Source organism: Oncorhynchus gorbuscha, linkage group LG25 (genome assembly GCF_021184085.1).
Source record: "Oncorhynchus gorbuscha isolate QuinsamMale2020 ecotype Even-year linkage group LG25, OgorEven_v1.0, whole genome shotgun sequence".
Lineage (NCBI taxonomy): Eukaryota > Metazoa > Chordata > Actinopteri > Salmoniformes > Salmonidae > Oncorhynchus > Oncorhynchus gorbuscha.
The window spans coordinates 12,542,107-12,604,810 of NC_060197.1; the positions used below are offsets into that span (position 1 = coordinate 12,542,107).

Consider the following 62,704-nt stretch of genomic DNA (forward strand, 5'->3'; position numbering starts at 1 on the left):
TATCTTATTGTGCTTTCAAGGGAAATATCTGGAAAATACAAGGTCAAATCATGACGTCGGTGAGCTTCAGATCGAAAAGTATGCGATCTAGAAATAGGCCTGAGTTCCCGACATGGAATTCCGAGTGGGATCACTGTTCAAAACGATTTTTCCTAGTTGGAGCTCGTTTTTTCCTCAGTTGTCTTGAATGCACTGAAGTCTGAAGGCGGATTTTCTGAGTTCCCAGTTGTTTTGAATGGAACAATACATCGGGTCCAAATAGTCTCACGTCAGATCAGATGGCGTCACGGAGTGATATGCTACTCGTGCGATCTTGGCGCTGTTCGAAAGGAAACCGTATCATGGGTAAACTGTGACTGACACTGATCTACAAATAATAATGAGTAGTTATTTATGGTGAAAGGTGATTTGTAGATCAGTCAGTCGGCAGTCAACTGCAGTTGTTTTGGTGCTCTCAAACACGGTCAATGACATAGGTTATCCACCCACTCTGCCCATTTTACAAAGACAAGTATTTATCGTTCAGAGCCCCTTTAACATTTTATTGACATTATATCCCAAAACTCGGATTTCGTAGCCAAATACAACTGGTAATAAGCACTGATCTTTGTTGACATAGCAGTGCAGGTTTCTAGTAACATCTTTTGAGGATTTTACATTTTACGATCGTGGTCCTCAAAATTGTTTCCGCGGGTCGCTAAAAGCAAAATTAGGATGACAAGAGCTAAATTAAATGTAAAAGGATTTGAAAATAACTTGGTATACGCTCAGTGCTCTGTTGACATTTCACAGAGATATGATTGTTTTTGTGAGAAATCTTTGAAAAAGAGCAGGTGTAAAAACGGCTATCTGGACCCGTCTGAGCGGTTGGCTGAAGATGCCCTCACCCGCTAGTACCTAAGGCTGACTCTACTTTGGTCAGAACCGGGCAGATGTGTCCATATCCTTAGTCTTATTTTCTCGTTCAACACCACACATTCGCGCACATAGAAACACAAGATCACTTCTTATTGCAGATGCACGCACAAACACATTGACAAAGGTCCTCATCAGCTAAAGATGACAACTACTCTGAGCTAGAGTAGGAGGGGCCGGAGTCCAAATGTCCATTCGCGCACACCGATTGGCTGAAACCAGGAGTCCGTGATAGGCAGCTGATAAGGGAAGAAATCACATAATAGAGTAAGTACCACAGTATGAATCAAAATACCCATAAAAGCAAGCAGTCAAACAGGGAAATGGTTCCAGTCGTTTTTCCACCATTCAGTTTTCCCATAGGGGATTTTAGAAACACTTCAAATAAGGGCCAGGATTCATGTAGACGTACCCTGGTGTGACATTTTGATAACTGTAAGTCTCTATGTCAAAATGTACCGATGATACAATACCGTTTTATGCTCTTGAACAGGGCCACTAACTGACTCTACGAATAATAACGTTCGAGCCGATCACTTTTGTCAAGTCGCCGACCAAAGTGTGTTGCAGTATGGGGGGAAGGGGGAAATGTGTCCGACTTGCACCTACATGAACATTACAAAAAATGATGTGATCATGACGTTTTGACTGCAGTATACTGCAAGTTTCTGCAGTTGCTCTTCATCAACTTCATCCTGCAGCCACCGCCTGCATTATGGGAGGCTACTGTATATTGTTAACCACTCATTAGTTATTTTTCTGTACTCATGCAAACTAACCAAATACATAATTGAATAATGAATCAACTTTACCGTGATTAATGTATACAGTGGACAAACGAATGTGATGTTTGAGGCCCTCACACTAATTGATTGTACAATGTACACACATACGATTTCAGTTTAAGTGTATGATATGGGGTTTGAAGACATGTTCATTTCGACACTATAAAGAAAAACAAACAATGGCAACACTGCCATATTAATATCAGAGTTGTTTGAAAACCAGATTGGTGTCTGACCTCAGCTGTCACAGATGCACCTCCCCCGACATCACTCCTCGACTTTCCTTTACAGTCGGTTGCTTTAACCTTACCACTCAAACGCGCCCAATGAGTAGTTTATTTATTATTATTTTTTCAATGAGTAGAACTACTGATGCTAGGTTCTTTGTAGATCAGTCATGCTTCGTTAATGAGCTAGTTGGAAGTAGGAAACTCTCAAATGTCCGACTTGCTAACTAGTTGCAGTAATACTACACGTGCCACATTCAACGAATCATCAAGTCGGAAATGTCCGAGTTTCCTTGTTTCGACAAGTATGTGAACGGGTATCAGACGGCAGTTGCCTGCACTATCGAAAAAGCCCAACGTGAAATATTCGGAACATGTCACTCCTATGCGACGCTAGTCCCTCAACCAGCTGTAAGCGGGCTATGGCTAGAAGGGATCCAATTTTTGTCAAATTAATTTTAAAAAATCATTTTTTTTTATGTAATTTTAGTTAATCCTAACCCGTTTTCTAACCGTATCCTGATCTACTGCGTAAATGATCCTAAACTGCTAATAAAAGTCTAATCTGATGTTAATTTGACAAAAGCTGGATCTCTCCTAGCCTTGAGACTGGAATCGACGCACTGTTTGACGTAATGCTCCCATGTAGACAGTTTTCAGCAAGCTTTAGACAGCGTTCAGCACTTCCAGGATTTATCGGTAAGGGAGCCTAGATACAATGTAATGAAAGCTAAATTATATCGTGTGAATAAATCACAAAGCTAATTAATGTTTTTATAACCGAGGGTTTTCGCCAATTACGTTACTATTAGGTAGCTAATCATTCGCTTTACCAGAGCTTTGCTACCTAGCCGCAGACTTTGTACTGTTACCTAAAGTACCTGCTATGTGAACCAAGGTAAAATAAGCTAAAAATCCACTATGCACGACACATAGCTAACTAAAGATTGTAAGCTCGCGGTATATGTGATGTGACAATCAGACAAGCATATTTCTTTCTGAGCTGTTTTACACAATTAGCTGTTGTATCTTCTGTTATTTTCTTCCATCCAGTAGTGAAGCCTGATAGTCTCAGGCAGTGACATGGCCAACCCTTTGAGGAGAGAGGTTAGACAGCTGTACAAGAATGTAAGTTCAACACCGACTGACTGCTGTCAATGCACCCACGCTTTGTTGTTACCCACACTTACTTTCAATATGAGATTTGCCACTCATGCAATCTTTTGCTGTCTGTCCCAAACAATCCCCAAAGCACTGGGATTATCACTGGTAACCTGCCTCCTTCCACTGACAGCTACTGTATCTGGGACGGGAATACCCCCAAGGAGCAGACTACTTCAGGGAGCGTCTGAACAGTGCCTTTATGAAGAACAAAGATGTCACAGACCCCAAGGAGATCAGAAAGCTTGTCGACTGTGGAGAAGATGTGATTAAGGAACTGGGGACCCTGTACTATCTGAGGGAATATAGAACCATGAAAAAGCGTTTCTACGAAGAAGAATTGTTAGGCCTGCTGAATATAGGCAGGCCGATAGACTGACAGCCTAGATGTTTGGCAGCTGAATCTTCAGTATGCGGGTTGCTCCATGAATTGAGAACATTTTGGGTTGTTTAACTTGGTCCCCAACAAATAATGATTTCACCTCATTTTAACATGCTCTCATAAAGAGCACATGTTCAACTTTGTAAAAACATATTTTTCCATGTCAAGAGCTGAAATAAAACGAATTACTAGTAAGTGCTTTTAAAGTAACAGGGTTGACGTAACAAGTTTGAAGTTTTCATCTGAAATCTTCCATAAATCCCTTTATCTGCCATAAATCGCCTTTCGACAGGGAATTTGAACTTGTGAGCAACAGGAAGGGGGATTCGAAGGCAAGCTTCACAAATATATTTAATGTTTTAAAAAGATGTCTAACCTAAATATGGGTTGACATGCTATGCTCGATGTGCTTTGATTGAATGACACGAGAAGTCCTAGAGTACCCTCTTCCTTTTGTCTTCTCTCACCTATTCTTTCTGAAGTTGCTCCTTTTCAGCCTAAGCCTTAATGAGCTTGCCTCCTTTCTTTTTGGCAGACTTGAACCAAATCAACAATTCAACTTGATGAATATAAATGTGATCATAGACACATTTCCAAGCTACTGTATATGCTTGCAATTTGTGGGCATTGGAAAAGTGAGTAAAAGTAAAGAACATATCTGAAGACTAAACTCGGGTCGCTTGGGAGAAATTGAAACATGTTATATTAAATTTAGCTAGCTAGGCTAATATCTACTAGATCAAATATTTCTCATGAATCTAATGTCGAGAGAGATATGCTATTAAAAACAAAGTTAACTTTGCATCCTTGGGTAGCTTACAAGGAAAGAACATAGAGAATAGAAAGTTAGGAGATATAGTATTTAGTTGTAGCAAGATAAGGCTGAAAGAACCAAAACAGACTTGCAGCATGCTTCCAGGAAAAGGAAGCTGATTTGCAGTCACTTGCTCACCTTGAGTCCTAGCTAGCTAGCTAACTGGTAATCTAACTTACTCTGGCTAGTAACAACTGGCTACTTATGCAACTAGCTACTTGGTTTGTAAGTAACCAGAATATGCATGTTCTAACTGGTTAGCTTGCTATATAGGTAATGAAATAACTCATGTTATTGTTTTTGGGGGTCCAGTGTCGTCCAGGTTTGGCCGGTGTAGGCAGTCATTGTAAATAAGAATTTGTACTTAACTGACTTGCCTAGTTAAATAAAGGTTAAATAAATAAAATACTATTCAAAAGAACAAGGCCAAATCTACATTGGAGTTGCTTACCAAGAAGACAGTGAATGTTCCTGAGTGTGTTACAGTTTTGACTTAAATCTGCTTGAAAATATGTGGCAAGACTTGAAAATGTAAAATGGTTGTCTAGCAATGATCAAGAACCAATTTGACAGAGCTTGAAGAATTGTAAAATATTGGCAAATATTGTACAATCCAGATGTGCAAATCTCTTAGAGACTTACCCTGAAAGAAACACAGCTCTAATCACTACCAAAGGTGATTCTAAAATGTATTGACTCAGAGGTGTGAAAACATATGTAAATGAGATATTTCTGTATTTCATTTTCAATCAATTTGCTAACTCTTCTAAAAACAAGTTTTCACTTTGTCATATTATTGTGTGTAGATGGGTGTCACGAGAATTTTCAATCCCAATGATAACTAACAATCAATAGCTCTGACCAATCCCCGAGATCTGTAGGACCATGGGTTTAATAATAATTAGTCAAAGACTCAGCTTATGCAAAAAGATAGTACAGTTTATTCACGAGAACATTCTAAAGTCCATTATACAAACACAGTCTTTACACACACAAACAAGTTCAAATCTTAAACTATGCCTTGCTCAGACAGTCTGTGTTTTTCCACTACACAGATACATTGTTTCTTTAATCTGCGACATGTTTCATCATTTTCTGCAAGCCTAACAGTTTCTCCCCTCCACGGGTGGAGACAGAATGTCCTGTAAGGAACACAGTGGTACAGCTTGTCTGTTGATAGCTCCTCTTCTCATTTTTTTCCCACTTGCACCCTGCTTACATACTAAAAAGGAACAAAAGGTCATTGTTCTAATTCTGACTAAAACTACACACATCATCAGATTATAGTTTTATGATTCTAATAAATCTCATACAATTATATGGTTTCAGGGTGGAATATTCTAATCATTACCTTTAAGCATATAATGGGTGACAATATTTTTTCAATTACAACTGTTAAAGTCATGGTTTTATCAGTATGTCATGTAGGAAGACTGCTCTTTGTGGAAACCAACTCGTGGACATTGCAGAAGCCGGGGTTATTGTTTCCCAATTGGTTCTCTCTGTTTTTTGTGAGGTCCAGCTTTCCGGCTCGTCTCATGGCCTAGGTATGGATGACAGCTAAATGAATACAGGAAAGTGGTTGAAAGAGAGAGAACGTCTTGGAGGTTATTTATTGAAACACTCAAATCACTTACCCTTTCTTTAAAGAGCTTGTAAAAGCAAAATAACATTGTATCTTCTTTCATCAAAGTCACAGTTGGTTCCAAATTCAACTTCATACCCCCTGGAAAGAGACACATTTTAGTTTAAAAGAAAATAAATGTTAATTAGACACAACATGTAATATGGTAAGAAGAAGAAGCAGAAGAAGAAGAAGAAGCAACACTACCATTTGGGGAAGAGTACCTGAAAGAAGACTGACCACCAGTCCAACAGCCAGTGTTGTAAGTGTCCCAATAGGACTGAAGTAGAGATAGGACAGGGAGTACCAGTTATCAGCCAGGAAGGGTCTGCAGAGGAGGCAAACATCCAACAGTTATAACGTTGCATATATTGTTTAAAGCTGATGCAGTTCGCTATTCTAATATGACAAAATGATTCCCGTTCGACAGTACATTTCTAACTGAATATTTGTCTTAACTGTGCCCATGTCAATATACTTGTTACTGAAGCCCACCAAGTACCTCTCTGCTGTATTTTGCTGTAGTACTGTGGTGTATAGGCTTGGTTCTGTTGGGGATGCGGTCCAGTTGAACGCATCGGCTGCGGTTGTGAAGTTACAGCCATGTGTGGTCAGACCCAGAGGCCTGCTCTGCTCTGGTAGAGGAGGGTAAAACTGGGCCCCTATCCCCACCCACAGAGACATAACCAGCCCAGAGAGAAGACCAGCCAAGCCCCCCTGCAGCACAGAACACACAGAAATAACACATCAACACTTCAACATAAACATTCAGAGAGGTTAGCTAACGGTTAGTTGCTTATAATCCTGCTTTTGTTAAAGAGACTGTACTGACGGTGGCATTGGCGTATGGACAGAGGATCCCCAGCGAGAAGAGACCCAGTAAAGGCCCTCCGATGATCCCAAAGATATTGACAGCTGCCTACAGGAGCAGACAGAGACATATTTTAGAGTTGCGAACCTCAAGACAACATATTTTATGTAGAACGACATACTCCTTTTGTTGTGGCGCATACCTGCAGCAGACTTCCCATGAGTGAGGCTATGCCAGCCATTCCAATACAGAGAGCCCCATACAGAAAGCCTAGAATGGAGCATAAGGATAGCAGTTAAAATCGTGATCAGTCATGGTTTATTCATTTCTAACATCAGCAAGAATATATCAATAAGAAGATGAATATATCATCAAACATGAATATAGCTCTCTGAGTTCTGTGGTGAATGCAAAGACACCAATTGATATTATTCACTCACTGAGGCCTTTAGAGGTCCAGGACAGGTGTTTCTCTGTCATGTGAGTGTACGGCTTGACCAGGTCTTCAATAGTCACGGCAGCCAGAGCATTGACACTGGACGATACCGTACTGTGGACGAGAGAGAGCAAATATAATGCCATTATTTACCTAGAAATATAACAGTGTGTGTGAGTGCTATGGAAATAGTCATCTTTGTGTCCCACCATAGGCTGCGAGAGTAAGTATTTAGTCATCGTCGTGATATTATAAACCATTAGTTTATTGCATACAGTACAAATAGTAACAAAAGGGTCCTTCATCTAGTGTGCATATAACATAATGTAACATACTAACATAATCAAATGTAAGATCAAGTTTGACATACAGTATAAGTACTAGATGGGAATAGTAACCTTAGGGTCCCACTGTAGGCTGCAGCCACAAACAATCCTGGCAGTCCAGGGTAGTCTCTCAGGATGTCCATCACCATATATGGCATCAGCTGTACAGAGAAAGAGGGCGTGGTCAGAAGTCAGTGTCTATCTGAGTGGTACCACTGGGTTTGGGTTATTTGAAATATTTTCCTGTGAACAATCTGGATGTGTGTGGTCGATGCGGGAGAAAAAAAAACAATTGTTTAAAGTGGTTACACTTAGTGGCGGGGAATGATATCAGTTTGAACAAATATTTTAGAAAATATATCTCCGTAAAGTGACAGTCTGGCAGAATAGTAATGTTGACTGTGCCTGGTATTTATGTAGGTTAGCGTTTTTCATCATGAATCTTGTTCTGGAGGCAGCTTTGGAGAGGGTTCGCTAACAACCACAGCCACAAAATCTGTCATAAAATCTCAACCCTAACATTCACCTTAACATTAACCTAACCCTAACCTGGCCCATCTATCAGAAATCGCTCAGTTCTGCCTCCAGGACAAGACTCATCCCAATAAACGTCAACCTGCGGTCCTTATTAAAGTGTTATTTCCTGGTTTGTGTCCTCAACCTGATCTGGAGCAGACACCATGCCTGCTGTCCAGGGGTCACAGTGCTTGTAGACGGAGTACAAACACAGCCCCGCAAACACAGAACACAGCATGATGATCCACAATCCTAATAGGTTAATGTAGAGAGACCTGGGAAGAGAATACAGAGAGAGAGAGAGAATAGTGACAGAAAGAGGTGATAGAGAGAGAAAGGAGAGAGCGAAAGAGAGAGAGAGAGAACAGGGAGGGGGAGAGCCAGAGTTTGTGTTATCAGAAGGACAAGCAGATGACACTTACCCATCGTTTATCAGTGTAATGTTGGCGGCCAACTATCTGAAAAAGGGTTTATCTAATGTTCCTTTGTTAGATCTGTCGCTCATCTTGCTCTGGCTACTATTAGTTGTTGATCTTGTTGTTGTTGATGTGCATAACTGAGGGAGAGAGAGCCTACCTTTTCAGGGTTGCTTGATCAATAAGACTGTTGGGTCCCAAATGTAAGAGGACTCCCATGGTGTTTACATATTTTCAGAAATCCTTTCAGGTGTATTTTGTGGTTTTTGGCCAATGCGTTCTAGCTAACAATTGTGTTGTTGCAACTTCCTGTAAACACCAGTGGTGTAAAGTACTTAAGTGAAAATACTTTAAATTACTACTTAAAAGTAGTTTTTTTGGGTATCAGTACTTTACTATTTATATTTTTGGACTAGTTTTACTTTTACTTCACTACATTCCTAAAGAAAGAATGTACTTTTTATACCATACATTTTCCCTGACACGCAAAAGTACTCGTTACATTTGGAATGCTTAGCAGGGCAGAAAAATGGTCCAATTCACATCCCTGGTCATCCCTACTGCCTCTGATCTGGCGGACTCACTAAACACAAATTATTTTTTGGGGAAATGATGTGTGTTGGAGTGTGCCCCTAGCTATCCCTAAATTTAAAAAAAATAAAAATAGAATTGCACCATCTGGTTTACTTTTGATACTTAAGTATATTTAAAACCAAATACTTTTAGAATTTTACTCAAATGGCCTGTTTGGATAAAGCCCTACTGCAGCTCTGCTTTGCTATAGCGCACCGGTCTGTCTAGAGTCTTGGACGAGACAGATGTTTTTATTCGATTCTTTTTACTGCAGTGGCTATTAATGGTCAAAACGCTCACCCACTCTATATTATTATTTTTTCAACTTTAAAATCCCAAATTGGTAGTTACAGTCTTGTCCCATCGCTGCAACTCCCTTACGGACTCGGGAGAGGCGAAGGTCGACAGCCATGCGTCCTCCGAAAACACGGCTTCTTTACACACTGCTTGCTTATCCGGAAGTCAGCCTCAATGTGTCAGCGGAAACACTGTCCAGCTGGTCACCTAAGTCAGCTTGTAGGCACCCGGCCAGCCACAAGGAGTTGCTAGAGTGCGATGGGACAAGGAAATCCCGGCTGGAAAAACCCTCCCCTAACATGGATGACACTGGGCAAATTGTGGGCCGCCTCATAAGTCTCACAGCCTGGGACACAGCGTGGGATCGAACCCAGGTCTGTAGTGACACCTCAAGCCAGCCGCAATGTGTCAGCGGACCGCTGCACCACTCGGGAGGCACCACTCTATATTTCTATAGAATTTTCACAAATGCCTTAGTATACATGATTCCCAAACATTCTAAGAATTTATGAACGGTGCTCGCTTGCCAGATAATATTTTTAAAGTGTCATGTTCTTCTTGAGAGTGTAGAGGAACACATTTTAATAAGATTTCATGTTGCTAAAGTGCAGTCAGTTCCACTATTAACACTGGGGCAAACAGGAAAAAGATCTTCATGCTCCAGTCTATCCTTCCAGGAAGATGATGACTTACATTTTGGCGTGAGTCATGGATTTGCAAGAGATGTATCTCTGCACCTGGGCTTGGTTGATCCCATAGATACTGGTCCAGACAAACGTGCCTCCAAATGTGATGGTCCAGAAGGTGTACCTCCTCAGTGGACTAGCATCAAAGCTATAAAGGAGAGACAGAGACAGAGACAGAGGGGAGAGAGAGAGAGAGAGAGATTCAGTACGCCCTTTGCAATGTCTTGTATTTTGTGCCAACATACTGTACAAAGTCCAGGTGCAGACACTTCTGCTCTTTTACATCTATAATCTACATGACAATCTACACACTCCCAGAAGTTGAGTCGTCCTCCGAGCTCAGCGTGGTTGAGGATGTTGGAGACTCCTCCCTGCAGGACCACGGCTCTGATGATGACAGACAGGAAGCCTGCCACCATGATGCCCACCTGGAACACGTCCGTCCACACCACCGCCTTCAGACCGCCCTGTCACAATACACACCACAGCCGTGTTACATACATGGTTTAAAGGTCACCACAAAGGTCACCACAGTGCCACACAAATCATGTCTCAATCTAACCTCCATCTGTATTTCCCTTACATCAGGGGATAAATGGGGTTTATAGCATTAGTTATTGACATCACTGCCTGTCCAGTACCATAGCGCAGTAAAAGGTGCAAACCACTCCCGTTGAAATGACAGCACCCCAGAGATCCATCCCAGTCACTGGAGAGAGGAGGAAAAAGAGAGAGAGGGGACGTCATTTAGCAGAGGAGTGGTTTCAAGTGCACTCAATGCCGATGGGGCATGAAATGAAATGCTTTCAAGACTTTTAGAGACGACTGCACCTTGGTTTAATGCCAGAGCTGGAGCATAAATGACTATTCCCGTGTAGAGCATCTGGGAGACAGAGAGACATACCATGTGGCTCTTATACTCTTATACTCTACTCTTATACTCTTTATATACTGTAGCACAAGGTTTGTTCTCATGTTCATGTAATTCATGATATGAGGGGTGAGAGAGTGTTGTGATAAGGAACTCACAGTCTGAACAATGAACATCACTGTCCCCAACAGGCGGGTGGCTCTGTTGAACCGTATCTCCAGATACTGCAGAATGATGACCATGAGGAGAAAAAAAAGAAATAGGACACCTTTCTGTTACATTTCCCATGGACAGGACAGTGACATGAATTCATGTGTGAAGCCCAAAAGACAAAGCAAAGAGTACAGTCAGTAAGAGGATGAGATGACAAGACTGTGCCAGGATTGTTTCGGTCAGCTAATGAAGATTAAACACTGACTCATATTTTAGCTGTTTGAATCATAATCCTTATCTAATCATCAGCCTCTCAACCAGACTAAGGAATGGACATGTGCAGCGATATTAAGTAACAGAACCGTGACAACTATGATTACTATACCTGAAACAGCAGAAAGATTACACAATTAGGTCAGTATTTTATTTCTTGAATAGATTGCATTTGTCTTTTGGTCACTTTGAACAATACTTTGTGACCCCCAAGATATTTATTTCAGGGATTTAGAATTGCTTAGAATTTGCATTGAAATTAGTCTGGATAATCTCTACCAAACATGTTATACTATTTCTGTTGAATAGAATAGAACACAAATCAACTCAACGGGGTGGATCGGTTCTAACCTCATAGGTACTTGTGATGCCCAGCCTGTAGAAGACAGGGAGGAAGACCTCTGAGCTGACCACCACCACCAGCACATAGGAGAGGCTGAAGAGGCAGTAGCTTGCCCCGTATCGGTACACCTCGGCTGGGGTGGCCAGCACTGTGATAGCCGACATGAAGCTGGCAGTCAGGGACAGAGCCACAGGTACGGCTGTCATACTCTGGCCACCCATCAGAAACTCTCTGGAGCTGCTCTGGCCCCTTCCGACGTTGGCATAGTACACCCCGATGGCTGCAGACACCAGCAGCATCAGAGCAAAGACAGCATAGTCCGCAGCGACAAAGGATCCAATCACTGGAGAGAATGCCATTGTAGCCTTCTGATTGTGAGGTATAGGTGACTGTACTCACTGGAAGATTGTCCTACTCCACAATTTGTAGTCCCTTGTGGTTTCTGTTATTGGAATGCAATGAACAGCAGATAATTCATATTTCTCTATGAAATCTATGATGGCTCACAGTAGGCTGCTGTGTTTTCAGATAAAGTGGTGTCCTTATCACAGACAGGATATGAGTTGAAACAGGATAGCAGTGAGCTATGAAGTCACTGTGCCCGTTTGTTTCTCAAAGACATTACTAGCAGGTAGCAGTGAGCACACCTCTCCACAAAATCAAGAGCTGGGATTGTTCTGTTGGCTGAACCAATAAGTATCCCTGTCATCAGCCCTACCCCCTGGATGGCTGGTACAGACTGACACACACAGAGGCATGCGTACACACACACACAAGCATGCACACACACTTCTGGAAAAAAAAACAGAGAAAATATACTAACATATCTTTATACTAACATGTCCAGTCCAGTATAATGTGTCTAGTGTCCAGTATGTCATGTCCACTAGTTAGTACATGTATGGACCACAGGAGGTTGGTGGCACCATAATTGGGGAGGACGGGCTTGTGTTAATAGCTGGAGCAGCATAGGTGGAATGGTAGCAATACATCCATGTGTTCGATGCCATTCCATTTGCTCTGTACCGCCCATCATTATGAGCCGTCCTCCCCTCAGCAGCCGCCTCTGGTATGGACACTGTATGGACACTGACTGAGCTGCCATTGAGAAACAAAAGTATCCAGGAAGTAATCCTTGAAGTTGTTGCAAAACTACGCCCCCTTCTGTGTCTTCTCACCACGTGGAAAAGCAAAACGTTCCCATGATGCTTCATCCAATATGGCTGCGCCCCGGCATCAGGCATGTGTGTAAACACAGTTAGTCTATACATTGTTGTTTTCACACACATTTGAAACGTGGATTACATATATATTTTTTAAACATTCATCAGAAAAATAGACACGTCAAAAATGAAGATCAAATCCAAGTCGTCGTATCATAAATCTGAGAACACATTCAGGGTGAGTGTTGTTGGGAATCTGTGTAGCACAGTTGTTAGCATAGCTAGCGACGACTGCTTAGCTATTGCATTGGAAATAACACAATATTTGTTAATATGCATAGCCATCTCTCATGCCTGGTTTTCATAATGTCTGAACAGTTTCAAATTAAACATTTTTTTCCCATTGCTACGATTAATGAATCAACAAGCGAAGCTGCTTGAATATGTTAAATATCATATGTAACCTAGCTAGCGAGGCATTTCATTACCGGAACGTTAGTACACCACAGAAAGTAGCTAACTCGATCGTTTGCTTTACAGTTTCTCACGTTTGCTGAAAGGCTTGCCAATGTCAACATCGATGTCATCCATCGCATTGACAGAACTGGGAGTTATGATGAGGTATGCGTTCTCTGTTAGACTGCAGCTCCCCTATTAAATGTGTTTAAAAAATACGTTTTTTTCGTTGTTAATATCATTCCATGGCATGTAACCCTGCTTTCCGTTGTAGGAGGTAGACACTCACTTTTCAGAAGGACTGACAAAATGGAGGGACCTGAATTTGACAGAGCATTTCAGTAAGTACATAACTCGTCACACCGAGGAGCGTCACTACTACTATCACATCTGGCCCAATACATGTCCTTTTCAAGCTTCCAAACATGTCCCCGTGAGCAGAACCCAGCGACTAATCTGAAACCCATTCACCTGTTCCTCAGCCACCTTCCTGAGGGAGGTGTCCAACAAGAGCCAGTCCTTCAACCTTCTGGTGTTCCATCAGAAGTCTATAGTGGAGAGCCTGAAGACTCACCTTAGTACCAAGAACAGCCTTGGCTGCCAGCCTCTACTGGAGTATGTACCTGAGATTACTGTGTGTGTGTGTGTACCTGATATTACAGTGTGAGGCTGAGGAGGAAGGTACAAACTATAGATAGGAATATGTTCTGTAGAAGGTTCCTAAATGTGCCAATAAATAATGCACACAAGCTTCAGATCGTGTGGAAACAAATGTAATGTTTGTTCTTCATTGGCAAGCTTGTTGCTTGCAGTGTGTGTGCTGCAAATCACAACATTTTCCTCCGTTATGCATCAGCCTGGTGGTCCAGCTGGCCAGGGACCTCCAGATGGATTTCTACCCCCACTTCCCTGACTTCTTTGTCATCATCACCTCGCTCCTGGAGACCCAGGACACCGAGATACTGGAGTGGGCCTTCACCTGCCTCTCCTACCTCTACAAGTACCTCTGGAGACTCATGGTCAAGGACATGACCAAGATGTACAGGTGAGACTGGGCCTTAGGCCTACCTGGCTGCAGTAGGAGTAGACAGGCGGTGCTCGAAGCTCCAGCGTCATTGTTGTTATCGTCTCCTATCTATGTCATATTGGCATATATGACATCGGTGTTTGCTTATCTCTCCTTCTCCCCTACAGCTTGTACAGTACACTGTTGGCACACAAGAAGGAACACATACGAAAGTTTGCGGCAGAGAGTTTTTCTTTTCTGATGAGAAAGGTGTGTTGTGGTCTTACCTAGTTGGCATCCAGTGGTGATGAAATCAGATCTGATTGAATGAATTGTATCGATGCCCGCCAGGTGCCAGATCTTGACGCCCTTCTCAACCACATGTTCCTGGACCTGGAGGAGCACCCTGGGAAGGCAGAGGGGGCGGGACAGCTGCTGTTTGAGATGTGTAAAGGAGTCCGCACCATGTTCCACTCCTGCGCTGGCACGGTGAGTTCATTAGGTTATACAGTAGCAAATAGGAGATTAGACTCTTTGCGAAAAAGGTTAACACAGTGGAGTCTTATGCGTGTATATTCAATTGAAAGATCTTTCATTCACAACCCTTTTCTGTTGTATCCTTCTTCCCTCTCCTCTCCTCCAGGCCCTCCCAATTGCTCTGAGGAAGCTTGGACCAAGTGCTGACCAGGAAGTATCTCTACCCTGGGATGCTGTCAGAGAGGCACTGGATCAAATGGCCCAGGCAGCAGCCAATCACGTAGAGAAAGAGCACTTCCTGGTTCTGTGGGAGTCTCTACAGGTTACGGAGCATTTTTACCTCACAACTGGTTCTGCATAGTGCCAATGTAAACTCTTTGTAGGCCTGTGTGACAGATGGGTTGTTGTCGTCTGTCTGTCGGACTGTTTGAGTGATACTGTTCATTATCCTGGTCCAGGGCTGTTTAACTGTGAATGTTTTTGTCTTTCTCTAGGCATGTGTGAGTGAGACCCTACGGAACCTGAATAAGACCAATGTTGATGAGGAGGGTCAGGCATCCGACCACTTGGAGCGTCTGCTCTTCATCCTCCATACCCTGGTGGGACACCGCAACGGAGCCAAGATCACCAAGCCAGACGCTGTCTGTCAGGTAGGGCCGGGGGTCACCATTTATCTGTGCGACATGAATAAGTAAAACTAAGAATAAGCATAGAGTTTGTTCTGTGTTCAGAGGCTGTGTGTATCTCTGTATGTATTTGACCGTCTCCATTTATACTGTATACATTTACATAGAAGACTTTGGACTTTGTGTCCATTTCATTTTCAGATCACACTTTTGCCTTGAACCCAGTTTGGTTTCAAATCTGACTGTTGGCGTCATATGTGTAGATTCCTCTGGTGTTTCTGTCCTTCTCTGTGCCTCTGTAGGCAGTTCATGAGTTGCTCCAGACCCCATCCCTCCCAGGACCCTGCTGTAGACTCGTGCTCCAGATCATCTCCTCTCTACTGCTGGGGGAGAATGTCTCCCTGCCTAACACACTCACACAGGACACGGTCAAAAAGGTGTTCAGCAGTGGGATGGACCAGGACCTGATACTGGAGTTCACTAAGGAGATGTTCACCATGAAACGGTTTGAACAGGTACGTGGACTAATGTCATCAATACACCAGGCAATTTCATCCTAGCTGACTCCGGCAGAGTAAGCTTCCTTCACTGGACATAGATAACGTAATCTCTCTCCTTTCTGCCACTCTATACGTCTCTCTCTCTCTCTCCATCTCTCCCCCCCCCCTCTTCTCTCCATCTCTCTCCAGTTCTTCCTGCCCAGTCTGCTACAGTACCTAGAGGGTTTTTTCTCCAGTCTAGACTCTGTGTCTCGTCACTCTGCCATGGAGGTGCTGGTCAGTCTCATCCTGGCTAAAGCCCCGCCCCCTACAGATGGCTCCATGGCCTTCGAGACCTACCCCCTGGTCTTCACCGGAAAGAACCCCGGTAAGGAGCCAGGTGATGGGACAGAGAAGGTGTCAGTACCAGAGTTGATCCTCTCTCTGATCAGCCTACCGCAGGACCCGAACCAGGCCATCACTGACCTGTCCCTGCCCTGGGCAGCCCTGGTCCTCCTGCCCCACCTCAGACCACTGGCAGCAGGGTGTGTCGTTCCCAATCTGACAGCCCTCCTCAATCGCCTGCTACTGAATGTGGAGAGAGAAGCGCTGGGGAAAGGTATGGGCTGCCCTTGTTTGCTCTTATCTGTGAAACAGTTGAACGTTGTGTTCCATTCAATGTTTGCTCTTATCTGATAAACAGATGAATGTTGTGTTCCATTCAATGCACATTTGTTCTAGCTCCTAACTGTCCCTCCAGTAGTAACCCAGGAGCTGGTAAAATAAAGATCTCTCCCCTTTTCTGTCCTCTAGGCGGTCTGTTTGTGGCCAGGCAGGCCCTCAGCTCCCTGCTCAGTCTAAATGGATCTGCTGAGGTTCTCTCCCTGGTGCCAGTGGAGCGGGTCAAGCCCATCATCCAGTAAGTACTAAAAGTAGAGAAATATCACCAGCTCTTGGAGACTAGTTCCCATTTAGTGGGAATAACTGCTGTGACCAGAGATAAAGCTTTGGATTGGTACAGTAAATCTGTGTGAGTTTGTTGGTGCCATTAATGTTTGGTTATATAATCTGGTAACTGGTTTTGTTCTTGTAATTGGTGCACTTTGACCCTGATCAACTTCCTGTGTTTGTGCGTGTCACAGGAAGTTCCCAACAGACATGTCGGCTCTGTTACTAGGAGACCTCTACTACACCCGGCTGTCAGTCAACGGCTGCTCCGAGCACCTATCCCACGGTGCTCTGCTCGACTTGCACCAGATGCTGCACGTCAACCTATCCTCCAACAGCTCCAAAGTATGGAAGTAGATTGAATTATTTTGGGTACTTTGTTAGTTGCGTTTAAACTGTGACCTAACCCTCTCCACCATGCTTCCTCCCTCAGATCCGCTTGCTGACACTGAGGATTCTGACCCACTTTGAGGCTGAGCTCAAACCGTCAGAGGTTGGTACAGAACAACCAAATGATGTCTTGTAAATTGATAATTCTGACTTTATTTGCTCAAGTCAATTGAATTAGTTCACATGGCAGAAGATAATTGAGAGGACTTTCCATTTTGAGCCTAAATGGACAATAACAACACATTTGAACTTTGATTCTCTCTGTGTTCTCAGAGTGAGGACAGTGTGGAGGTCCAGCCTGTGTTTGCAGTGTGTTTTCAGGCTGAGTTGGTCCCTGCCTCCGTGCAGGACTACAGAGAGAAGCTGCTGCACCTCAGGAAGCTCAGACATGACCTGGTAGAGAGATCACTACCCCGGGGGACACAGGGGACCTTCCAACAGGTACCCAGAACATAAAACTTAGATTTGGGACCTAAAACGTAGATATGGGAACCTAGATTTCGAAACAGACTCGGGACATTTGATTAACGTTTGATTATGTTAGTGGATGATTAAGTTACGTTCTGCATCTTCCATTTGCAGGTGCCTCTACGCTATCTTATGTCCATGCTGTTCGTCAACTTCAAACCCCTGTGGGACCCAGTCATTGAACTCATCGTGTAAGAACACACAACCACAATAAATCTAAAGGATCATACTCTATGACCTTTCAACCTCCCCCCCCCCCAAAATAACGCAGTTCATCTCTTCCTCGTGTTGTGTCTCTCTCCAGGACCCATGCCAGAGGAATGGACAACAAAGACTTCTGGAGGGTCTACCATGAGCAGCTGGAGTTGGTGGCAGGTCTTGCTGGTGAGTGCGTGCTCATTCGTGATCTGTTTTTCTAACACTGTGATGAGCTATTTGTGTCGATATAAAACGATCAAGAAAATGTCCTGTCTAACAGAAAAGGAGCTGCGTGAAGGCGACGATGATGCCGATGATGAAGATGGCGGCTCGGAGCTGCAAGGGGAGCCGGGCTGTGATGTCATCGAGAGCGGGGACGTGGGGGTGCTGTTCCTGCAGCGTCTGAAGATGACCTCTGACCCCAGCGAGAGGACAGACTTCACTAACTTCAGGGGCCTGCTGTGGAGGGCCATGGCTCTGGTCCCTGACCGCGTAGAACCACGCAGTAGGGAGCTCAGTCCACTGCTGCTACGATTCATCAGGTTCGTCCTACGCTATACCCTACACACGACTAGAGACTGCTGCCTTACACACTACACTGCCCTCCTACGGAGAGGAACCTCTGGTCTTTTCATTTTGAGGAGGAGGCGAGGAGACCAGACGCAATAAATCTAAGAAAGGCTTTTGAGAAAGAGCACCATTGTCCACTGTCTTAAATGACCCTATGCCCCTCTCCTCTCACGATTGGCAGGAATGAGTTCTACCAAGCTGACCTGTTGGTGGCGCCTACTCAGGACCTGAGGAAGAGGAGCAGTCCTGTTGCCATGGAGGCTAGCATGGTGGGAGAGGAAGAGGAGGACAGGGAGGAGGAGGAGGCTCGACCAGAGAGGAAGATGCCACCAAAAAGAGCAGCAGCCAAGTAAGAGATGATCACGTTGAAGATTTTGGAAATAAAACATCTTATTTTTGTTTCACAATGCAATTTCAGTGCCGTATAGTCTTTTCTAAAGACATTTTAATTTCTTTCCCAGGCAACTCATCGCTCACCTGAAGGTGTTTGCCAAGTTCACCAACCCTCGCTCTCTGTACCTGGAGAATAGCCTCAATGAGCTGTATACTCAGGTAAACTTAGCTATCTAACCTATCATCATCAAATCTAATTGTATTTGTCACATGCGCCGAGTACAACAGGTGTAGACATTACAGTGAAATGCTTACTTACAAGCCCTTAACCAACAATGTTTTTAGAAGTTTTATGAAAAATAAGTGTTGGGTAAAACAAAAAGTAAAAATTTGAAAATGAAAGTAACAAATAAGTTAATGGCAGCAGTTAAATAACAATAGCGAGGCTATATACAGGGGGTACCGGTACAGAGTCAATGTGGAGGCTATATACAGGGGGTACTGGTACAGAGTCAATGTGTGGGGTCAACGGTTAGTTGAGGAAATATGTACATGTAGGTAGAGTTAAAGTGACTATGCATAGATAATAAACAAAGAGTTGCAGCGGCGTAAAAGAGGGGTCTGGGTAGCCCTTTGATTAGCTGTTCAGGATTCTTATTGCTTGGGGGTAGAAGCCTTTTGGTCCTAGACTTGGCGCTCTTGTACCACTTGCCGTGCAGTAGCAGAGAGAACAGTCTATGACGAGGGTGGCTGGAGTCTTAGGGCCTGCCTCTGACACCGCCTGGTATAGAAGTCCTGGATGGCAGGAAGCTTGGCCCCAGTGAGGTTATGGGCAGCACGCACTACCCTCTGTAGTGCCTTGCGGTCAGAGGCTGAGCAATCGTCATAGCAGGCAGTGAGGCAACCAGTCAGAATGCTCTCGATGGTGCAGCTGTAGAACCTTATATCAAATCTTTTCAATCCCCTGAGGACGATTAGGCTTTGTCGTGCCCTCTTCACGACTGTCTTAGTGTGTTTGGTCCATGATAGTTTGTTGGTGATGTGGATAACAAGGAATTTGAAGCTCTCAACCTGCTCCACTACAGCCCCGTATATGAGAATGGGGGCGTACTCGGTCCTCTTTTTCCTGTAGTTCACAATCATCTCCTTTGTCTTGATCACGTTGAGGGAGAGGTTGTTGTCCTGGCACCACATGGCCAGGTCTCTGACCATCTCCCTATAGGCTGTCTCATCGTTGTCGGTGATCAGGCCTTCCGTTGTGTCGTCTGCAAACTTAATGATGGTGTTGGAGTCGTGCCTGGTCATGCAGTCATGAGTGAACAGGGAGTACAGGACGGGACTGAGCACGCACCCCTGAGGTGCCCCCTTGTTGAGGTTCAGCGTGGCGGATGTGTTGTCAGGAAGTCCAGGATCCAGCTGCAGAGGGAGGTGTTTAGTCCCAGGGTCCTTAGCTTTGTAATGAACTCTGAGGGCACTGTAGTGTTGCGCGCTGAGCTGTAGTCAATGAACAGCATTCTCACATAGGTGTTCCTTTTGTCCAGGTAGGAAAGGGAAGTGTGGAGTGCAATAGAGATTGCGTCATCTGTGGATCTGTTGGGGCGCTATGCAAATTGGAGTGGGTCTGGGATAATGGTGTTGATGTGAGCCATGACCAGCCTTTCAAAGCACTTCATGGCTACAGACATGAGTGCTACAGGTCGGTAGTCATTTAGGCAGGTTACCTTAGTGTTCTTGGGCACAGGGACTGCTTGGAACATGTTGGTATTACAGACTCAGTCGGGGATATGTTGAAAATATCAGTGAAGACCCTTGCCAGTTGGTCAGCGCATGCTCAGAGTACACGTCCCGGTAATCTGTCTGTCCCTGCGGCCTTGTGAATGTCGACCTGTTTAAAGGTCTCACTCACATCAGCTACTCGCATGAAATCGCTCTCGGCTGTTCTCGCTATATGCCTATTCTACCACGCATTAACTGTGTGCTCAATTAAACATACTTATCTGACCCGTTATCAGCCTTTCTACCTAAACAGCGGGTAGTCTCTGTCAGTGTGCTGCTATCAGTGTGTGACTGTGTGTCTGTTCAGTTGCTGTGCCACCAGGACCAGCAGATTCAGAGGGCAGCATTGGAGTGTGTTCTGACCTACAAAGACCCCAACGTCCTCCCCTACAAGTAAGTCTGCTCTCTGGCTTATTTCCGAACGACACTGTCGCACAACGTCTCGTCTTACCTCTTGTCGTAACACACCGTCAGTCTTTTTACAGTCTGCCAGGCGTAAAACGTACTTTCCAAAATCACCATTTAACATTTTTTGCTCAGGTGATCGGAGTAAGAGTAAGGGATACTGTAATAACTGTCATGGACTCCCGGTCCCTCAATGGGAGTCATTGTTACCAGTGCTGATAGAGATCAGAGACATCACTGGCCCTCTCAGGTTCCACTGAGCAGGAATGTTAACCTCCACCCAGAACCACAGATCTGATGGGAGTTCCTCTCTTCACTTCCCTTATTAAACTATCCATTTACTAACTGTTTCCCATCTAACATCACTGAGAGCAGAATGATGGAAGGAAATAGGAGTTCTGTTGTTTCATTTCCCATAGTGTACCACTGACAGAGTTCACAGAATCAGCTTGGAGACCCTGTGTAGACCCTGTCAACAACATTGCTCTGGTGCCTCTTTGAAGCTGTACAGGCCGATGGGCTTGTGGATTTGCTAATATATCTTGATTCAGTATCTGGTGGCAGGCCATTTGATACACCGTCTTTCTGTGTTTGCTGTGATATGGTAATGAAATGTCTGTATCTGAAATGTCTTGTGCTTCTGGACCCAAAGTCTATTGAATGTCTTTGACGTGACTGTTGTGTTCAGGGAGAATCTGGAGAGGCTGCTGGATGACAAACACTTCAAGGATGAGATCGTTCACTTCAACATCTCAGAGGAGCAGGCCGTGGTGGACGCCACGCACAGGGCCCAGCTTATCCCGCTGCTTATGAGGTGTGTGTGTGTGTGTGCGATTACTCTTGTTTGTTATTACTCGTCTATGTCTTCTTGTGAACTTAAACTTGAGGCCTATTTATGTGTCACCTTTACTACTCCAATATAAACCCCCCCCCCCGCTCTCCTCTAACTTAACCTCTGTAGGGTTCTGTTTGGGCGGATGCGCAGTAAGACTGGCAGTAAGTTCCAGGGCAAGTCTGGCGCCATGCAGCGTTCCTCCATCGTGCTGAGGTTCCTGGCAGGATGCCAGTCTGAGGAGCTGGGCATGTTCATTGACCTCCTGCTGGAGCCCGTCTGCCACCACGGACAGGGTAGGGCGTCATGTGATATACAACCTGTATGGGAGCGGAGTGTTTCTCTTCTTATTCCTCAGTGAATGGCTCTGTTGCCCCCTGTCTCATCGGTCTATTCGGCCGTTATGTTGTAGCTTTAGCCTAGTTGTGTGTGTGTTTTAAAAGTGTGACATTCGAACACTTAGAACTCTTCTTCTTTCTCTCTCTATGTTTTTCTCCCCTCTCTCTCTCCAGGTCTGTGTCTAGCTGCAGTAGACAAAGCGATATCCGAGACGGACTTCTCTGCCGTCCTTCCTCTGGGTCGGCAGCACAGCCTGCTGAACATAGTGAACACAGTCATCAGTAAACTGGGCCACCTCATCAACACACACCTGCCCAGGGTGCTGCAGATCCTACTGTGTGTCACCGCCTCTGTCTCCACCATCCTCAACCAGAGAGAACAGGTATTTACACAGCCGGGGAGTCTCACTGTCTCACAGAAGCTCAGTCTTGAGAAACCTACTGTATGTTCTCTGTTGGACCAGGGGACAGACCAGGGGCGGCAGGGTTGTCTAATGGTTAGAGCATTGGACTAGTAACCGAAAGGTTGCAAGTTCAAATCCCCTAGCTGACAAGGTTCTGCTCCTGAACAGGCAGTTAACCCACTGTTCCTAGGCTACCACTGAAAATAAGAATTTGTTCTTAACTGACTTGCCTAGTTAAATAAAGGTAAAATTAAAAAATAAATGTAACTAGAGGCTGCTGGATGAGTAGGAGTGCTGATTTACGATCAGTTTTGCCTTTTTAGATCACGATTAAAATTATTATTTGGACAGGGGGCAACCTGATCCTAGATCAGCACTCCTACTCAGAGAAGCTTGATAATAAGCTCCTGGGTTCTATGCATAGTAACTTTAACTCTACCTACATGTACATATTACCTCGACTAACCAGTGCCCCTGCACATTGACTCTGTACTGGTACCCCCTGTATATAGCCATGCTATTGTTATTTTACTGCTGCTCTTTAATTATTTGTTACTTATATTTCTTTGAACTGTATTGTTGGTTAAGGGCTTGTGAGTAAGCATTTCACTGTAAGGTCTACACCTGTTGTATCTGGGCAAATGTGACAAAATCAAATCAGATTTGATGTCTCTTGAGAAAAAGGTTTAGTAAAGTTTCAAGTCAGTAACTCTGGTCTTGGCCAGGAGCTGCAGTGTAGCCATTGTGTCTGTATGCTGCAGCTCGCCCTCTGAGACCTAGACTAGAACAGGAGGCTCGGAGAGGCCTGTCCTGGCAGTTGCAGGTGTGAGCATGTATAAAGCATGTTGATGTTCATGTATGGTACTGCGCACAAACATGGCTTTTTAGGGCAAGTCAGTAACTCCTTAAAGTTGTTTTGTCGCCTCTTGGTTTTGCAGCTGAAAGGCTAAAAATAGATGAACAGGTTTGAAAAACTCCTCGATGTTTTCTTCTCTCTCTCTGTCCAGTTAAAGGCCGGCTGTATCGCTCCTCTGAAGAACCTGAGGCGCCTGGGGGTCCTGAGGATCCAGGACTTCTTTGATGGCTTTGACTCGTACAGCTTCACCCCAGATGAGCTCGACGCCGTCTTCCAGGCTATCGTCTGGCCCCAGGTCTGCCGTCTGCCAACAGAGAGCCCCTACTCCCCCACCCCCCTCCTCAAACTCATCCACGTCTGGAGCAAGAATGCCAGGTAAGCTTATCAAACAGTCGTTGTGTTGAGACTTCAGCTGCACTAAGGCCAAGTCCTTTTCACAATGAGATCAGTATGTTAATGGGAGAATGTTTCTGGCAACAATACAGTTTCCAGTGTCGGAACTAGGAGGAATTTGCCGTGACTCGGTGGTAGGTGACAGATTCAACCCGCCTGAAAGTGGCCACCTTCTTTCCTCTCCTCCTCTCTCAGGTACTTCCCCCTCCTGGCCAAGCAGAAGTCTGGTCACCCGGAGTGTGAAGTCCTCCTCAACGTGTTCGCCCTGCTCTCCGCCAAGAATGTCTCCACCCAGACCGTTGCCATGGTGATGGACATCGCCGAGTCCTTGGTGACCACGAAGGACCTTCTGGTTTCGGAGGGTGAGGAGGCGGAGCTGAGCGTCAACGGCAGTGTGTTCCCCCAGCCACCAGAGGGAGCCTACGTCTCTTTGGGTGAGGCCTATGGACAACATATAGAATACGCAAATGCAATGTTTACAGGGCCACTGCTAGAATATGCAAATGCTACTAATAATGGTCAATACTAAACAGTATAACGATGGACCAGACTAGGAGATTTTTCCTCGTTTGGTGACATGGAAAAACTATGGGCTATAGTATGTATAAGCAAATGCAAAATGGGTTGTATACAAAGTTTAAAGTTTGTAATAAAAAAAAATCCTTGTAAATAATAGCAAATACAAAGTGTGCACATTGATAAAAGTGCAGAAATGAATGGTTTGTTTGTGTTGTTCAGAGCATCTGACCCAGGGTGCCAGGCTACTCCTGCCCCACATCTCCACCCTGCTACAGTACCTCAGTGGCATCGTACGCAACTCTGTCAGACTCAAGAAGAAGAAGTTTAGATCCCAGGTGGCCAAGGAGCTCAACATCCTCTCAAAGTAAGTCCTTCGGTCCTCACATCCTTCTGCGTCCTTTATGAAGCGTTGACTACTGTGCTGTGGCGACGTGCTGACTTTGTGATCATTGTAGACCAGGGCTCTCCAACCCTGTTCCTGGAGAGCTACTGTACCGTCTTGTAGGCTTTCACTCCAACCCCAGTTGTTTACTAAGCTGACTCCGGCTTATCAACCACCTAATTATTAGAATCAGATGTGCTAGATTGTGTTTTGAGCGAAAACCTACAGGACTGCAGCTCTCCAGGAACAGGGTTGGAGAGCCCTGTTGTAGACAGTCAAATAATCTCTAACGCCAACTGATCATAGATGGCGTATTCTAGCCCCTGCTCTTTGTGATCTTATCACAGCTCTCCCTCTCAGGTTTCAGGTCGTTGTACGGTGGTGATGATAGTTATGGGTTCCACAGGCTAATGTCATGATCTCTCTCTCCTCTCCAGGCTCAGCAGGTTTGTGAGTGATAAGGACCAGAGCTCAGTGCTCATCCGCCTGCTGCTGCCATACCTCCAGAAGGCCCGCAACCCACAGGTACAACGACGTGTTACTGTTCTAGGGATATGTGGTGTCTGTGTTGTGGTTTGTTTGTTTTGTACTTCGCGCTGTATTGGATTGTTCGAAGGTAACGTCATGCCAGGTTGTGTTACGTTATACCATGGTATGTGTTCCGTTATACCATGGTATGTGTTACATGAGCTCCCACTCATTATTGATCTGTCCTGTCATTTCCTCGCGTCGTGGTAGGTTATATGTTATAATGTTACGCTCATGAGTATTTGCCGTGTAGCTCAGTTGGTAGAGCACAGCGCTTGCAACGCCAGGGCCGCGGGTTCGATTCCCACCGGGGACCGGTACGAAAACGTAAGGTCTGGATAAGAGCGTCTGCTGAATGACTCAAATTCAAATGTACTTCCCTTCCTTTGTGTTTCAGGAGACCGAGATTGACATCCTGTCTACAGTCCAGAACCTGCTAAGACAGTGTTCTAATCCCGCCTACTTCCTCAAGCCTATCAGTAGACTGTTCTCCATCCTCCACAACAAGCTGCCCAGGCAGGCCCTCACCTCTGTCTTCCAGGTAGGACCTCGGGCCCCCGTAGCCTGACTCCAGATGTGTGTGTGTTCTGTTGCGCTCACTCATTTTCACATCTTTAGCTGCTGAAGCCGGGCCTTACGTGCTCCCCGTTACTCATATCTAGTGGTCCGTATGATGTGAATCGCAGAAAGTTTACCCGTGTTACTGTCTCCCAACAGACTCTGGGAGACCTGGAATCGGGACTGAAGTACATCACAGATACAGCTGCTAAGGTAGGGCTGGAAAAACCACACACACGGGAACAAACGACCCACGTTTATCACACACACAGCCATGTATAACCGTCGGCCCTTTCTCTCCGCCCAGTTGAATGCGTTTGACAGTCGTCACCTGGACGAGGTGTACTTCGACGTGCGCCTCACAGCCTTCCAGGAGGCCACCAGGAGGATCAACGACATGGACACGCTGGATATGAACTTCATCTACACCGTGATGCACAACTGTTTCGCCTCCTTCGAGGTGAGACCCAACACACGCACGGCAGACACACAGGACAGATCAGACAGTACAGATGGGGGTTGCGCTGCAGTCCGGTCTCTTGAGTATTGCGTCGACTTTGGCCGTATCTTGGAACGCTCCCGTCTTATTTGAGACGTCCTGTTCACTTTATGAATCAATAAATGTATCCGGATGTAGCTTTCGACAAACCATTTGTGGCGCATATTGCTTAACATGTGTCCATGCATGTCTGTGGTTTTTGCTCTTCGTTTTCTGATGATTGTGGAAATAATTGAATCTTCAAAGGAATATTAACAGCAATGTAATTTGTCCGTTCATTAAATTCAACCGTCTTCCTTCCTGCGTTGTAGATTGGAGACATGTCCCTGGCAGACAACGCCACCTTGTGTCTGTCTGCTGTTCTTACACGTCTGGCTGCAGTGGGTCGGGGAGACGAGGACTACAAGGAGATAGTACAGTACACCATACTGGACGCAGTCAGGAAAGGACTGAGGAGCAAGACTGAGGTTAGTACACACACACACACACACACACACACACACACACACACACACACACACACACACACACACACACACACACACACACACACACACACACACACACACACACACACACACACACACACACACACACACACACACACACACACACATTGTAATTAGTCACACAGGTGACACACACACACCTATCATTAGACAGCTTCTCACACACACACACACACACACACACACACACACACACACACACACACACACACACACACACACACACACACACACACACACACACACACAACACACACACACACACACACAAACCACACACACACACACACAAACCACACACACCACACACACAAACACACAACACACACACACACACACAACCACACACACACACACACACACACACACGAGAACTTGGGTCCAGTGTGTCTCTCCTGTGTTCTCAGAGTGTGCAGCATGACTACACCACAGTGCTGGCGTGTCTGGTGAAGACCTTCCCCACCCGTAGAGACTTCAGAGATCTGGTGCAGCTCACCGACTACAACGACCCCGAGTCTGACTTCTTTGAGCACATGAAGCACATCCAGGTAAGACGTCAGTCACTGTTACAGTATAGATTTCGGAACGTGTGTGCCGGGAAAATGCACTGTTTAGCCTGGTTTCGGGGCAACTTGGATTGTAGCCGTACAGCTGACGCTCTTCAAATGAGTCAGGACGCGTGGTGTTCAGCCCAGCGCTTAATGTTTTGTCTCTCAGATCCACCGCAGAGGTCGCGCTCTGAGGAAGTTCGCCAAGCAGCTGACGGAGGGTACGGTTGTGATGTCATCTCGTTCCCTCCAGACCTACATCATGCCCTACGCCATGACTGCCCTCTTCGACGAGAAGATGCTCAAGGTCAGTTACACAACACACTGAATAATGTTATCCTTCTTTCTGGTGTGTGTGTGTAACCTGTGTGTTTGTGTGTGTAACCTGTGTGTTTGTGTGTGTAACCTGTGTGTTTGTGTGTGTAACCTGTGTGTTTGTGTGTGTAACCTGTGTGTTTGTGTGTGTAACCTGTGTGTGTTTGTGTGTGTGTAACCTGTGTGTGTGTAACTTGTGTGTGTAACCTGTGTGTTTGTGTGTGTAACCTGTGTGTTTGTCTGTGTGTTTGTGTGTGTAACCTGTGTGTGTGTTTGTAACCTGTGTGTGTGTGTGTGTGTGTGTGTGTGTGTGTGTGTGTGTGTGTGTGTGTGTGTGTGTGTGTGTGTGTGTGTGTGTGTGTGACCTGTGTGTTTGTCTGTGTGTTTGTCTGTGTGTGTGTGTGTGTGTGTGTGTGTGTGTGTGTGTGTGTGTGTGTGTGTGTGTGTGTGTGTGTGTGTGTGTGTGTGTGTGTGTGTGTGTGTGTGTGTGTGTGTGACCTGTGTGTTTCTCTCTGTCCTGCAGAACGAGGGTATGACGTCAGCATCAGTAGAGGTGATAGGAGCAGTGTGTAGGAGACTGACCTGGTCTAAATACCTCTACTACCTTAAACACTTTGTTCACATACTGCAGACTGGACAGGCTGAACAGAAACTGGCTGTCAGGTAGGTGTCTGTGTGTATCAGAGGGTGATATATATGTTTTGTTTTCCATTGGTACTGTTGTCTCATACCTGTGTCCATCCACAGTCTGTTGGTGACTGTTCTAGAGGCGTTCCACTTTGACCACGACACTCTGGAGAGAGAAATGGAGGCAGCTAAGACCAGGGCCAAAGACGGTGAGTGAACAGACTGGACGTCGGTGACCAAGAGGTTCCAATGAAGTAGATTATGATTTCCATCCCAAGCGTGTGGTATATTGATCGATGTTGCCTCTTTCTGTTTAGTTGTGAGCATCGTCGTTGATGAAGATGTTGATGAGGAAGAGGTGGCAGCTGTCGAATCAGAGGAGAGTGACACTGAGGAAGCCATGGAAACGGAAACATACACGAAAACAACCACCATAGAAACGGCCACGGTTGTTACTATGGACACGGGCGCCGCTGAGACCGTTAAGGGTGTCGCTATGGAAACGAACGCCACAGAATCTACAGCGGAGCCTAAAGCTGTTCCGGTGAGGAAGCCGACCCCCTCCACTACAGCCCCTGCGGCTCCCAGTGGATTACCCCAGAGCAAAGCGGAGCTGGAGGCCCTGATTACCTCTATCCATGCCACTGTTCAAAATGCTGTCCTGCCCAGGCTACACAAGTGTCTGACTGCCAAGGTACACACATGCTCAAACACACACCAGTTGTACTCGCTGTCGGGGATCTTTTGGAATGTGTCAACAATGCATGTTTAGTATTGTCGCAGATGGGTGACATCGTGTGTGTGTGTGTGTGTGTGTGTGTGTGTGTGTGTGTGTGTGTGTGTGTGTGTGTGTGTGTGTGTGTGTGTGTGTGTGTGTGTGTGTGTGTGTGTGTGTGTGTGTGTGTGTGTGTAGGTGAAGCGAGATGAGGAGTGCAAGGCGGTAAAGTCTAAGGATGTGAAGGAGGAGGAGGTGGCCAGAGTTCCTATAGCCTTCGCCATGGTCAAACTGATGCAGACACTGCCCTCGACTGTCATGGACGTCAACCTGCCTGGGTATGTACACCCAGTTAATGTAAACATAAATGTGGTACGCCCTGTGAATGTGGCTGTATCGCGTGTGTGTCCGTGCCTCTGGGAGTGCGTGTGCATTATATAATAAACACTGTGTGTGTTGACAGCATCCTGATGAAGATGTGTGTGCTGCTGAGGAATCGTTTCCAGGAGATCAGAGACGTGGCTCGTAACACCCTGATTAAGATCGTCGAGACTCTGGGGGTCAAATACCTGCAGTACCTACTGAAGGAGATGAAGTCCATTCTGGTTAAGGGCTACCAGGTGAACACTACAGCTGAATAGGTTTCTCTGTCTTTTCATACAGATGGACCACAAACTCTCGTCTCAGACCTTGGGTACGAGGCCCAGGTGTGCGTTCCAAATGACCTCTGGTCAAAAGTAGGGCACTACAAAGGGAATGGGGTGCTATTTGGGAGGCTACTCCAAGACTACTGTTACAGTGCCTAGTGAAAGTCTATAAAGGGGATAGCTTTATTTTTCAGTGGGATAATTACACACATTTGTATGCCAAAGACTCACCAGAATGGCTTTCCTGGAGGTGTTTAGTGATCCAGTCTCAGTTCTAACTTAAATTTGTTTGGAAGTCGGAGAAAAGGTCATTGCTGTTCGTAAATGATTTCCAACCAAATTTACTGAGCAAGTTTGACAAAAACAACGGATATATGTTGCCCTAAGAGTTAATGTACTTGTACTGCCTGCCGACGCTGCTTCCACCAAGTATAAACTCTGGGGTGTGAACATATATGCAATTAAGACGTTAGTTTAAAAAATAAATAATAATCACTTTCTAAATGTGGAGAAGGTTGTGTAGATCTGTAGGGCAAAAAATCTAATGTAATCCATTTTTTAAAATAGTTTTATACTACCGACTGTGTATGTTTTTGAGACTGAGACTCCATCTCTGTCTGTGTAAATGTATTCAATCATTAAGTGAATTATTCTAAATGATATGGCTTTGTTTTGATCCACTGACTCTCTCTCGCTCAGGTCCATGTGTTGACGTTCACGGTGTACCAACTTCTGTCTCACCTCGCCCCTATACTGAAGCCTGGAGACTTGGACCACTGCATGGGCCTGCTAATAGATGTAACTATTCTAACCTATACATGTCCATTTGTGTGTGTGTGTTTATGCGGGTTTGTGTGTCTGTCCGTGTGTGTTTGTGCCCATATATATGTGTATGTATGTGTATATATGTATGCATGTGTGTGTGTGTGTATATATGTATATATATGTGTGTCACTGTGCATAATCCATTTTGATACACAAACTTGCCAGCTCTCCTTTCACACTCCATTGTTCCACTCCTCTCCTGTAGATCTTCAACAGCGAGCTGTTTGGTGCAGTGGCTGAGGAGAAGGAGGTGAAGGGGATCGTCTCTAAGCTGATGGAGGCCCGCCACAGTAAGAGTATGGACTCCTATGAGTTCCTGGGCCAGTACTCTGGCAAGGACAGAGTCATACAACTCATACTGCCAATGAAAGATGTAAGTATCGCATAGATGTGTCTGAAATTCCTCAGATTGCAGGGACATCGACAGATTACTCCACAAACGGTGTGTATGTGCCTTTATTTATCTCTTGCTGTCTGTCTCTCTCCTTCTGTTTGAATCTCTCTGTCTCCACCTCTCTCCATCTCTCTCTCTAACTGTTTGTCTCTAGATCCTGGAGAACACAGCCAATCTGAAGACAGCCCGTCGCGCCCATGCAGTGTTGAAGAGGATAGTGTCAGGTCTACTGGTGAACCAGGCCATGGACCATCAGGCTGTACTACTGCTCAGCCATGGCCTGGTCTCAGAGAGTCTGCCCCTCGTCACCAAGCGGAACAAGTATGTACACACTCACTGCAGGCATGCTCCCTTCTCCTTGCTCTGTCTCTCACTCACTCACTCACTGAGTCCCACGCAAATATTTGACGTCGTGTTTTTATTGTTTGTGTGTAGGGACAAAAAGCCCCAGGCGCCCCCGGACCCTCGCCTGCCTCCTCCCAGCTGTCTCCTCTTGCCCCCCACCCCAAAGAGAGGAGGACTTAAAGCCCCCGTCAGCAGCCGCACCAACATGCACATTCTAGTGGACACTGGACTCCGGGTAAACCAATCTTGCTACCCTCCCTAAAACTTTCAGGAACTTTCTCACAGGCTTTCACACAGGTTGACTAGAAGGTGAAATAGTGTTTTGCGGCAGGCAGGCATTAAGATAAACAACAACCAGTCCCGTGAACAGATGGTAACCAATGGCTGAATAGTGGTTTACTGTTCATTCATCTGTGGTCAGTTGAATGTTGGTTGACTGTTGTCATTCTTTCTCTGTCCAGCTGCTCCATATGAGTCTGAAGAAGTCCAAGGTCAACTCCTCTGAGGCCTCTGCTCTTGAGATGCTGGATCCCTTCTTTGCTCTGCTACTAGACTGTCTCAACTCCATGCACGTCAGGTCAGTGTGTGTGTGTGTGTGTGTGTGTGTGTGTGTGTGTGTGTGTGTGTGTGTGTGTGTGTGTGTGTGTGTGTGTGTGTGTGTGTGTGTGTGTGTGTGTGTGTGTGTGTGTGTGTGTGTGTGTGTGTGTGTGTGTGTGTGTGTGTGTTGAGAAGTGTGTATGTCTGTATCTGAGTGTATATCTCTCTCTGTGCCTCCAGGTGATAACAGAGGCTCTCTTAGCTTTTACGTTCCTGTTGCGGTTCGCCCTGCCAGCTGTAGAGCAGAATGCAGGCCAGCTCACCAAGCAGCTGTTTGTCCTGCTCAAAGACTACTCCAAGGCTGGCGCTGCCCGCGGAGAGAACTTCCAACTCGTCCAGAACTGCTTCAAGGTAGCACAAGTGTTTGTTTCTATCCTGGAAATGGTTGAATGAATACATTTGAATATAGTATCAATTATAAACGGGGCCGTTCGAGTCCTGGATTCTGATTGACTGAAAGCCGTGGTATATGAGAACTTGTAAACTGGGTGGTTCAATCCATGAATGCTGATTGGCTGACATCCGGGGTATATCAGACCATATACCACGGGTATAATAAACATATTTTTACTGCTCTAATTACGTTGGTAACCAGTTTATAATGCCACTGCTAAGGGCTGTGTCCAGGCACTCCGGGTTGCACTGTGCGTAAGAACAGCCCTTAGCCTTGGTGTATTGGCCATATACCACACCCCCTCATGCTTTATTGCTTAATAAGGCACCTTGGGGGTTTGTGATATATGGTCAATATTCCACGGCTAAGTATATGGTATATTGGCCATATACCACACCCCTCAGGTGTTTAGACTTGTTTACTGTTCTAATTATGTTGGTAACCAGTTTATAATAGCAACCCCCCGAGGTGCCTTATTGCTTAAATATAAAATAATCAGTACATTCGTTCCGTAATGCAAAAACATGCCATATTGTATGTTTTAATGATTTGAAATAACAGAAATGTGGCCATATCAATTCATTGAATGATCCTTCTTTTCGCCGTCAGTCCATCACCATCCTAGTAAAGAACACGAAGACACACAAGATAACTGAGACGCAGCTGCAAGTGCTGCTGGGATACGCTGAGGAGGACATTTATGACCAATCGCGTCAGGCGACAGCCTTCGGCCTGCTAAAGGTAGCTAACGCCCTCCCTCTCCACCTGTCCAAATCTAGGAGAGAGATGGAGTTGGGAGACCATACTTTATTGCTACAGCTAATACATTAGACCCCAACATTTTTTAGACCTTTATTTAACCAGACATATAGATGTATTTGCATTCAAAGTGTATAGTGAAATTCTTAATCTGTTCTCCTCTGTATCTCCCCCTACAGGCCATCCTGTCCAGGAAGCTGGTAGTGCCAGAGATGGAGGAGCTGATGAAGAAAGTGGCCAAGCTGTCTGTTACCGGGCAGAACGGCATGATCAGGGTCCAGTGCAGACATGTACGGTTTGGTTTCTTTTTATATTCATTTTTCAACCTGTATTTTACCGTTTGTATTGTATTTTTGAAGGTGCCTTGTTAAAACAGTGGTTTAACTGTGCTTAATGAAGGCAACACATTTTTAGATTCTTATTTTTTTTCCTGTTATTTTCACCTGTAGATTTACCAGAAGTATATCCTGGATTATCCTCTGGGGAAGAAACTGAGATCACATCTGGACTTCATCGTGGCCCAGCTCAGGTAGGATATATTTGTGTTTAAAGGGATTCGTTGTTTTAGATGTAAGTCGTTTGTTTGTGACTTTTGATACTAAAATCTCTCTCTCTCTCTCTGTGTTAGTTATGAGCTTGACACAGGAAGAGAGGCTGCTCTGGAGTTGATGGCCTATATCTTCCAAACCTTCCCTCAGGTATCCACAACAATCCTCCTGACTCACGCATCCCATAATTACTGGAGTTCGACTCGCAGTAACTCTGGTCGCTTTCTATACCCACTGCTCCTGGTCGAAGTTGACTATAGAAACAGATCCCACATCCTAACCATTAGAGGGAATAAACTCAAAACTGACCTTAGATCAGTTTTTTGGGGGACAACCTAATTCTACTCCTGTGTGTAACTGATTAGTCTCTGTCCTAGAACCTGCTGCTGCAGCACAGTGGGTTGTTCTTCGTCCCTCTGGCACTGGCCATGGTGAACGATGACTCGGCACGCTGTAAGAAGATGGCCGCTGTTGCCATCAAATCACTGCTGAGTCAACTGGACCAGCAACACCAGAACACCCTGTTCACCTTGGTCAACGCTTGGCTGTCTGGAGACAAGGTATGGACGCACGGACACACACATTCGTCTTGTCTTTCTCTACGGGTCTAATAAAGCGCAAATAAAGGAAAGGAGGGAAATCCACCTTAGACTATTGAGATGCACCCCATGTCTTCCTGCTGTAACCTCTGACCCCTATCCCCAGGTGTCTCTGCGTCGTCTGGGGGCCCAGGTGTGTGGGCTGTTTGTGGAGGTAGAGGGGGTTCAGTTTGGCCGCCGTTTAGATGCCCTGTTGCCCCTCATCGAGAAAGAGATCCACCCCAACAACTTTGAAGACGTGAGTCGAACATTTAACTATTTTACATAAACTCTCAAAGGCATTGCCTAAGCATTTGGATTTTATTTACTATTTTCTATAACCTGTGCTAACAGCTGCTCCTATATCTGTTTGTCTGTCAGATTGAGGAGGAGAAGGATGAGAAGGCAGCAGATAGACTGCTGTTCAGTTACCTCACCCTGGTCACCAAACTCACCAAGGACTGTAGCCTACTGGAGCTCAGCAAGCCTCAAGACACTCTCACTAACATCCTGGGTAAGACAGGGTCTAGCCTGGGCCCACATCTGTTTGTGCAGTCTTGCCATTTCCTATGGTCGTAGATCAAACATCAGGCATCTATCACATGGGCCCGGTCTGAAAATCACCCCAGGCATCTCCGTTGTCTGTGGTGAGATAAATAGTACAGTTCTGTGGTATGTTAAGCAGTGTGATTAAACCCATGTGCCTACACGTTTTCACCTGAAATGTCTCTCTTGTTCTATGGGTTGATGATAAAGTCTAGAACCTATAGATCTACATTAATTCATCGATCATTGAATGTAATATTTTACCCTGTAAACTGCTGACATCCCCTTTGTGTAACGGAGCAATGTGTCCCCCCCCCCCCCCCCCCTCCACCAGGTCATGTTGAGACCCACCTGCGTTACCCTCACTGTTGGGTGTGGCTGACCGCCTCTCAACTGTTTGGTCAGCTGTTCGCTGCCCACCGGCCAGACCAGCTGGTTGCCCGCTGGAGAGAGGAGACCACCGAGAAGGGCAGTGCCAAAAACACCACCACACCAGAACCTGTGGCGACCACGTTCCTTACAACCAACCTAGACAAGAAGGTGAGACGGGTCTGAACATCACTTAACCAAAGATACAGACCGATGACTTGACCTGCTTAGAGTGACCAGGGTCAAACGCGTCATCAAGATGGGCTTCTCCGTGAATGGGGCGGAACAGGGAGAACAGCTTTTTGGGGGATTTCAATAACAATGAGATAATTGAATGCATTGTATTGTAAACAAGGGTGTGACTCAACTGATGTTTAGCCATACTGATTTATGTGTCTTTTACCTGGCTTTCCCCTCTCCTTCCCTCCACCAGATGAGAGAGTTGGTCCTGTCATTCTGTCACCAGCTCCAGTCGAAGTACCTGGACACGTCAACAGGAGAACAGGTAAGGACGACGATATTACAAACAGACTATTTAAGTCGGAGGTGTCACCCGTCGGGCAGTAGTTCGATTGACAGGTTGGATGGTCTCGTCTGCCGTTCCCCAGGTGATCAAGAACCTGCTGTTCGTCGCCAAGGTGATCTACCTGATCTCACCCGAGTCTGAAATCACACCTGCCCGGGAAGTAGAGGAGAGGGCGGGGGGAGAAGAGATGGAGAACGGAGGACAGCGGGAGAACGATGGAGAGGATGACGATGAAGAAAAAGAGGAAGAGAAGCAGGAAGAGGAGGATGAGAAGGATGATCGTCCTCCATCCTTACTGTGGATGATGAAGAAGCTGTCTCTAATGGCTAAGAGGGAAGCTGCAGACACGCCCAAGATACCCCTCAAGGTACACACAAACACCCCAATACGTGGTCCTTTATGTTTTCCCAACACCACTGCTTATTTACAGATGGTGAGTTGATGAATATCTGCAATAAATGTTTGCATTGTTATTTGTCCTTTCTCTCCCCCCATAGAGAACATGTGTGTTTAAGTTCCTGGGGGCCATAGCTGTGGACCTGGGTAAAGACAGGCTGGGTCCTTACCTCACCACCATCATCGCCCCTCTCTACAGAGAACTGGACAGCACCTATGCAGACCAAGGTAGCATACTGTACTCATCATTTAATAACAGCTACGAGGATCAAGCAAACACAACACTGTCTGGCATCTTCCTCTCAAATTCATCATCCTAATCGTAACTCGGCTCTCTCTGGCCGTTTCAGTTCTCTCCCTGTTCTGTGTGCTTATTGTCTGACTGCTCGCTCTTGTTATTCTGTGTCAACTCAACTCTGTGTAGTTCTCTTCCGACTGATCCCTCTGTAGGTGTTGGTCACAGAGATGCATCAAATTAGTGCTCCATTTAATTAGACGTTTTACTCCCCAGACCCCACCCTAAAAAACCTGTCCCAGGAGCTAATAGAGCTGTTGAAGAAGCAGGTGGGGCTGCAGACCTTCTCCCTGGCCTTCTCAGCCGTTCAGAAGGATGCCTCACAGAGGAGGGCCAACCGTAAGAAACACAAGGCTATGCAGGTGTGTACTCTATGGCAGGGGATCTCAAACTTTGTGCTCGGGGACCCCATTTTTTCCCCCAGAAAATTCAAACACAACTCAAGTGAGATGGAAAATAGCACACATTGACTATTTGTCAGTGCTCATTACCTGCAATTCTACAGATTGTCATGCAACACTTTTTTTTAATACAAAAGGTATTGTTGAAAAATATAACATTGGTGGATACCAATATCCCTGTCACACAGTTAACAAATGGTAGATTAATGACTTTATTACACCCTGAACTTATTCCTCAGAGCCTTGCCTAAAATGTATATAATCTGTTAATATTCACTTACATATTTTGAAAACCTGCAATCTTTTGAGCTAGTGATACAATACATCGTAATGTTGGATACCAAGCATCTCACTCTTCTCTCTCAGGCGGTGGCTAACCCTGACATCGCAGCCAGGAAGAAGCTGAAGAAACACAAGAACAAGATCGAGGCCAAGAAGAGGAAGATTGAGTTCCTGCGGCCTGGCTACAAAGCCAAGAGACAGAGGAACTCACTCAAGGACTTGGCGATGGTGAAATGATGTTATTATCCATTATATAGCAAGGATGGGTGAGAATACCAGGCAACAGTGTCCTGCTTAATGCAGGAGCTGACAGTCGCAAGCCACCTCTGTATGAATTCTCAGTCAAGGATTTGATATGTTTGTGCATTTAATGTAACTTTTTTTAAATGAAAAATAAGTGCTACTTTCTTTGAATATTGCTTATCTTGGGTGGGATGAAAGTAATGTGACGACAAAGGTTGAAATCACTTTTTACTGTGTGTTGTCTTCACTGTACAAGCTCCTATAAATATGCAATAAAAGTTGTAGCATACAAATTAAGCGGTTAGTGTTCAACAACTGGCTAGTGGCATTTACACAATCTGATTAAAGTTGAGCATTCCAAATGAAAAGGCCTAAACTAACAACCTCCAAACTTTAAATTACACACCCAACAGAAGTTTTAGAAAAGGAAAAAAAAAAAATGATTCGACATGAGTAGTACAATACAAAAAACAGCACCAGCTGCAGTAACATCGCTCAGGTCCTCTTCCTTGAAGGGGCCAGTCAGTTCTTTACCACTGAAAATTGAGCCTGAGCCAACACCAACCCCCTAGCCCCTTTCCCTTGGGTCTTTACAGATCAGAAGGAGCTGGAAGGGATCACCAAAAATGACAGAAGCTCCTCATTGTTTAATTACGTGTGAAGCCATCACCACATTATCTGGTTCCCTTCAGTTCTGCAAACACCAGGGCTATGGCGATAACATTATTTTGGGACCAGGTAGTATACTATATTGCAGCCTCTATCCCAGACTGGAAGGCATGGTGAAGGCTTCAGGGCTGTTTTCAGCAGGGCACAACGTTGTGGAACCTTCATATAGAAATGTGTTGTGTAGAACAAACACGTGTGACACGTAGAGTAAGGAATCACGTCAGCTCTATTCATGACATTTCTATCTACAACGTTTGCGTACTGAACGTGCCCCTGGAAGTAGTGCAGTCACTGGTCCTCCTGAGCGGTCCAATCAGGAAATATTTAATACAGGAGGTCCGGAGTATTTACAGAGAACAAGAGGTGTGGGCCGTCTTTACTGCCTGTTCTTCAGGGCTTCTACCAGCCTATGGGGGGAGAGAGCAAACATTGTTGAATAATATGATATGGTGTTGCGCAATGTCAACTGTGGGTTTATTGAGGGAAGGGGGGGGTGACAAGGACAGGACACCTTTATTCTACTATAATAAAATCATTATAAAAAATAAAATAAAAACTTTGCTACATGACTATGTCAACCAAAAGCAAACCCTCACCACTCCATGGCCTCGTCCAGGCCTGTGCCCTTGGTGGCGGAGGTCTTGAAGATCTGCCACTTCCGGTCTTTGAGGGCGGGGAGGCCCAGGGAGTTGGCCACCTCAGCCGGGGTCATGGCCTGCTCCATGTCCTGCTTGTTTGCAAACACCACCAGGATGGCTTTCTTCAACTCCTCTTCCTGAAGAGACAAACAGGGAGAGAGAGTCAGTCATATGGAGAAAATACATTGATCATTACAACTTGCCCTCCAGAGCACCTCAAATTGTCATACCTGCCTGACACCTGCACTCTTATCAATGCAATGAATGCAGGCCTATCCACACGACCTACCTCCAGCATGGCGACAAGCTCAGACTTAGAGATGCCCATTCTGTCTCTGTCACTGCTGTCCACCACGTAGATGACAGCATCCGTGTTGGAGTAGTAACAACGCCAGTATGGCCTTGGAGAGAAATACAAGGGTTTGAAGGAGAGAGACGAAGGTTAGAGGGAGAGACCGAGGGGCAGAAGTAAGTAGGCCAAACCCTCTACATTGTAAAGAGGTATGGCACAATAATGTATGGAAAGTTGTGCTCTCTTGAGGAAGCTTCTGTCTAACTTTTAAAGTTCCAACAATGTGTGGTATACACCACTAGTACTCTGTTGTGATTTACGCAGTCACTAATAACTACCTACATGTACATACTACCTCAACTAACCGGTGCCCTCCCGCACATTGACTCTGCATTGGTACCCCGCTGTATATAGTCTCACTATTGTTATTTTACTGCTGCTCTTTAATTACTTGTTACTTTTAATCTCTTATTCTTATACATCTTTTTTTGAAATTGTATTGTTGGTAAGTAAGCATTTCACTGTAAGGTGAACCTGTTGTATTCGGTGCATGTGACTAATACAATTTGATACACTTGTCATATAATTACCTAATACTTGTCTGTCCACCAAGATCCCACACCTGGAACTTCAGGTTTTTGTACGTCACGGTCTCCACATTGAAGCCGATTGCTGTACAACACAATCAGCACAATGGCAGAGATTTAAAAACCTTGAGCACACATGGCAAAGAAAGGAATGCACTTTAACCATCGCTCTTTGACATTGACGTTCCCACAAACATGTGGGAAGACCAATTCAACTCATTGGGGAGCACACTAACATTAATTGATTTTCCATGCATGCACCTGGGCAACAGATATTGCGTGAGCAGCGTTTCGAAGTAGAAAGAAAAGAGTTACGTACTTGGAATGGTGGTGACAACCTCTCCGACCTGCAGGCGGTACAGGATGGTCGTTTTACCGGCTCCGTCCAACCCCAGGATCAGGATCCTCATCTCCCTGGTGCCAAACAGGCCAGAGAAGAGACTGGAAAACCACCCACCTAGAGCACATGGACATGAGATGAGTTAGACAGACCATCAGTGGTAGTACAGACGTTAACTACCTTTAGCGCCTATCGATGAAGGTATCTCCTTCCCGGTTGACTTTTGTCAAGAGCCTTGACGCTTGCTCGAAGTGTTAACACGCGTGACTTTCTGAAACCGTACCGCATCTATCTGGCCATGTGGGAACACTAACCCTACATTGCCACGTTACAGCGCTTGTTTACGGAAGACGGACATAAGACAGAGGTGACCACCTGTGCCAATTATCAATCTAGCGCTCCGAAAACCTGAGTGTAAGCGTAACTGGGGTGGAAGTGGAGTTTGTCAACTCGAGACACACGCAGTAAGTGTATCGTTATTTAAAATATTATTTCTCACTGATGAAAGATAAGGGCCATGTGTTCAGAAAAATCGATGATTGAAGTTTCTAACACTGTGTCGGAATTGTAGATCACACGGCCAGCCGTAGGCTAAGCGAATGCGCTAAAAACCATTTGGAGAGAAGGGTATTCCAGAGTGCTATCGACGGGACTGTGCCGAACAGTTGAGATAATAACGTCTTTGACGCTCCCCCAGTTTCCAGAAGGGATGCAGGTGGCAGGACATACAGTACCAGTCAAAAGTTTGGACACACCTACTCATTCAAGGGTTTTTCCTTATTAAAAAAACAACAACTATTTCCTACATTGTAGAATAATGGTGAAGACATCAAAACCACAAAATAATACATATGGAGTCATGTAGTAACCAAAAGAAAGTTAAACAAATGAACATATTTTATATTTGAGATTCTACAAAGTAGCCACCCTTTGCCTTGATGACAGTATTCACACTTCACATTCTCTCAACCAGCTTCATGAGGTAGTCAGCGGAAGGAAGCGTGTGTGACACGTCTTGGGGCTCAACCTCTGCTTTTGCTCAAAGAAGTGATCAGTGGGGTAGCGTTGAGTGTAGAGGTGGACCAAATGAAAAATAACATCCTGGTGTTTGAGACTCCGGCCGTTTGGTGAGACGTAGACCCGGAGGCAAAGGTGAGACTAAGAATACCCCGGCGAGACTGAGAATACCCCGCCTGTCTTGTTGAGCTTTGACACAGAATTTATACCTGATAAGGTCAGGTTTGCTATTCTGTGAGGGCCTATGTTCTGAACCCACTACAGTGCTTCAGGTGCCAAGGATTCAGACATGTTGCAGCAGTGAGTATAAGGGAGATCCCATGATGTGAGAGAAGTGCCAGAGGGCATAATCTGAGGGAGTGTACATCTGGGATAGAGAAAGCACTGCGTGTCAACTGTGGGAGCGCCCAGGCAGCTGTGGATCCCAATTGCCCTGTGAGAGACAGGTTGAGATTGGCAGTGGGGCAGAAAGTTTCCCATGCTGAGGCAGTGAAGGGAGTAGATGATAGCCCTAGAGTGAGCGATTCGACTGGGAGGCTAGAAGAGAGAACCAGAGAGAGAATGGGTTTTAGTAAGTTAGGATTTATTGTGTTTATAGACTTGGTAGTTGCAGCTGCAGATCAATATTTTGGGGTGAGACATTTTAGTGTAGAACCTCTGAAGGAAGTGTAGGGCCAATGTAGTTGGATGGTGTGGTGGGAATAGTGTATAGGTGCAGGGTTAGATGGTGGTGCAATTTAAGATTGGGGGGAGTGAACAAAATGTGCAATCCGCACTCCGAACTGCAGCACAGCGTCGAGTCTGTCGGAAATTCACACAGAACAATACGTTTTTCCAGAGCTAGTGCTAACGTTAGTACTGCTACTGTAGCGATTGAGGAGAACAGTTGAACCAGGGCCAGAACCAGCAGGGGTAAGCACAATAAATAATGACTATATTAGCTAGCTAGTATCTTTGGCTATTTCCTGTTCTGTCTGTGCTATAAAAGGTCCAGACTCATTGGTAGACGATGTCACCATACAGGGAGGCTACACATGGTTACAATGACATACATGCCGTGTCACATTCTGCATTTTACCATTAAAAAGCTAGTCGAATAGATAACTACTGATTAACGTTAGTCAACTAATTATTGTGCCATTTGACGCTGTAACGTTAGCTGGGCTACAAGTACTCAGCATGTTGGCACAGGGAGTTAGCAGTACAGCTAACGATAGCTGGCTAGCTAGTCAGTATTTACGAATCACGACTACAATTAATGACTCAAGACACCTTAGAGGGATTTAATAGCTTTATCAATTTAATAAGAGTAACTGTACGCGAGACGACAATTATTAATACGTGTATGTTTGTTCGCTATCTATTTGTTACTTAGCAAGTGGCCCCGTTTCATGGTACGTAGCAAGAGCTGGCAGAATAGCCTGCATTTCTACATAAAACACAACCTTGCGAATTCCCAATATAGTTCTCAAAGAGATTAAAAAATATATTTTAAAAACGTACCCATTCTGAAGACACTGAACCCTTGATCAACGGCGTTGTAGATCTCGACACGGCACCGCTTCCGTAGCTGTTGGAATTCAGTGACGTGTCGCAGGAACACGTCATTAATGGGTAATCCGGTTTCATTGTCCGTACATTCAACGTCAGACAAATATTTTGAAACGCTAAATAGTTCAAACACAATTGCATGAAACGAGAAATATTATATGCTTTATAGAAAACTGTCCCCTTAGTATTTAGTTGTGAGTTCCGATATAAAACTACTATATTGGATGTGCGTTGATTCGGAACTAGAGACGTACAATGAGCTATATTCAAGAAGCCAACGTTTCAAATAGTTTTTTTCTGTAGAAAGAGCTGCAAATAGCACGTAAAATACTGTGGAATTTTGAACGCACTCCAAAAGAACGGAAGAATAATTTATGTACACTCGTATTATACCTAAGTGGATGTACATCATTGGATGATGCCCCTATGCAAAAGGACCAGGCTATGATACACAAATTAGATAGCTTGTGTTTCAACGGAATCAATCAATTTAACATTTGCAATTGTAAGTATGGATTTATTTCAACCAACGCTTAGCTAATGAATTACGAATGGGCTCTCCGCTCCGTGTCTGTAGACGATTCTGTTCTCCTGCATCCCTTCGTTACAGACTCAAGTCCGGGGTCGTCGATAGCTGAGCCGCAATGGTGGAGAAGTCCGACCGGGCACCGCTACTGGACTGGGAGGAGGTTCCTCCGGCGGAGAAGCCTGTTCCCACACCAGTACAGGAGAAGGACGTCAAGGGGCCGAGCCCCGCCAATAGTCGGGCGTCGGGATGCACTGCGCCGGGGATAGGGTGGAGCACCAGTCCGGGGGGTCCTGAGTTTTTAAAATCAGCAGTCTCTAGCATAGACACATCCCTCTCATCCAGGAGCACGATCCCCACCCCTGCGGAATGGGATGCTCAGTGTCCCGACAAGGATGACCATACCTCGGCCTCAGGACAAGGAGAGGTGCCGCACGACATCATGGTGAAATGGGAAGAAAAGGATCCGATCGTGGCGGTGTTTGTGGTTACATTTGATACAAGATCAGGTGAGTCGAGTCGAGGACCTCTGATCTTTTTTTCGTGCTGTGCTGCTGCTTAGAGAAGCAGCTGCATGGTCACACCCATCAATCTGTAACATCTATAGGCCTATAGCATCCATGCATATAATAATTATTTTATTGTTAATTATAGGCCTACTGGTTATTATTTTCAGAAATTGCATCAGAGAGCTTGGGATGGAGTCACTTGAACTAGGCCAGATAATTGATGTCCCCAGCCATTGGGGACCACTGGTCATATGTGGTATTCGCCTAAGCCTTGAGGATGCTCTTCAACACAAAGACCTCTATATTTTTACTCAGGAACCACAAAGTCACAGGGGATGTGTGAATTCTCTATGACCACACCCTAAAGGCAACCCCTGTTACTCACCTCGGAATATCCGAGAGGTATAAGCCATAGCAGGCTAGATACAGTGGGGCAAAAAAGTATTTAGTCAGCCACCAATTGTGGAAGTTCTCCCTCTTAAAAAGATGAGAGAGGCCTGTAATTTTCATCATAGGTACACTTCAACTATGACAGACAAAATTAGATGTTTTTTTCTCCAGAAAATCACATTGTAGGATTTTTAATTAATTTATTTGCAAGTTATGGTGGTAAATAAGTATTTGGTCAAAAACAAAAGTTTATCTCAATACTTTGTTATATACCCTTTGTTGGCAATGACAGAGGTCAAACGTTTTCTGTAAGTCTTCACAAGGTTTTCACACACTGTTGCTGGTATTTTGGCCCATTCCTCCATGCAGATCTCCGCTAGAGCAGTGATGTTTTGGGGCTGTTGCTGGGCAACATGGACTTTCAACTCCCTCCAAAGATTTTCTATGGGGTTGAGATCTGGAGACTGGCTAGGCCACTCCAGGACCTTGAAATGCTTCTTACGAAGCCACTCCTTCGTTGCTCGGGTGGTGTGTTTGGGATCATTGTCATGCTGAAAGACCCAGCCACGTTTCATCTTCAATGCCCTTGCTGATGGTAGGCTTTGTTACTTTGGTCCCAGCTCTCTGCAGGTCATTCACTAGGTCCCCCCGTGTGGTTCTGGGATTTTTGCTCACTGTTCTTGTGATCATTTTGACCCCACGGGGTGAGATCTTGCGTGGAGCCCCAGATCGAGGGAGATTATCAGTGGTCTTGTATGTCTTCCATTTCCTAATAATTGCTCCCACATTTGATTTCTTCAAACCAAGCTGCTTACCTATTGCAGATTCAGTCTTCCCAGCCTGGTGCAGGTCTACAATTTTGTTTCTGGTGTCCTTTGACAGCTCTTTGGTCTTGGCCATAGTGGAGTTTGGAGTGTGACTGTTTGAGGTTGTGGACAGGTGTCTTTTATACTGATAACAAGTTCAAACAGGTGCCATTAATACAGGTAACGAGTGGAGGACAGAGGAGCCTCTTAAATAAGAAGTTACAGGTCTGTGAGAGCCAGAAATCTTGCTTGTAATTTGCAAATAAATTCATTAAAAAATAAAAATAAAAAATAAAATAAAAATTCTCATTTTGTCTGTCATAGTTGAAGTGTACCTATGATGATAAGTACAGGCCTCTCATCTTTTTATGTGGGAGAACTTCCACAATTGGTGGCTGACTAAATACCTTTTTGCCCCACAGTATATTCATCTATTAATAATGTCTGTCCACTGGCTTTACAACCAATGAGTTGTTATGTATGTAGTCTTGAGGTTGTCTGGGACTACACATTCTTCATGAGTGAGTAGGAGAGAGAGGGAGTCAGCCGGTGGATTTCACTGCAGATTGAATTATTTCAATCAGTGAGGGCATTGACTTCATTTGGTAATGATGGCCTATTCCAAATAGTTTGAGGCCTATGGTTGGTTGGTTGATCTACATGCAGATTTGCACATTTGTGAAAACTTTCACATTTTAGGACAGTTGTGGTAACCATACCTACAGTATTGCCTAATTTCACTCCCGTTTGTGTGTGTGTGTGTTTACTGTTTAGGTAACATGTTAGAGTGGTGTCTGCCAGGGGACATGAACCTGGAGGGAGTAGAGTTCAAGGCTATGGCCAGCGGCTCCCACAGAGTCTCCAGCGACTTCATGTAAGTACACCCGGCTGCATCTCAATCATAAAACTGGAATCATTTATTTTTTGAAACCCATCAATAGTATAGAGTGGCACCCTTTTTTTGTATCCTATCCTGCATCTCAGTAGTCTAATAGGCTTCCTGTCCTCGCCTCCTTCATTTAAACTCATTTGAAATGGGGGAACGCTACCAGGCATCAGCCTTCTGCCCTGTTATTTAGTAGCAAAGCTGATGAAGGAAAGCATACAAGTGAAGGCGAGGAAGATCTTTTAGACTAAACATTTAGATGCACCCCCTGTGCCTCCTTGGCAGGACAGCAAAACAGTATGTTCCCTTGGCTTGGCTCATGGTTCTTTCTCTGGCCTCCACAGATACTTCCGTAAGGGCGGGTACTTTGGCCTGGCGTGCTTTGCCAACATGGCGGTGGATAGTGTGGTGGAGAGGGGGGCAAGAATGAAGTCTGTGGGTATCCTGTCAACATCTTACACCCTGCTGTACCGATACATGAGCTTCCTGGAACACCAAGTCAGGTAGATCCAGTTTAAGTTATCTATCAATAATATAAATTCTCTGTTTTTTGCTCTCTGGCTTTGTCTTTCTCTCTTTTTGGTCACAGTTTTCCCCTCACTCTCTCTTTTTTCTGTCACTGGATCTCTCTCTCTCTCTTTTGTGTACTCTCTCTTTCACTACCCCTCTGCCCTCTCTCCCCCTCTCCCAGTCTTTCTCTGGATCTCTCTTTCTGTTTCTTGTACTCTATATCCCCCATTCTCACTTTAACTCTCTCTCACTTTCTGTCACTCTCTGTATCCTCTCTCATGTCTCTCTCTCTCTCTCTCTCTCTCTCTCTCTCTCTCTCTCTCTCTCTCTCTCTCTCTCTCTCTCTCTCTCTCTCTCTCTCTCCTCAAGTCACAGTCGTCTCCCTGGTATTTATAATTATCTCCTGCATTAAAAATGGTGTGTGAGAGGGGTGTCACAATGTAATCTGTCACATATCCTGCTCAACAAGATAGGCTGAGTCTGAAATTGGCACCCTATTCCGTATGTGTGTAGTGCACTACTTTTGACCAGAGTCGAAAGTTGTGCTGGCACCCCCTGGTCAAAAGTATTGTACTAATAGGTAATAGGGTGTCATTTTGGACACAGACATACTGTAGTTTCCAGATAGTCCTTTCTCTTTTTTGCTCTTCCTCTCACTTCCTTATTTTAGCCACCCACCAGTGTAAATGTAATTCCTATTCATCTCTTCTGTTGCATAGTTATCACGTTATGGTTAAACATTGGCATTTTTGTAGCTGCTTACAGAAGTGTATGAGTTCCCTTAAAAGCCTATGGGATCCAATAAGGTGGTATACCTTTTTATAACAACTCATGATTATTTGAATCAGCTGTATAGTGCTAGGGCAGAAAACAAATAGTGCACCCTGGGGGGGTCCCAGGACCGAGTGTTGGAAACCCTGGTTTAGATGGTACAATGATTCTCTCCACTATACTTGCTTGTTTTGTCACAGAAACTGAAATTAAGCGAACTATTAGAATTTTAGCAACCAGAAAATGGCAGAGCGATTTTTGCATCTTTAATAAAAATGAATATTTTTATTTGCAGTATGTAAACTTAACATGATGAACAGGAATGAAATTTACTCTCATGGGTGGCCAATAAGAGGTATCTGAAAGCCACGCCCCTATTAAACCACGCCTCCTGAAAATAACCATAGGATTATATTAAAAAAGACCCAGCTGCTAGGTCAACCCAGCATAGAGTAAGTAAAAATAACCAATTTATGGTTAAATTAACCCATATTTGGGTCATCCCAATTTGTTGGTCTATTCATGCAACCCAACTGGCTGGGTCAAAATAACCCAACACATGTTCTGTCCATTATTTAACCAGTTCTGGCTTACCAAATAACCAACATTGGGTTGTTTTTAGCCCATCATTTTTAGTGTGAGTAGCATGCTCATCTGTTATTTCAAGGACACTACTGTTGCATTGATAGTCCAGGATGAATCTGTCAGGATTTGGCCAGGGTGGACTCGCTTGTGGAATTCTGTTTTTTTTCTGTCAGGACCCGGTTACGAACCCGGGTCTCCGGAGTGAGAAACAGTCACTTAACCAACTGAGCCACGAATAGTCGGCAGAACCCAGAAGATGAGGCAGACACAGCAGTACTTGAGACAGTGTATTTAATGAAGTAAAAAAGTGAAGTCCTTCAGGAAAACATGTAACTCCACAACCTCATGAGGAATTCCACAAGAACAAAGGTAATCCTCCAAGACAAAAAGGTAAATCCACAAGGTGGTAGGTATAGCATAAAAAGCCTCAAAAGATACTCAAAAATAAATAAACAAGAACAAAAAACAGAATTCCACAAGCGAGTCCACCGGGATCAACAAGAGTACACAGAATACTAGGGCTGGGTGCTAACATACAAACACAGAGCAAATAACTGAGGAAAACTAAGGGTTTAAATACAATCAGGGGAAACGAGGCACAGGTGCAAATAATAATGGGGATCAAGGGAAAACAAAAGGTCAAAAAGCACAATGGGGGCATCTAGTGACCAAAAACCGGAACAACCCTGGCCAAATCCTGACAGAATCCTAACATGAGGCCTACTCTGCATGCATAACTCACATTTTCAGTTGTCAATGTTATACACACAGATAACAATTTAGAAGTCAACCCTTAGTAGAGTTGAAGAGAGAATACTGACGATGTTAGCATAGCTCGAAGTAGAAGTTGCCCCTAACAACAGATCTAGGATCAGATTACCCTACTCCAAAAATGTATCATTAGGGGGGGGATGGAAACAACTGTTCCTGTATCAGTGTTGAGGAGCAACTTCTACCTACTCTGTTATTATAGCGTGACAAGGAGAGACCCCACTATTGTAATCTTCCCACAGACACATAAACAGACCCATTCCTAGGCATTCTGCTTACATTGCCTGCATTACTTTCAATTTGTGTGTGTGTGTGTGTGTGTGTGTGTGTGTGTGTGTGTGTGTGTGTGTGTGTGTGTGTGTGTGTGTGTGTGTGTGTGTGTGTGTGTGTGTGTGTGTGTGTGTGTGTGTGTGTGTGTGTGTGTGTGTGTGTGTGTGTGTGTGTGTGTGTGTGATCCAGGCTCCAGTTGAAAACTCCTGGCCAGTACTCTCCTCTGGAGGCGTTCTTTGAGGATAAGAGATCCGTGCTGCCCCCCGATGGGGAGAGTGTGGTTACTGCATGTCCTGGCAGTGCCTGGGGAGCAGCTCTCAACCACTGTATGCACCCTGAGATGAAGGTGAGAGGTTGAGGTTTACTATTACTCAAATATGAAATGGTATTTCAGGTGGCGGGATTCTGTGTGTGTGTCTTTGTGCTGCTAGTATTGATGGTGATGATGATGATGATGATGATGACAGTAGCTCTCCTCCTCCCTCCAGATCACCCACCCAGCTGGCTGCATGTCTCAGTTCATCCAGTTCTTTGGGGAGCAGATCATGGTCCTGTGGAAGTTAGCTCTGCTGAGGAGACGTATCCTCATCTTCTCTCCTCCGCCTGTGGGCGTGGTCTGTTACAGAGGTGAAGGGGGGCATTAACACAAGCACAGACACAGACAGACACAGTAACTTCTCAGTTGCGTTTGTTTTCTTCATTCTCAAAATAACACAATGCTACTCACCTATGTACTCTTAAACATACACTTTTATACACGTTTTCATGAACTTTCTCTATTTCCTGTCCTCCCTAGTGTACTGCTGCTGTTGCCTGGCCAACGTGTCCATCCCGGGGGTGGGCGTGGCCGTGCCAGAGTTCCGCCCCTTCTTCTATGTCAACGTGGCAGACATTGATAACCTGGATACGGAACTGTCCTACGTAGCGTGTGAGTGTCTGGAGTCAGGGAATAGGGCAACTTCATAGTCTTTAACTTCCCCTTCCATTCATCTGCCACTGATCTGAAAACTGAAGATGGGTGAAAGCAATATGGTGGAGGCATTGTAGGGTTTTGCTATCACTTCTACAACCGGTCTATTTCTTTCACATCTGTGAGAGACAGAGCGGAATACACTTCAGACTATTCCAATAAAACTGAAGGGGGTGTGTGTGTGTGTGTGTGTGTGTGTGTGTGTGTGTGTGTGTGTGTGTGTGTGTGTGTGTGTGTGTGTGTGTGTGTGTGTGTGTGTGTGTGTGTGTGTGTGTGTGTGTGTGTGTGTGTGTGTGTGCGTGCGTGTGCGCGTGTGCGTGTGCAGGCACCACAGAGAAGATCTTTGAGGAGAAGCGGGACCTGTATGACGTCTATGTGGATAACCAGAATGTGAGGACGACCAGAGAGAGTCTGAAGCCTTTACTGCGGCTCAGCGCTGCAGACAGAGAGAAGTACCGCAAACTCACTGAACAGAGGTACAGTACAGTCTGCAAAACAACCTGAGGGGGAGAATGTTGTTCATGTTATCTTCTTGTAGTCGATACAGAGGTGATGATAATAATGACAACATGGTGTTTCCAGGCAGATGCTGTTATATTCTCAGGAGGAGAATGGAGACTGTGTGTCCAGTGAAGAGGACCACTTCATTCTGTCAGTATATTACACCAGGATCCAATCTACAACTGGCGTTTATATAGAAGCCTTCAAAATTATTATTATTTTTTTTTAAATTACACTTAAGCAGTTTATTTTTATATACAAACCAAATAAAATGTCCATGAAAACATTGTTTAAAAAAATAAGTACTTCTCATTTTTTCTCTACCGTTGTAGGTTTTTCCTGGAGCAGAATAACCGTATCTTCCAGACGCTCAGTGAGGTGGCAGGGAGACCTGAGCCCATCCTAACCCAGGAGAGTGTGAGGGCCATGGGGCTAGACCCTCACGGAGACAGACTCTTCCTGCTCCACCTGCTGGAGACATACGGCTATGACAGCCTCTTGGTCACCGATCACCCTTGCTGCAGCTGAGGCCTGGGTGGCACACTGACTGACCTACAGGATCCTGCACACTCAGACACACAAACTCAATGCAGACAGTCTGGAGTCTGGACTGAGAGGTCAGAATATGTTGGCATGGCTGAGACAAAGGCCTGTATTCATAAAGCGTCTCAGTAGTGCTGATCTCAGATCCGTTTAGCCTTTCAGAGCTCATTGAATAAGACTTACATGGGCAGGGGGGACCTGATCCTAGATTAGCATTCCTACTCAGATGCTTTATGAATAAGGGAGACCCTCAGGCCCAAAAAAGCAAATGAATGGAGAGAGCCACGGAACAAGAAAAGTTCTTGGTTCTTGGTACTGTCCTATGACATTCATGGGTGCTCAATCTGGACTGTATAAAATGTCCAGTACAGAGGAATGTCATTCATGTCTATCCCCAACCCCTTTTTTTCTGGAGGAGTGGAGCCAACCAGAAACATCCTGGAACTCTGGAGATTCGGTGCCTATGAGCAGAACTAACCAAGAAAGTCATGCTTACGGTGTCCTTATGTTTTCAAATGGGGAGTCAAATCTAAACTCTGTGGTAATGTCCTCAAACTGAGGGAGGATTTGTCACTTCTCTTAATAGGACATCTATCTATTTATGTTTTTGAGAGAAGAAATCACCAAACTTTTGTCTTTAAATAGAAAGGGATCTGTAGAATGTGTTTTATTATAAAATGATCCCATTAAGTCACTGCTAAGCCCAAAACCACTGTGGTCAGCATTGTATAGAAATGGCCACCAACACCATCCATAATCATGATACTACAGACTTGATACTAAGGGCCCGATTCAATCCGTAAGCGCTGAAGGTCCACGCTACAGTGCGATATACATTTAAAGGCCATGTTTTACGCATTCCCGGTAAACGCTGCATATGTCAACTCATTCGGAAATGACCTTTACATTTCAGTCACGCAACTTCTGTGATACGGACTGAATCGAGCCCTTAAGTACACAATACTAGTTCACGTGTGGATTTGGTTTCCGGTGAAAGAGGGGTCAGGACTCACCAGCACACTTTCTTATGATGTCCAACATAGAAATGTAACAATTGTATATTACTTTAAAAATGTACTTTTAATCACAGCCATTTGACCAAGAGGTTTTGGGCTCAAATTGAAACGTATGCTTGTGGGTGTTTCCTCAATTCTCTGTCAAATATACGAAGAGTGAAAAATGTGAATGAGCTCGTGGCTCAATGGTTATATCCTATCCTTCAGACCAAGAGGTCGTAGGTTCAAACGTCATTTCTTATACTGTTGTGTACGTTTCAGCAACTCTCGATGTCAAACATACAAAGAGTGTGGCATAAAATGTGGTGGTGCAGTGGTTCAATTACTGCCTTGTAAGACCAAGAGGTTCTAGCTTCGAACCTCATCTATTCAGCCATTGTGTGCGTTTCCGCAACTCTCGCTGTCAAACATACAAAGGGAAGGGTAAACAATGATGATGGTGGTGGTGGTTCAATCTCTACCTCAAAGCTTCGAGGTTGTGGGTTCAAAACAAAGTGTTGCCGCAGCTCTCGATGTCAAACATACGAAGGGAATGGTAAAAAATAAATACTGTGTTCATTTCTGTTGAGGTTTAAAACTGTTTTTTTTTTTGGTTTGCGCCTCTGAAATTCTGACTGTCAGAAATACAAAGAAAAGCAGATGTACAGTAATGGACCAGTGGAGGCTGCTGAGGGGAGGACGGCTCATAATAACGGCTGGATCGGAGATCATGGAATGGGATCAAACACATGGAAACAAATGTATTTGATACCATTCCATTGATTCTGCTCCAACCATTACCACGAGCTTGTCCTCCCCTGTTAAGGTTCCACCAACCTCCTGTGATGGAGACACTTTACGCCAATGATGGTAAACTGTGAATGACAAGTAGCCTAGTGGTTATGAGCGTTGGGACAGTAACCAAATGGTTGCTGTTTTGAAGCCCAGAGCCGAATAGGTGAAAGATCTGTCGATGTGCCCGTGAGCAAGGCATTTAACCCTAAATTACAAAGATTGTTGGAAAAAATGTAAACACAAAAATTGTCTGGCTTTTTTTTAGTGATGATCAGAACTGTTCACATCAGAAATCATGACATTATTTACGGTGCTCCCTTCACATAGGGAAGAGCAGCAAGCCACTGAAGGTGTTGTAGTTATCAAAATGATAAAAGAGCCCCCAGCCTGAGGGGAGACGCATGTAGATCGCATCCCCCTCCTCCAGCTCTAGAGAATGCATTAGACAAGTACCGAAGATCTCCATGTGTACCGTATTGGTCATTTACCAGAACACTTTTGTCATTGTGGTAAAGATGAACGGCGATGTGAGGTAATCCATTGCAGTGAATCTGATGTACTAGACTCCGTCTCGCTGGCGGTGTGAAGATACCTGCATCAGAGGAGAGGGAGGGATCAGCATTGTCCGTCTCTCAGAAGCCCTGTTTACACCTGGTTCTAACATGCGGCCTTTGTACTGATGTTGTACACGTTCTGATCGTGCCCACATTTTTAAGCAGGTGTAGACGATTCAAAGGCGCATTGTGATGTGACTGTGATCAAATCTTAAAGTGTAAAAAGACAAGATCAGGACGCATGTTTACAGCAGGTATAAACAGGGCTAGAGAAACTGTTGGTAATGCTGGATTCAGTGTGTGGTTAGTAGGCTACATGTAGTTGGTTTGCAGGCCTTGCTGATGTTGGTGAAGACTTTTCTGTAGAAGTGTGGTGTCAGTATTGGCACTTATTATTGAAAGATAAATGAAGCCCATGAAAGCCAACATTATTCTGCTAAGAAGCTAAACATTCACCAACAGCCACCTAACCTCCTCGGGTTACAACAAGTGCTGCCCTTTTGACTGGAAAACAACTCCTTTTCTGTATCGGTTATACCTGCCTTCTCTCTCTCCAACTCTTCCACCTCCCTCTCACTGACAGTCTGGCCTCCAATGCTGTGATTGCCAGAAAGGACACATTAGTAAACTTAACATTTGTTAAAACCTTCCTTAAGTATAATGTTTTTTACATAGTTTGATTACCTGTGTTGCTACTCACTGCCTGTCACGCTGACCTCCAGGGCTAAAATAATATGAAAGGAAACTAAAAACTAATATGAGAAATACCCATAAAAATAAACTGCCTATAAAAAACAAATGAGAAACAGTTGTTGGCCAACTGACTTGAACCTGCATTTTTTCTCTTCAGCTCCTCCTCACCGGCATTCAGTATGGCAGTCATGGCTGGAATTATAGTCAGAAATTCTCAAAAGCCTTTGAGGCTCAATTCAATCCGTATTGCGGAGGTTCAGCGCTACAGGGTGATTGAAAGGCAATGTTCTCAATCTGAAATGATCTTTACATTTCTATTAAATAGAGCCACAGATCTTTCACGAACCGATATAATAATGAACCAAATTAACTTCCAATCTTATACGGAATGCACATTACCTGAATTTTTGGTCTTCAGCTCCTATACCTCCTTTTCACTGGCACTTAGTCTGACCCCCCATGGCTGGAATTATGGAGAGAAAAAACAATGCTCAAAAACTGTTGATACTCCATTGAACCAAACTCATAGCGAACCAAATGAACATCCGCAGTGAACCAAATTAACATCTGTAGGCCTACACATACAATAGCCTATATCCCACTGGGCAAAAACTGTGGTATGGTCATTTCAACCAAACAAATAAATGTGATGACATTCAATTAACGTGGAAAAACTGATTGTATTTTTTTAAATTATCTACATAAGGAAATTTGGTATTTTTTTCAACCAAATTTTCACCTAAATCCAATGACATGGTGATTTTTCTGGTTGATTTCACGATAAATTCACATTACTTGACAACTCAACCAAATGAAAATCACAACTAGACATTAAACTGACGTCTGTCCCCAGTCAGATCTGTATCTTTATTTGGTTCCTCATGACAAACGTTAATCTTCCTGTGGTCCGTAAACACAACAAAACATACACTACAGACATAACACTTTACAATTTACAATGAAAGACTGTAGTAGACAAACATTTAGCAAGTAGACATTAAAATACCTAACAGGTTAAACATTCAACAAACACACAGGGATTTGTTTCTTTCTAAAAACCTGTTTCTGCTGTGTCATTATGGGGTATTGTTTGTAGATTGATGGGGGAAAAGGTTGTAACATAACAAAATGTGTAAAAAGTCAAGGGGTCTGAATACTTTTCAAATGCACTGTACCTGCATTCCATGTTCCTCATCTTCACCACGATGGTTCCCTGCTTGTGCACCATGTTTCTCAGCTGCTTCAGCTCATCCCAGATGTCAGGGATGGTGGTGATCTGACTGCTAGTGCTTGCGGGTTGTGTCTGTAGCTTCAATCTCTTCCCCCACTCTCCCTGAGCCCATGCCCCAGAAAAACACCCCTCAAACACACACAACTACAAAATGTAGTTAGGCGAGGTAGGAGAAATGTAACGTGGTTGTGACGTAACAGGAAAAAAATATAACATGTTGAACTAAAAATCATTTTAAGCTGACGCAGGGAAAAGGTGTGAGAGAACTGAACCTGTTACACGATACACAAAGTATGTGGACACCCCTTCAAATAGGTGGATTCGGCTATTTCAGCCACACCCGTTGCTGACTGGTGTATCAAATCGAGGACGCAGCCAAGCAATCTCCATAGACAAACATTGACAGTAGAATAGCCTTACTGAAGAGCTCAGTGACTTTTAACAAATTAAATGAAATGTTATTGTTCACACATGGTTAGCAAATGTTAATGAGAGTGTAGCGAAATGTCTGTGCTTCTAGTTCCGACAATGCATTAATATCTAACAAGTAATCTAATCTAACAATTCCCCAACAACTACCTGATACACAAATTTAAAGGGGTGAATGAGAATATGTACATACAAATATATGGATGAACAATGGCCGAGCGGCATAGACATGGTGCAATACATGGTATAAAATACAGTATGTACATATGATGAGTAATGTAAGATATGTAAACATTATTAAAGTGGCATTATTTAAAGTGCCATTGTTTAAAGTAACTGGTAATCAATTTATTAAAGTGGCCAGTGATTGGGTCTCCATGTAGGCAGGAGCCTCTCTGAGTTAGTGATGGCTGTTTAACAGTCTGATGGCCTTGAGATAGAAGCTGTTTTAGTCTCTCATAGTCCCAGTTTTGATGCACCTGTACTGACCTCGCCTTATGCATGGTAGCAGTGTGAACAGGCAGTGGCTCGGGTGGTTTATGTCCTTGACAATCTTTTTGGCCTTCCTGTGACATCGGGTCATGTAGGTGTCATGGAGGGCAGGTAGTTTGGCCCCGGTGATACGTTGTGCAGACCGCACCACCCTCTGGAGAGCCTTGCGGTTGAGGGCAGTACAGTATACCAGGCTGTGATACAGCCCGACAGGATCCTCTCGATTATGCATCTGTAAAAGTTTGTCAGGGTTTTGGGTGACAAGCCAAATTTCTTCAGCCTCCTGAGGTTGAAGAGGCGCTGTTTGTCTGTGATGTGTACGCCGAGGAACTTAACTTTCCACATTCTCCACTGCTGTCCCTTTGATGTGGATAGGGGGGTGTGCTCCCTCTGCTTTTTTCTGAAGTCCACAATCATCTACTTTGTTTTGTTGATGTTGAGTGAGAGGTTGTTTTCCTGACACCACACTCCGAGTGCCCTCACCTCCTCCCTGTAGACTGTCTTGTTTTTGTTGGTCATCAAGCCTACTACTGTTGTCTGAAATTTGATGATTGAGTTGGAGGCATGCATGGCCACACAGTCATGGGTGAACAGGGAGTACAGGAGGGGGCTGAAAATGCACCCTTGTGGGGCTCCAGTGTTGAGGGTCAGCGAAGTGGAGATGTTGTTTCCTACCTTCACCATGAGGGCGGCCCATCAGAAAGTCCAGGACCCAATTGCACAGGGCGGGGTTGAGACTCAGGTACTCCAGTTTGATGATGAGCTTGGAGGGTACTATGGTGTTGAATGTTGAGCTGTAGTCAATGAACAGAATTCTTACGTAGGTATTCGTCTTGTCCAGATGGGATAGGGCAGTGTGCAGTCTGATGACGATTGCATTGTCTGTGGACCTGTTGGGGTGGAATGCAAACTGACGTGGGTCTAGAATGGCCAGTAAGATGGAAGATGGAACAATGGCGGCCATCTCAGTTGGAAGCATGTGGGGACAGCAGACTGGGATAGGGAGCCATTGAATATGTCCGTAAACACACCAGCCAGCTGGTCTGCGCATGCTCTGAGGACGCGGCAAGGGATGCCATCTGGGCCAGCAGCCCTGCGAGGGTTAACACATTTAAATGTTTTACTCACGTCGGCCACGGAGAATGGGGGATGCAGTCCTTGTTAGCGGGCCGCGACGTTGGCACTGTATTATCCTCAAAGCGGGTAAAGAAGGTGTTAAGTTTGTCTGGAAGCATGACATTGGTGTCCGTGACATGGCTGGTTTTCTTTTTGTATTCCGTGATTTCGTGTCTGAGCCATTGAATTGCGTCTCCACTTTGTCCCTGTACTGGCATTTTGCTTGTTTGATTGCCTTGCGGAGGTATAGCTACACTGTTTATATTCAGCCATATTCCAAGACCTCTTTCCATGGTTAAATGCGGTGGTTCGTGCTTTCAGTTTTGTGTGAACGCCGCCATCCATCCACGATTTCTGGTTAAGGTAGGTTTTAATAGTCACAGTGGTTACAACATCTCCAATGCACTTCCTTATAAACTCACTCGCCGAGTCAGCGTATAGATCGATGTTGTTCTCTGAGGTTGACCGGAACATATCCCAGTTCAGGTGATCAAAACAATCTTGAAGCGTGGATTCCGATTGGTCTACGTGGTAGGTCACACAAGCTCACAGAACGGGACTGACAAGTGCTGAAGCGCGTAAAGATTGTCTGTCCTCGGTTGCAACACTCACTACCGAGTTCCAAACTGCCTCTGGAAGCAACGCCAGCACATAAACTGTTTGTCGGGAGCTTCATGAAATGGGTTTCCATGGCCGAGCAGACACACACAAGCCTAAGATCACCCTGTGCAATGCCAAGCGTCGGCTGGAGTGGTGTAAAGCTTGCTGCCATTGGACTCTGGAGCAATAGAAATGTGTTCTCTGGTCTGATGAATCACGCTTCACCATCTGGCAGTCCGATGGACGAATCTGGGTTTGGCGGATGCCAGGAAAAAGCTACCTGCACAAATGCATAGTGCCAACTAAAGTTTGGTGGAGGAGGAATAATGGTCTGGGTCTGTTTTTCCATCATTCGGGCTAGACCCCTTAGTTCCAGTGAAGGGAAATCTTAACACTACAGCATACAATGACATTCTAGACTGTTTTGGGCTTCCAACTTGCAACTTTCTGGCAACAGTTTGGGGAAGGAGCTTCCCTGTTTTTAGCATGACAATGCACCTGTGCATAAAGCAAGGTCTATACAGAAATGTTTTGTTCGAGATCTGTGTGGAAGAACTTGACTGGCCTGCACAGAGCCCTGACCTCAATCCCATTGAACACCTTTGGGATATATTGGAACAATGACTGTGAGCCAAGCATTATCACCCAACATCAGTGCCTGACCTCACTAATGCTCTTGTGGCTGAATGAAAGCAAGTCCCCGCAGCAATGGTCCAACATCTAGTGGAAAGCCTTCACAGAAGAGTGGAGAGGCTGTTATAGCAGCAAAGGGGAGGGACCTACTCCATAATAACACCCATGATTTGGAATGAGATGTTTGACAAGCAGGTATCCACATACTTTTGGTCATGTAGAGTATATGGTGGAAGGTCTCCATCTCCATAAAATGTGTAGAACCTTTCCATAGGAATATATTTACTTAAAGAGATGCTCCTGTACTTTGGTGAAATCATTTTTAAACCTCCCATTTTTCTCATGATGCCATCTATTTTGTGAAATGCACTAGTCCCTCCTGCAGCAAAGAACCCCCACAACATGATGCTGCCACCCCCATGCTTCACGGTTGGGATGATGTTCTTTAGCTTGCAAGCCTCCCCCGTTTTCCTCCAAACATAACGATGGTCATTATGGCCAAACAGTTCTGTTTTTGTTTCATCCGACCAGAAGAAATTTATCCAAAAAGTATGATCTTTGTCCCCATGTGCAGTTACAAACTGTGGTCTGGCTTTTTTATGGCGGTTTTGAAGCAGTGGCTTCTTCCTTGTTGAGCGGCCTTTCAGGTTATGTCGATATAGGACTCGTTTTTACTGTTCGAAATAGATACTTTTGTACCAGTTTCCTCCAGTATCTTCACAAGGTCCTTTGCTGTTGTTCTGGGATGATTTGCACTTTTCACACCAACGTATGTTGTCGTGGAAATGTCCTGTATTACCAAATCATGAGAGCAAACCACACACAAGTCAGAGTTATCATAAAGTCCATCTTTAATTATATGAGCTTCACCATAGTCCTGTGACTCTCAGATCAATTCAGTGTCCATAAATGAATTCTCTGAGAGTGCTTACAAAACAGTCCTTAGTATCATTTATAGCCAAGACACACCCATCAAAACTCACATGACAAATAACAGATCTTAGGAACATTACACAAATAACCTTTTACCCCACTCTGGACCCCAGTAATTTTTCCCACATAAGCATACTATAAAAATTAATAAAAAAATCGTATTTAGAAATATTACCTAAAGGATTCTGATTCTGCCACGACAATGTTCATCTCTAGGAACCAGACCGTGTCTCCTTCCTGAGCAGTATGGTCCAATGGTGTTAATACTTGCGTGCTATTGTTTGTACAGATGAATGTGGTACCTTCAGGCATTTGGAAATTGCTCCCAAGGATGAACCAGACTTGTGGAGGTCTACCATTTTTATCCTGAGGTCCTGGCTGATTTCTTTTGATTTTCTCATGTTGTCAAGCAAAGAGGAACCGAGTTTGAAGGTAGGCCTTGAAATACACCCACACCTCCAATTGACTCAAATGATGTCAATTAGCCTATCGGAAGCTTCTAAATCCATGTTCTGGAATTTTCCAAGCTGTTTAAAGGCACAGTCAACTTAGTGTATGTAAACTTCTGACCCACTGGAATTGTGATACAGTGAAATATAGGTGCAATAATCTGTCTATAAACAATTGTTGAAAAAATGACTTGTGTCATGCACAAATTAGATGTTCTAACAGACTTGCCAAAACTATAGTTTGTTAACACGACATTTGTGGAGTGGTTGAAAAACAAGTTAATGACTCCAACCTCAGTGTATGTAAACTTCCAATTTCAACTGTACCTGCACATGTGATGGACCATTGTTGGGTCATGAGTGCTACTTTCAGAACTACTGGCAAAAAAAGTATAAGAGAATCTCTTTCATAACACATACTGCTAACATAAGAAACTTAACTGATAAGTTTCCAACTTTTCTTTTCTAGTCCAATAAACACATTGCTTTACTTTTAAACAAGTTTAACTTTATTTTTTTTCAAAAGGTAAATCATTTCAAATACAAACTAGAAGGTTACTTGATTTTCTGATCCAGATGGGGAATAGCCAGAACACTCTTACATCGAGTTTCTATACAAAATACATCTCATTACGGTATACAGAGCTAGAAAAGTACAGTGACATTTTGGCTCTGTACTTTGGTTTTCAAATGATACAATGACTATGGGATTAAAGTGTAGACTGTTAGCTTTAATGAGGGAATTTTCATCCAACATTTAGAAATTACAGCACCTTTTGTATATAGTCCCCCCCATTTTAGGGGACCAAAAGTATTGGGACAAATTCACTTATCTGTATTGGCATTCACATTCATGTAGAAGTATTTAGAAACATATTATATGCTTATTTACAATACAAGTAACCCCAAAACTACACAATACGTTATGTACCATACATTTCTATTGGGAACAAAATAATCAGAAACAACCAAAACAAACAGCAAATGCATCCAACAAGGATGTAGAGTCACAAGCTTAATGTCATCTTTGTGTGCTAGGAATATGGGACCAAATACTTTGTACTACTTTAATACCCATAAGTGAATTTGTCCCAATACTTTTGGTCCCCTAAAATGGGGGGAGACTATGTACAAAAAGTGCTGTAATTTCTAAACGTGTCCCCCCGTCTGCACTTTAACATTGTCACTGTCCCAATACTGTTGGAGCTCACTATCTCATTAAGGTCATAACACTGAACACAAGTACAGACACTTGGGGATAGTGTGTGAACACTGAGGCTGTTCAAGCGAGCCTCCTCACTGTCATTGACAGCCATCCCGTTTCTATTGGAGACACTCCCGTAACCATTATCAGTGACACTTCCGTTGCCATTGATGAAAGTCCCCTTGCCGTTGCCAACCATGGCGTTGTCATCCCATTAACCACCATCCCATTTTCATTGACCATCGCAGTCACCTGTCCCCTGCAAGGGGACCCTAGACAAGGCCTTCAGATCCTGGGGAAAGGGTAGGGATGGAAATGGGGAGGTGGGGTGTGGAAGCTCTAGAATTCCCCCCCTCCTTGCCCTCTCCCCTCTCCCCTCTGTTGGCCCGGAGGGTCAGGGCGGAGTGGCAGTCTAGACACACCTTGTTCACCTTGTTGCCATCGTACTCCAGAGTTACTTTGTTGTCTGAACACCTCCAACACACCACCTGACAGACAGGTGGACACACAGGACGTCATGGTCATATCGGTCTGGTTATGTTAGAAAGAATGGAAGTAAACGGAACATGAATGCCATTTCAACTAATCATAACCTTAGCCCAGCCTTAGGTAAAGTGAATGTGTGCATCTATGTGTGTATGTATATGTACCCGTGTGTGTGTGTGTGTGTTAACTCACACAGCCACAGGCTCTGCAGTGGTGTTTCCATCGGGTGAGGGCGTTGAAGGGTTCGCTACACTTCATACACATGGTCACCTCATTGTCCCAGATCCATCGAGGGGCACGCCGACCCAGCTCCTCCGTCTGTTTTCACACACACAAAATCAGTTCGTCTCACCAACCTGTTTTTCCACCCATACATGCAAGAGGATCTCAAATGAGTCGTTTCTCCTTCCCTTTTGCTAAATGATCAGTTCCCCTCCACACCCATTTGCCTGTAATTTATCCCTCTATATGAATACAGCAAGCATACTGTACAGATGGAGAAACACACACAAACGAATGGAAGAAACTATTCTATTGGTCTCGGTTTTGCACAAAAATAAGGGATCCTTACAGATACCTCTACTTCTTTAGAAGCTGACTTAAAAGTCTCATTCTTCTGCCGGAAAACATCAATGGTGTCCTGAAAAGCCTGAAAGTACAAGGCACGTTAGACCATGTGTACTCTCCCTATATACTCATTATTATATTATTATTGGTCATTTAAACGGGTTTCAAAATATGACAAAGCACTGTTACCTTTATCCAGTCCTTTTCGTCTTGTTCAGAGCTAGAAAGACAACGCCACATGTTAACATTGATACAAAATATATACATCCATCCATCCAAGACCTTCAGGTGAGTTATATTATTGTGACACCCCCCCCCACAATCCCCTCACCTGGCCTGTAGGTCCAGGGTCCTCTCCAGGGTCCTCTCCTTGCCAGATACCTGGAAGGTGTAGGGGTGGTGCTCGTTGGTGGTGCGCTGCACCGTCATGCCCTCCACGTCAATCCGTGTCCGCACGGTGAAGCGCTGCCCCCCCAGGCTGAACCGAGGAGTGCAGCACAGCAGCATGTTGTTTAACTGGATGGACAGCAGGGGGAGGGAGAGGCAAGAAAGACATGAGGGTTTTAAGTATGCGCCACAAGAGTCTCCTGAATGACCCGTTAATGCAGGAGTGTCGATCTCATTCCACGGAGGGCAAGAATGTCTTTTTTTTCTCCTTTCAATTAACACCTAGACAACCAGGTGAGGGAGTTCGTTACTAATTGGTGACCTTAATTCATCAAGCACAAGGGTGGCTCAAAAACCCACCCTCCGTGGAACGAGTTTGACATGTGTGGGTTAAATGGATGTTCAGTGGTTCCTAGTCAGTGAAGTGCAAGATTGTTGAAATAGAGATGATTTAATTTCAAATTATACATAGCAGAAAATCATGTCTGTTCTACACTATACATTTCTAGACCAACATTATGTAATTGTGTGTCCTCCTAAACGCCATAAGGTCTCCATTGGGAAAGAGATGGTCTGACCTCAATGGGACTTCCTGGTAAAATAAAGGTTAAAATATTGTGAGCTGGTCTAACCAGGAAGAGGTGTCGCTCCATGGCGGAGTGCCTGGCAGCCAGCATCAGGATGCGTCCCTCCCGGATGAACTCATTGGAGGGGTTCATCACGTCCTCCTCCTCCCCCCCCAACATCTCGTAGATCTCCAGCAGCTTCTTCAGATTCTCCTAGAGGACAACACAGCAGAGTGGAGGATGTTAGACAACAAAGCAGATCAAATTTCTGTTCCAACCGATTGCAAAATAACAAAGTACAGGATGGTAACAGTGGTTAACTGTAGTAACATTTTACTCACTATGCCTAAAGAAAAATGGCCTCTAGATA

General features: G+C 44.7%; 6 protein-coding genes across 13 annotated transcripts in view; 3 read left to right on the top strand and 3 right to left on the bottom strand.

Moving 5' to 3' along the window:
• The first annotated feature begins 2,410 nt into the window (after positions 1–2,410).
• LOC124014220 (electron transfer flavoprotein regulatory factor 1-like) lies at positions 2,411–3,665 on the top strand. 3 transcript variants are annotated; one of them, XM_046329005.1, is made up of 3 exons: positions 2,411–2,626; positions 2,981–3,055; positions 3,222–3,665. In XM_046329005.1, exons 2-3 carry the CDS (start codon positions 3,011–3,013, stop codon positions 3,465–3,467), a joined length of 291 nt encoding a protein of 96 aa, XP_046184961.1. In that variant the 5' UTR covers positions 2,411–2,626; positions 2,981–3,010; the 3' UTR covers positions 3,468–3,665. The 3 variants fall into 3 exon arrangements, with proteins under 3 accessions (XP_046184961.1, XP_046184963.1, XP_046184962.1); XM_046329007.1 differs by having other exon boundaries at positions 2,541–2,626; positions 2,984–3,055; XM_046329006.1 differs by lacking the exon at positions 2,411–2,626 and adding an exon at positions 2,633–2,825.
• Positions 3,666–5,223: 1,558 nt separating this feature from the next.
• On the bottom strand, positions 5,224–11,968 carry LOC124013575 (sodium-coupled monocarboxylate transporter 1-like). Its single transcript, XM_046327893.1, has 15 exons — positions 11,618–11,968; positions 10,999–11,064; positions 10,801–10,852; positions 10,611–10,678; positions 10,282–10,436; positions 9,977–10,117; positions 8,143–8,272; positions 7,554–7,642; positions 7,160–7,269; positions 6,922–6,989; positions 6,741–6,827; positions 6,411–6,625; positions 6,133–6,236; positions 5,922–6,010; positions 5,224–5,827 (listed from the first exon to the last, which is right to left on the bottom strand). Exons 1-15 carry the CDS (start codon positions 11,966–11,968, stop codon positions 5,705–5,707), a joined length of 1,848 nt encoding a protein of 615 aa, XP_046183849.1. The 3' UTR covers positions 5,224–5,704.
• An 867-nt stretch (positions 11,969–12,835) lies between these two features.
• utp20 (UTP20 small subunit processome component) lies at positions 12,836–37,498 on the top strand. Its single transcript, XM_046329327.1, has 58 exons — positions 12,836–13,010; positions 13,313–13,393; positions 13,503–13,569; positions 13,711–13,843; positions 14,085–14,273; positions 14,423–14,504; positions 14,586–14,723; positions 14,878–15,033; positions 15,206–15,361; positions 15,640–15,852; positions 16,027–16,435; positions 16,630–16,735; positions 16,959–17,109; positions 17,198–17,257; positions 17,428–17,595; positions 17,737–17,813; positions 17,927–18,006; positions 18,101–18,362; positions 18,572–18,739; positions 18,852–18,942; positions 20,807–20,892; positions 21,593–21,718; positions 21,866–22,032; positions 22,249–22,457; positions 23,486–23,709; positions 23,923–24,161; positions 24,466–24,610; positions 25,066–25,153; positions 25,554–25,697; positions 25,874–25,927; positions 26,022–26,174; positions 26,525–26,680; positions 27,130–27,270; positions 27,440–27,577; positions 28,109–28,248; positions 28,333–28,421; positions 28,530–28,906; positions 29,126–29,265; positions 29,391–29,547; positions 30,274–30,372; positions 30,605–30,772; positions 30,948–31,114; positions 31,229–31,373; positions 31,600–31,714; positions 31,914–32,086; positions 32,739–32,870; positions 33,068–33,178; positions 33,338–33,417; positions 33,517–33,586; positions 33,814–33,996; positions 34,142–34,273; positions 34,396–34,528; positions 34,895–35,100; positions 35,363–35,434; positions 35,538–35,822; positions 35,953–36,079; positions 36,363–36,508; positions 36,914–37,498. Exons 1-58 carry the CDS (start codon positions 12,960–12,962, stop codon positions 37,064–37,066), a joined length of 8,508 nt encoding a protein of 2,835 aa, XP_046185283.1. The 5' UTR covers positions 12,836–12,959; the 3' UTR covers positions 37,067–37,498.
• On the bottom strand, positions 37,288–42,272 carry LOC124014409 (ADP-ribosylation factor-like protein 1). Its single transcript, XM_046329334.1, has 6 exons — positions 42,119–42,272; positions 39,578–39,715; positions 39,262–39,343; positions 38,669–38,780; positions 38,338–38,516; positions 37,288–38,148 (listed from the first exon to the last, which is right to left on the bottom strand). The coding sequence occupies exons 1-6, from the start codon at positions 42,120–42,122 to the stop codon at positions 38,118–38,120; spliced, it is 546 nt and encodes a 181-aa protein (XP_046185290.1). The 5' UTR covers positions 42,123–42,272; the 3' UTR covers positions 37,288–38,117.
• On the top strand, positions 39,636–51,786 carry LOC124014408 (DENN domain-containing protein 11-like). Of its 5 annotated transcripts, none has more exons than XM_046329331.1 (10): positions 39,636–40,062; positions 42,777–43,201; positions 45,172–45,271; positions 45,628–45,786; positions 48,380–48,536; positions 48,679–48,817; positions 48,987–49,118; positions 49,486–49,636; positions 49,743–49,811; positions 49,994–51,786. In XM_046329331.1, exons 2-10 carry the CDS (start codon positions 42,811–42,813, stop codon positions 50,187–50,189), a joined length of 1,494 nt encoding a protein of 497 aa, XP_046185287.1. In that variant the 5' UTR covers positions 39,636–40,062; positions 42,777–42,810; the 3' UTR covers positions 50,190–51,786. The 5 variants fall into 5 exon arrangements, with proteins under 5 accessions (XP_046185287.1, XP_046185289.1, XP_046185286.1 ...); XM_046329333.1 differs by lacking the exon at positions 39,636–40,062 and adding an exon at positions 40,621–40,750; XM_046329330.1 differs by lacking the exon at positions 39,636–40,062 and adding an exon at positions 41,066–41,527.
• A 7,840-nt stretch (positions 51,787–59,626) lies between these two features.
• Positions 59,627–62,704, bottom strand: part of LOC124014300 (FYVE, RhoGEF and PH domain-containing protein 4-like) — a 4,826-nt gene continuing 1,748 nt past the window's right edge. The window contains exons 6-11 of one of the 2 annotated variants that reach the window (XM_046329126.1): positions 62,401–62,547; positions 61,713–61,897; positions 61,571–61,601; positions 61,386–61,463; positions 61,007–61,132; positions 59,627–60,816 (exon numbers count right to left, since the gene is read on the bottom strand). In XM_046329126.1, coding sequence (XP_046185082.1) covers positions 60,601–60,816; positions 61,007–61,132; positions 61,386–61,463; positions 61,571–61,601; positions 61,713–61,897; positions 62,401–62,547 — 783 coding nt within the window. In that variant the 3' untranslated portion in view covers positions 59,627–60,600. The remainder of the gene's footprint in view (positions 60,817–61,006; positions 61,133–61,385; positions 61,464–61,570; positions 61,602–61,712; positions 61,898–62,400; positions 62,548–62,704) is intronic. The other variant, XM_046329127.1, reaches the window with a different exon arrangement.

What these genes read in the sequence shown, in the direction of transcription:
- LOC124013575 (XM_046327893.1), bottom strand. Translation starts at nt 11,968, where the DNA reads ATGGCATTCTCTCCAGTGATTGGATCCTTTGTCGCTGCGGACTATGCT. An exon ending in GGACGACTCAACTTCTGGGA is followed by an intron (nt 10,118 to 10,281) that starts GTGTGTAGATTG and finishes TCTCCTTTATAG; the next exon opens with CTTTGATGCTAGTCCACTGA. An exon ending in TCATGGGAAGTCTGCTGCAG is followed by an intron (nt 6,828 to 6,921) that starts GTATGCGCCACA and finishes CTGCTCCTGTAG; the next exon opens with GCAGCTGTCAATATCTTTGG.
- LOC124014408 (XM_046329331.1), top strand. Translation starts at nt 42,811, where the DNA reads ATGGTGGAGAAGTCCGACCGGGCACCGCTACTGGACTGGGAGGAGGTT. An exon ending in TACATTTGATACAAGATCAG is followed by an intron (nt 43,202 to 45,171) that starts GTGAGTCGAGTC and finishes TTTACTGTTTAG; the next exon opens with GTAACATGTTAGAGTGGTGT. An exon ending in GGAACTGTCCTACGTAGCGT is followed by an intron (nt 49,119 to 49,485) that starts GTGAGTGTCTGG and finishes GTGCGTGTGCAG; the next exon opens with GCACCACAGAGAAGATCTTT.
- LOC124014220 (XM_046329005.1), top strand. Translation starts at nt 3,011, where the DNA reads ATGGCCAACCCTTTGAGGAGAGAGGTTAGACAGCTGTACAAGAAT. An exon ending in TTAGACAGCTGTACAAGAAT is followed by an intron (nt 3,056 to 3,221) that starts GTAAGTTCAACA and finishes TTCCACTGACAG; the next exon opens with CTACTGTATCTGGGACGGGA.
- LOC124014409 (XM_046329334.1), bottom strand. An exon ending in GGTGGACAGACAAGTATTAG is followed by an intron (nt 38,781 to 39,261) that starts GTAATTATATGA and finishes TTTCTCTCCAAG; the next exon opens with GCCATACTGGCGTTGTTACT. An exon ending in CTGGACGAGGCCATGGAGTG is followed by an intron (nt 38,149 to 38,337) that starts GTGAGGGTTTGC and finishes CTCCCCCCATAG; the next exon opens with GCTGGTAGAAGCCCTGAAGA.
- utp20 (XM_046329327.1), top strand. Translation starts at nt 12,960, where the DNA reads ATGAAGATCAAATCCAAGTCGTCGTATCATAAATCTGAGAACACATTC. An exon ending in GAACAGAAACTGGCTGTCAG is followed by an intron (nt 28,249 to 28,332) that starts GTAGGTGTCTGT and finishes GTCCATCCACAG; the next exon opens with TCTGTTGGTGACTGTTCTAG. An exon ending in GCATGGGCCTGCTAATAGAT is followed by an intron (nt 30,373 to 30,604) that starts GTAACTATTCTA and finishes CCTCTCCTGTAG; the next exon opens with ATCTTCAACAGCGAGCTGTT.